The 66,305-nt window shown below is 36.8% G+C and overlaps 2 protein-coding genes across 2 annotated transcripts; both read right to left on the bottom strand.

The window, feature by feature from the left end:
- Positions 1-8,438: 8,438 nt before the first annotated feature.
- LOC138306585 (uncharacterized) lies at positions 8,439-12,113 on the bottom strand. Its single transcript, XM_069247023.1, has 3 exons — positions 10,747-12,113; positions 8,749-10,513; positions 8,439-8,585 (listed from the first exon to the last, which is right to left on the bottom strand). The coding sequence occupies exons 1-3, from the start codon at positions 12,111-12,113 to the stop codon at positions 8,439-8,441; spliced, it is 3,279 nt and encodes a 1,092-aa protein (XP_069103124.1).
- A 13,871-nt stretch (positions 12,114-25,984) lies between these two features.
- On the bottom strand, positions 25,985-54,517 carry LOC138306067 (E3 ubiquitin-protein ligase TRIM56-like). The gene is made up of 2 exons (XM_069246413.1): positions 54,239-54,517; positions 25,985-28,451 (listed from the first exon to the last, which is right to left on the bottom strand). The coding sequence occupies exon 2, from the start codon at positions 28,420-28,422 to the stop codon at positions 27,250-27,252; it is 1,173 nt and encodes a 390-aa protein (XP_069102514.1). The 5' UTR covers positions 28,423-28,451; positions 54,239-54,517; the 3' UTR covers positions 25,985-27,249.
- Between the last annotated feature and the right edge of the window lie 11,788 nt (positions 54,518-66,305).

The following is a 66,305-nucleotide window of genomic DNA, read 5'->3' as shown; positions in this document are numbered from 1 at the left end:
ATAATATTATGACGTTTAATAACTTCCAATGTGGAAAAGATTTATGGAAATTTAATCAATCTCCGTTGTTTAATAATGGATTTTGAATCTACGATAGAAAATATCATACAGTATGCAGTACTTGTATATGACATTCATGATATAAAAGAGATACAGTAGGAGATTTCAGAAAAGATGGCGTGACGTCACGGAAAGTTTACATCCGGGTCCTCAAAGGTACACACACAGTACGGCGACTAATAAAAACAATAACAGATACGTACATCCCTGCTACACAATCGATATGTTGGCAAAAGTATACACTTTCATACCTGCTTCTGATTTTAAAATAGTTTCTTATTGTTTCAGATGTTACAGACATTTATATTTACAATTGTTCATTGCTAAATATATTTGTGTAGATTTAGTGTTGAAGCCAGCTTGCGAAGCGGTGCCGGGCCGTCACACGTACCCGCTTTTTGTTCACACGTAGAAATCCATGTTGTGAAAAAGTTATGAATATATAATTGATTTTAATGTATCATATTTCTGTTATACACGAAAAATCTGTTCATAACACTAATTAATATAAATATAACGAAATGTGAACCACCTGGCCAGACCACGGCCGCTCGTGCATGGCTTCGCTGGTATATCACCTCGGGTAACAGCCAATAATTGGGAAAATACTATTAATACGTAATTACCAACACATATCTCAATAAGTACGTGTAAAAGATATATATTTCGTTATTTTCCATGTATATATTATTTTAAATGAATGGTATAAACCACTGTTACACATAAATGAAGATGTATGTGTACATGTACGCACACGTACAGTATGGCTGCCGATATCTCGAAAAATAAAATAGTGAAATCGTTCAATTTCATGAGTTTACTTTTTATTTTTTAGCCACTTTTATTCCATGTGCCGTTATGTGAAGTCCCAAATTGAGATGATATTACTTTTAAATAATTTGAATACATGTTAGATAGACTACATTTAGATTTATGAATATAGCTACAATGTAGATCGTACTTACTATAAATGCCGACCAGGACACATTACGCACGGCTTCGAGAATCCTAAAATACTCGAAGTTTTGTTTTAAAATGTGATAAAAAGTAACTATAAAATGACTCATTTGAATGTCATAAACTAAATTCCAAAATTTCTGACGAAAAAGTTAACCAGAACACATAATTTTGTGACTCTGAAAAATGACGAAATTCGGGATCTCGGCAGTACCGTACGTTATGGCTGCCGTGCGCTTGGGGTGATCTATACGAAGGCAAATTTTGGTCATAATCACACATCGTAAGGTGTTTTAACAAGTTAGACTTAGAAAACAGTAATCGCATATTAAAATGTCAGTATAATATTTGGGGAAACTTGGAATTTAATTTGTAGTTTCTGTCAATTTTGTAACTTCTGTCAATGTTTATACGTCAGTCTAATGGCGACCGTGTTTTTTTCTCGCGGCGGTCGAAAATGGAGTATAAACAAAGTAAAATATATGAATACCAGATGTTTATATCTAAATATTTTTGATAAATATATTTATGTACCCTTTTTATAATTAAAATAACGCAAGAGTTCTCGGATTGTCGTACTATTTATTGCAATAAAATGTAAACAAACATCCCAAGCGGCTGTGTTCTCTCTATGTTTATGTGTAGATATACGGAGTTGTACCTTTGAGCGCCCGGATGTACCCTTGTGTGACGTCATCGCCATCTTTTCTGAAATCTCCTGTTGGGAGCAAACTAAACTTGGTATCTAGTGCACTTTGTAGTGCACACGTAGTGAACAACGTAGTGCACTAGACTAAACATTGTAGTGCACTAGAGTGCACTACGATGTGAACTCCGGTTCACTACAGTGTTAACTCTAGTGCACTACAATGTTAACTCTAGTGCACTACGTAGTGCACTTCAGTTTTACAGTGCCTGTACGTGATACACACATGTTCCAGTATAACCTTACAAATACAAGTATATTCAAATTTGTGGTATAACTTATATTCATTTTGAAATAAATAAATGAATGAATTTTCCGGACACCATATTGATCCTTACAATTACTAATATTGAATTGTAATATGGGGATGAAAGTAATCCCAACAGTGTGCATGGACAATTAAAATTGTCAATTATATCACTGGTATTTTTAGATACAGTGTTCATGAAGCTACATTTGTTCTGGCTAGATTATAGGTTTTACCAGAAATTTATACAGTATATTATCTAAATATCTGATTTTACACGTTCATTCATGTAATCACATCCTTTTCTTGGACTAGTATGTATGATGGTCGTATGTTTACCTGGGCCAGCATGTTACTTAAATTTCAGGCTAAACAATTTATGTTCAGAGGGCAGAATAAGTGTCAGAGTGGCGAAATACACATACAATATAGCTAGGTAAGGTTTGGGGTGGGGCTGGCCATGGGGTATGAAGGAGCCCGAGGGATATTGTCTCGAAGCATGCTTGCATTTTGGAATACACATATATACATGTACATGTCCATGTACACATCATAATCAATAAACCTTTCTCTATCTCCTCAAAAAATGTAAATAAAATAAAAACAAGATACAAAACAATGTGAATACATTATCTTCATTTTGAGGGAAAAAACAATATTGTACCAATTATTCTCAATTGAAAGAATAGGCGTATTTTGATAAAAAGTATCTATAAGTTTATGATTATTATTATTATATATTTACAAAACCACATGGGGTCAAGTACACAGTTAGACTTTACTCAACTAATCAGGTACAGAGGCTGTCACAGCATGCTATATATCTATTGAATTGAATGCTATAATGGACCCCCTGGGGTTAAAGAAAATAGGTATACCTTACCTGTGACGCCTGACTGATCATCTCAGGTAAGGTGTCACATACCTCAGGTGGTGGGATGGGGAAATAGGGAGAAAAGGGCCCTAGGCCTTGTGACCATAACGACAGAACTGTGTGCCTAAAGTTGACAGTATACAAGTCATTTATATATGCGGGTACAGTGTATACCTGTATCCCCATGTACAATGTACATACATGTATATCAAATAGTGTATGTGACAGACTTTTGTACCAATTACACATCAATTAAATATGATAACAATTAAATAATTAATATGTACACGTATGTAGTTAGAAATCCATGATATGTATATGATACAAATATTGTATTTTATGTGTATTAATTAGTAAACACTAAAACACAATATGAATTATATGCGACAATGTACATGCAGGTCGATGATCATCACTTTTAGTTATTAATCTTTTAATAAATGTACACAACTTTTGCCGCTCAATTTTAATATATATTTCATATGTTTAAACATAGATGTATATAGAAATAAATCAAAATTTAATATATCGATCAAAATATATTTCAAATATTATGATGTAATATTACATTTGTAGAAATATATGTTTAAACAGAAATAAGGATTTAATTTAAATAATTAGACTCATCACCGTGGTCCGTTTATCATATGGAATGATTTCGCAAATTTGATCGACTGATCGTCCCAATCGCACAGCTGTTAAATAACCATATAAATTTCTTGCTAGAATTAATTAACAGAGTCAGAGACATATAAAATCTATATTTGTATGTCTCTGACAGAGTTATTTGGGTACAAAGGTAGCTAATAATAAGAACTTTTTAATAAATTTCAACTTAATTTATTTCAGTTAAATTGTTGACTCTTGACAAAATACAAAGTTCTGTAACTTTTCAAAAATCAAAACTCATAGGGCACCTGTTCACCTGTATTTTCAGTAATCACATTTTTGTGTTAATTGAACTGGCCTCATGGGTAATTACAGGATTAGGGGAGGGGCAGTCATGCATGGCAAGACAGGTGACCCCTAGCTAGCTTGGTTTCTTGCCTTAGGCCTGGAGCCTGGCCAGTACAGGTAAAATTCAACAAGCGACTTATGAGGGTATAATAAAAGTGTAATAGCCAAAACTGCTAAATGTACAAAATCTGACATTCCTAATGTGAAATACAATTATATATAGCTGTTAATTTCTAGAATGGCAAAAACAAAGATATATGATTCAAATAAATAAATAATAAAATCAAATAAAAAAAATAATTAAATACATGAAATAAATTAAAATAAATATAGCTATTTATATCTAGAATACCTAATATTTGATCTGAGTAATAAATGTAGCTATTAGTAAATGTATTATAACAAGTATAAAATATTTGATCCTAATAAATAAATAAATTCATTTATTTTCTGAAAAAAAATTATCTAAAGAAAAGATGCATATGGTCAAGCCATATTGCAGCTTACGGTATAGTCTTTACTTTAATATTAAAACTCATATTAGGCTAAATTACTCAGATGAAACCCATATATGTACACCAATAAAAGTAACCATTTTATTTAATAAATTAATTATTTACATACTAACTTAGTTATGCTAATTTTTAAATACAGAGTACATTTGGTAATTCATCTGAAATAATTGAAAGATATTTAAAACCATTCAATGAAATATATACATGAACAGATTGTACATGTACAATTTATGCAATAAGTAGGAATGTCAGGCTCATTTATCTTGCGCACTACGATGTGAACTCTAGTGCACTACAGTGTTAACTCTAGTGCACTACATTGTTAACTCTAGTGCACTACAATGTGAACTCTAGTGCACTACGATGTTAACTCTAGTGCACTACGATGTTAACTCTAGTGCACTAGCTAGTGAACCGTAGTTAACTTTACTTGTGCACTCCAGTGCACTTCACTACCAAGTTTAGCTTGCTCCCAACTGTACATTCAATTCATATAAATATATTTACACTTGCTAGGCTTTGTCACTATACGCTAATACTAGCCGATTTTGTTTACCATAACTGCATGGTAACATTGAACTTTGAACTTGCGTGTGAAAATGTTCTATGCAACGTAAAAGGATTACTTTTTTTAAAAGAAACACATGGCTTTGTTTACATTTTGACGCAACATTACGTGTATATTGTTGTTTTTCATAGAATTTTGGAAAAATGTAAACAATATATACATGTTTTATATTTATATATGATTCAAACAATTTTTAAATTAACAATTGTATAAAGAAACGGAAAAAATATCCCGACCGGGGAGACGTGCTTTCATTTTTGTTAAAATTAAAAATGATGGGTGTCAAATGTAAACATTACCTCTGTGCCTATGTTCGTCCTACGATCGAGTCTTTGGGGTGGACGGGCGTGAGACCCTCTGATAGAGGTCAGTTATAAACATATCCTCTTGTCTTTGTTCTTTGAGAATTTAATCATGTATACTATAAAACATGCACCGCTAATAATCCACGTGTTGACAGTTACGCGTCACCACAAATACATTATATCCATCGAACACGAGTGAATTTGTTTCATCTATCGATGGCGATGGATCTAAGCGTAGATTGTATAATCACATGGCTCCCAAGGATGATATCGTCAAGTCAGACGACATCTCAAACACATTGAGCTACTTAAAAATCGGTGTTTTGACAACTTCGGCAAACTCAAGTGTGTAAGCGTGCGTCAGCTTCGCCTCGCTGCACAATAACGGTCACCGAGTTCACACATGTGGCCGTGTACAAATTCTTTATGTTATTACGCTATATATTAACTTTTAGCAAAATTGAATATATACTTAAAGTTCTGATCTGATGAAATAAAATAATCTCTGAAATTAACTTTGTTTGTCATGTTTATTTTACTATAAAATATTGAACTTTTTGTCGTCGCGGATGAATAATTCTACCTTATGTGAAGAGTTATTATTCGCTGTTCAACTGAGTAAGCTCCTCCCACTTTTGTTAGTTATCTATAAGTTCCGAATGTTGAATGTCGTATGTCGAGCTGCACAACATTCAAAATTCCGTTCGTTTATCAGTTATACATAAGTTCTGAAATGTTATAGAAATAGAGAATATGTACATAATACATGGATATCATCGGAACCTTATTACAAATGTACTACATCAAATATGTAAAAGTTTCATGTTCGTCACCGATATGTAAGTTAATAGTGGATTTTTATAGGTTCGATTCGTCAACTCTGTGGTTCCGTCTCGACTTCCGCTGGCTAGGTCTACAGGTCAACGGACGACAGGTCAACGGACGACAACACAATTTATAAAGTTCAACATTTTATTATAGACAAGACACAATGGCTAAACATGGAGATGAAATACAGAACATCACAGAATGTTTACAGAGAACGCATTTCACCAACGAGACAACATGACCAAATAATACAGACTGTGACTGCGGGTGCCGCAGTCCAGTTAACCACAACACAAGTCTCAATTCATAACAGAGATGTTTAATGCTGACTTGATGTGCTGATGATGATGGTAAATAACTGAAAAAATACAAATAAGGATTTCTGAACTATTTGTAATGATTTACATAATCTCATAAAATTATCCCAATGTTAAGAAACACATATTTTAGAATGACTAGATTACACAGATTAAAGGATTTCACCAACATATTTTAGGAATGACTAGATTGAACAAATAATAAAAATAATTCGAAAACTACTCCTGAGAACACTACCGATTCATATCCGAGTAACATTATACACCTGTCTTACTACGAGTTTGCGTAAAACGAAGTAAATATTCACTAAAGTATTGCAAAATACAATAAACAACAATCATAAACTCGATACTGTAGAGCTATATGAATTATAAAAGGTATTAACATAGAACAAACCGAGCCGATCTAATAGACTAAACTGGGCGAGTTGTCTCTACAAAAATACTTAACTGACAAATGTAAACAAATGCAACTTATTTCCGACTGATTGTGCTTTTAAACAGAAAATATGCCCTATTTGAATGTTAATTATAGACTTTGAATTGTTTATGACAATCGACTTACTTCATGGGTCGAGCAGGCTTGCAGTTCTGAGTTAATAAAGTTTGCGCGCCATGTGCTTCTAACATGTGTTTCTGCACCGGAAATGTTAAAAATACACTAACAAACAGATTCGTATAACTGACCAAAATGTCCGGAACGTACAAACTAAAATACAATAGGTAAAGGGAGATAACTCTGGCGAAGACAGCACACTCCCCGCCATGATGCCCACAGCATCATTAATAACAAAGAAAAGAAATGGAAAAAATCTATGCACAGTTTTCAATAAGTAATACAAGTTCGGTGATAGGTCGAACGAAACATGTGGTTTGTTTTCCTTGGTCCGTGACACACTTTCCGTCAGTTTTTCGCGCCACGCGGATCTCTGCTTTGCGGACTCGACCATCATTTCCAGGGAATACCCTTGTCACTACACCCAAAGGCCAATGAATTCTAGGGGTCTGACTGTCCCGCATTAAAACCACATCACCTGGTGAGAGATTTCTTTGAACATTTTGCCACTTTCTCCTTTCTTGCAGGTTCTGCAAGTATTCAGAACACCAGCGACGCCAGAACATATCCGCAAGAATCTGTACGCGTTTCCACTGAGCTCTGTACAGATCTTTCCCGTTCAGCGGCAAATTGATATTTTCTATGCGGTTAGGTTTCTGTGTGAGTAACAATGACGGACTCAGTGGGTAAGGTTCTTCAGGGTCGGAAGAAATTGTAGTGATGGGTCTAGAGTTTATGATCGCGCTCGCTTCGGCAAGAAAGGTTACAAGAACTTCGTGTGTAAGTCCTTTCCCTGGAACCTCTAGGAGCAAGGTATCCAGTATCCGTCTCGTCACCCCAATCATTCGCTCCCATGCACCCCCCATATGGGACGCATGGGGAGGATTGAAAATCCAGGTACATCCACTGTTGTTGAGAAAGTTTGATACCTCCCGGTCCTCACAGTTGATAGCGTGTATCTTAAGATCGTCTGTTGCACCAATAAAATTTGTCCCTCTATCAGATCGAAATATTTTGACTGTTCCTCGTATGGAGAGGAATCTCCTAAGAGCGTTGATAAAGGATGAAGACGAGAGCTCTTCCACCGCTTCAATGTGTACAGCTCTGCTTGTTAGGCAAGTGAACAGTACTCCCCAACGTTTACTATTGGCTTGACCGCCCCGTGCCTACGAGAAACCACTTGCCATGGGCCAAAGCAATCCACACCGACGTTTGTAAAGGGTGGTCCCGGCTCGACACGATCACATGGAAGATCTGCCATCTTTTGGTGTAAGGTTTTCCCACGTAATTTTCTACATATAACACATCTATGAAGAAGCGATGAAATCAAGGATTTTCCTCCTGTGATCCAATATCCAGCCGAGCGCATTGCCCCAGCTGTTATGTGACGACCTTGGTGCTTGACTAGGTTGTGAAAGTGAAGGACCAGAAGTCTGGCAATGTGCGACTTGCCAGGTATGAGGACTGGTTTCTTTTCCTTGATATCAAGGTTAGAGTTCTGTAAACGACCTCCAACTCTTAACACGTCCTCCTCATCCAATACTTGGTTTAGTGACGAAACTGCACTATCCTTAGGTAGGGGTTTTCCTTCTTTAATACAACAGATGTCATTGTAGTATGAATCTCGTTGGACTTGGTGTAAGATGAAAGTGCAAGCGTTTTTGGTGTCATTGACACTACGGGGTAACAAGCGGTCTTTAATGCAGGAATCGGCATTATGAAATAAATAAGCTATCCTTTTAAGACAACTTATAGCAGCTACTAAGTCATTCCATCGAGAAAATTTCTCGAAGCGTTCTGGCCAGGATAACTTAGGCTTGTCTATGTTAGTTTTGCAGGACCTAACTTCTGCTCTCACCTCCTTGTCCAAGTGCGGATTCTCAATTTCATAGGAAGTTTCTCCACTTTGTTCCAATTCTCTCAACAAGAATGGTGGACCGGATAACCACATAGAATTAGCCATTTCCGATGGCGACACAGATCTGGTAGCCAGATCAGCCGGATTGCTTTCTGTTGAAACGTAAGACCATTGACTAGGTGTAGTGGCTTGACGAATTCTTGAAACGCGGTTCGCGACATATGTATGGAACCTCCTAGATTCGTTGTGTATGTAGCCTAACACTACACGACTGTCTGAGTAGAACTTAAAATCGGACAGTTGAAGATCTAAGTGTTCTGCAATGGATTCCGCTATCTCCACGGCCAAGACAGCTCCGCATAACTCCAATCTTGGGATTGTGTGTCCGTGACTGGGCGCAAGTTTTGATTTCCCTAGCACAAATCCTAAATGTATGTTCCCTTGCTCATCATGTGTTCTGATATAGGCAACAGCTCCTATAGCCTTCTCTGAGGCATCCGAAAAGACATGGATGTCTCTGTAAGCTGCATTGTAGATAGGGATCGGACTATACGTTCGAGGTACAGTCAGAGTATTTAACTCCTGCAGGGATTCCACCCAATGTTTCCATTCTTCTTGCAAGTCATCAGGGAGAGGTTTATCCCAATCATCGGTAGTAGATACTACCTTTCTGAGTAGTAGCCGACCTTGAATGGTAGTTGGTGCAATGAAACCTAGAGGATCATAGAGGCTGTTTACTTGCGACAAGACTCCTCTACGCGTATATGGTTTGTCATCTTGCGCAACATTAAAGGAGAATGTGTCACCATCAAGGTTCCAGTTGAGACCAAGGCTGCGTTGTGATGGTAGAGAGCTTGAAGAAAGGTCTAGATCCTTTAATCCACGAGCAAGATCGCAGTTAGGAAAGGCTGCAAGCACATCTTGAGAATTTGATGCCACCTTGTGCAACTTGAGGTTACCACCAGTTTCCAGAGCCTCCTGTGTCCGCTTTAATAGGGAGATAGCTTCGGCAGTGGTAGCCAATGACGTCAGAGCATCGTCCACATAGAAGTTTCTCTCAACAAACTGTCTGACGTCTGAACCATAAACTTCCTCTGAATCAAACGCAGTTTTCCGAAGACCATAGGTAGCCACGGCCGGGGATGTTGTGTTTCCGAACACGTGTACGCACATCCTGAATTCTATTAGGTCCTTTGACAAATCGTTGTCCCGATACCAGAAGAAGCGTAGATAATTTCTATGCTCAGGGTTGACATAGAAACAGTAAAACATCTTTTGAATGTCCGCCATGATACCAACCGGCCCTTGACGAAAACGCATGAGCACCCCAAGCAGACTATTTGTTAAATCGGGTCCCGTTAGCAAGACCTTGTTAAGAGAGATGCCATTTAGTTCTGCAGAGGAGTCAAAAACTGCTCTTATTTGGTCCTTCTTTTGGGGATGATATACTCCAAATATTGGTAGATACCAGACTTCTTCATTTTCCTGCACAGGAGGTGCCACCTCCGCATGTCCACGCCTGAGGATCTCGTCCATAAATGTAATAAAATGGGCCCGTTTGGTTGGATCCTTCCTCAGATTCGCCTCCAAAGATTTGGCTCGCTTGTAAGCCAGATTCTTGTTGTTTGGCAGACGGGGTCGAGTAACCTTGAAAGGCAGAGGTGCCTCCCAATTCCCGTCAGCGTTCTTTGACAGTCCTTTATCCATGATTTCCAAGAATTTGTTATCCTCAATGGATCTTGCAATCTTTTCGTCATCAGGAGTTCTTTGGAAAACATTGGCACCAAACAACTCATGTTCGTGTAAAGAGGTTCTTGTTCCCGTTTGGTCAGTGTAAGATTCTTGGATTTGAAGAGGTTAGGACATGGAGGAAATATAGATGATCGTCCACTTGATAAAATGTGGGTTTTGTATGCTGACACCAATTGTGGAGCGTGAACTTTATGAAGACATGTTTCACCGATAATTGTCCATCCAAGAGGAAGTCTTTGAGCATACGGCATACCAATCCGCTGGTCAAGTACATGGTGTGCTTGAATAACGTCACGACCGATGAGAAGATTTACATCGACATTGTTTTGTAATGGAGGAATGTGACTGGCTATATCCTTGAGGTGAGGATAGTTCATAGCAATATCTGGTGTGGGAATCTCCTCCTTGCAGTTTGGAATCTGGTCACATTCTATCAGATAGGACAAGTTAATTCTCGCGGTCCCATCATGAGACTCAACTACAAGATCCGTAGCTCGCCTTCCAGAGGTGTTGACCTTACCAGAGCACGACGATAAAGTGTAAGGGGAGGACACACTTCTAATCCTTAGCTGATCGAAAAGTGTAGAGTTGGCGAGTGACCTATTACTTTGATCGTCGACAATGGCGTATGTCTGTACCGCTTGTTCTGGTTTCCCATTAAGATAGATCCTTACTAACATAGTCTTTGCGCATGACTTCCCTCCAACATTTTCTCCACAGATCTGTGTGCATGTAGTATTGACAGGTCGTGAGGAAGATTGCGTAGAATTCTCCCCGCCGTTATCTGTCGAGCGGCCTGATGGTTGACGCGTAACATGCATTGCTGACGAATGGTTAACACTTCCACACTCGCTGCATTGAATGTCTGCAGTGCAATCAGGTTTCTTATGGGAAGTAGAGTTACAACACCTGAAACATATTTTCTTGTCTCTCAAAAACTCTCTCCTATCGGCTATAGGCTTTGACCGGAAGCCTCGGCACTGATTTAAGGAATGTCCGGCGTTATGGAGAGGGCAACGTGCCAAATCACTGTTTGATTTTGTCTCGTTTTTATTGTTTGTGACCAACGAATCACTCAGATCTGTTTTCCTGTTGTTAACTGTGTTACGCTGTGACGATCTGTCTTTCTTCTGTGTTGATGAGGTAGAGCTCATTGAGGAATCATATGAGAAACTCGGGTTGTTTTTTATACGACTTTGTTCACGAAGGAATTCCGCAAAGAACGGGAATGGTGGATAAGTAACGGAGTTGTATCTCATATGCCTAGCTGCTGTATTTGTCCACTTCTCTTGCAGATTAGGTGGAAGTTTAGCTACGATTGGCGATACACCTGTAGACGAGTCAAAATGCCCAAGTAAGCCTTCATATATTCTCTCTTCCTTCAGAGATTCTATCTCTGACACAATGTCGCTAAGCTCATACAGTTTCTGAGAGTCCTTGGGGGACAACCTGGGAAAGGATGTGAGTCTCTGTTGTATGGAAGTGAGGATAAGCTCGGGAGCCCCATAGCGTTCATCGAGTCTTTCCCAGATTCGATGTACTCCCCTCTCTGGATGTTGAGCATTAGCAGTTTTGATACTTAGCACCTGTCTCTGTGACTCTGGTCTGTCCATTTGACAAGAAGATCTAATTGTTCCTGAGCACTTACATCAAGGTCTGACATAATAGTAAGAAAACTAGCCTTCCAAGTTCTGTAAGACTCGGGTCTATCATTGAAGCTTGAAAGTCTGGATAGAAGGAGATCCTTTTTCATGAGAAATCTAGTGAAGTCTGACGCCACATTGTTTACTGGAGATGAGTGGTTTACAAACTCCTCTCTGTCAGGACGGTTCCTTATTTGATTTGACGGCACAAAGATAGTTGCTGCAGGGTTAAGCGGAGTATGTTTCAATGATGATTTTGGATTCCGTTCTGTTATCCGATTAGTTGTAGATTCTAACAGTTTTGGTTGGTTCTCTATGTCGGACCTGTTGTCATCGAGTTCATTGTCAAAACTGTCTAGATACCGTTCTACCTTTTCCTGTGGTGGCAGTGAAATACCTTCTTGGACTTCGATTCCACTTTTCCTGTAGAACTTCCACTTCCGCTTCAAGAGCGGCTACTTCTTTTTCTCGAGAAATAATATCAATCTCTGCCTTAATCTTAGCTTGTTGTAACTGAAGAGATGCTTCTTTCTTTGCATATTCAGCTCTAACTCTTGCTGCCCCAGCCTCAGCCCTTTTCTTAGTTAGCGTGTTTGTTAAACTGCTGCTGGTGGTTGAAAGCTGACTACCTGAGTGGTTACTAGATGCTCTAGAGTGTCGACGTTTAAGATTGAAGGAAGCATTACTGCTGTTTGATCTAACTTCATCAAATGACAGATTGTGTTCATGTTCCTCACTGTCGGTACGAAGTTTTTTTATAATGCGTAGAGCCTTATCACACATCCACTGATAACCCTCCTCTGCCAATCTGTATTCCTTTAAGAGTTTCATACTATCTTCAGTTTTAGTCCGTAGTAAGAACTCCATTGTAGTTGTCGACAAGGTTTCATATTTCTTTATTCTCTCCTTGAGGGTATTCTCCAAACGAATAAGATAAGCTGGGTCACCTTTTTCACTTTCGTCTAAGTTTTCTACTCTTGATATTACAGAGTCAACCGTCTGCCATGCCCGTGACATGTTTTTGTTGTGCTTGAATAAGGTATCCTTGTAAAGTTCATACCCTTCCTCAGTGAGGGTGTGGATTCTGCCTGCTGTAGCCATGTCCATGAATTATTTACTGTGACTGCGGGTGCCGCAGTCCAGTTAACCACAACACAAGTCTCAATTCATAACAGAGATGTTTAATGCTGACTTGATGTGCTGATGATGATGGTAAATAACTGAAAAAATACAAATAAGGATTTCTGAACTATTTGTAATGATTTACATAATCTCATAAAATTATCCCAATGTTAAGAAACACATATTTTAGAATGACTAGATTACACAGATTAAAGGATTTCACCAACATATTTTAGGAATGACTAGATTGAACAAATAATAAAAATAATTCGAAAACTACTCCTGAGAACACTACCGATTCATATCCGAGTAACATTATACACCTGTCTTACTACGAGTTTACGTAAAACGAAGTAAATATTCACTAAAGTATTGCAAAATACAATAAACAACAATCATAAACTCGATACTGTAGAGCTATATGAATTATAAAAGGTATTAACATAGAACAAACCGAGCCGATCTAATAGACTAAACTGGGCGAGTTGTCTCTACAAAAATACTTAACTGACAAATGTAAACAAATGCAACTTATTTCCGACTGATTGTGCTTTTAAACAGAAAATATGCCCTATTTGAATGTTAATTATAGACTTTGAATTGTTTATGACAATCGACTTACTTCATGGGTCGAGCAGGCTTGCAGTTCTGAGTTAATAAAGTTTGCGCGCCATGTGCTTCTAACATGTGTTTCTGCACCGGAAATGTTAAAAATACACTAACAAACAGATTCGTATAACTGACCAAAATGTCCGGAACGTACAAACTAAAATACAATAGGTAAAGGGAGATAACTCTGGCGAAGACAGCACACAGACCTTAGTTGAACAACTGCAACACACTATATTTTAATTTCCGACTCAAACGACCACCCTTTTCCGACCCTGGGATTCACTAAATTAACATTTACCACATTTTTAAATACTGCCTAGCGCTGTCTACATGGAATATAACCAACCAACCACCTGGCTATATACCCAAATTTAATAATATGCCATGAACAGCACGTGCTCAAGCTATACAGGTATGAACCGGAAACGGTATTCCCAAGCGGGGATATCCCATAACAAATGGAGTCTATGTACTATTTAGAAAAATGTCGCTTAAAAGATCAATTTGTTTATATGTCTTAGCGAGACAATATTAATTCATTTTTTATGTTACACAACAATGTGCCGATGGTGTGAAGCCGGTATATTCAGATCGAGTAGGGTTGCATAAAGTTATGAGGACACAATTATCATTTCTAAATGCAGGTGGCTTTAAATCGAAAAATTACCATGTTAAGAACGCTTTATAATCATTAAACTTTATCGTAAAACTCATCTCAGCCATTCTAAATCGTAATTTTTCCCGAGACCCCCCTAACACCGAATTCTCGCGCCTTTGGGCGCTTGCAAATTCATCAAAATGCATCGTAAAACTCATCTAAGCCATTCTAAATTGTAATTTTTTGCGGGGGAGACCCCCGGACCCCCCAAACACCAAATTTCTCGTGCTTTCGGGCGATCGCAAAATCATCAAAATACATAAAACTCATCCCGGGGGTCACCCTCAGACCCCTAATAAAACACCAAAATCTTGCGCCTTCAACGCTCACACGCTAATTTGGCCAATTTGCGTATTCGTTAATTTCCTTTTAGCGACCCCACTGTCTATAAATGTGTACAAGGATTAAATTTAGTGATATATGAAAAATGTACATAAAGCATATATTATATGGTTTGGGAGTTGAATTAATCTCCTCCTGTAGGTGTGAATAACAGTGTTTTACAGAGCAAATATATTGATGGAGCCATGAATCCCATAATACAGATATTAATTAGTTTGTTTACGATATTTCAAGTAATTTGTGCATATTTTTTTAAGTTATAAAAAATCGGCAATATTTTGAGTGTAACAGGAGCGAGAGGGGCCCAGTTTGCAACGATGTCAAACTACACCCGACGCGCCCCTAGTGCAACCCAGGTTCGTTGGGTATTATTTGATATATGCTTGTCTGTTGGTAGGAGGAAGAACAAACTACTGGGTTTAGATGATAAGGAACAGTTTATTATGACTATAACAGTAACTATTTACAACATACATCACACATACATCCACACACATATTATAACCAGCCCCCTTTCCCGTACCTAATTATCTATTACAGTTTTATTCCCATCTAATTACTAAATATAAAATAGTCACCTATAGCCTAGTAGCGGAGCTGGCAGCACGCAGGAACTTAATCCATCAGACTGCCCAGTCTACTAGAACTAACCCGAATATATCCCCATACCCGAGTCTAGGCAGCCAATCACAACAGAGAAAACACAGACACACATTTAGGACATCTCACGAGAAATGAATGCACGACACAAACACTACCACAGTATAGAGAAATACAAAGGTCACAGCACAGGTACACAATACACCTACGGACTGGTTAGCTTGCCTAGACAGTAAACATATAAATTAATGTCCCCCGCTACACTCCCCCTTTCTTTCAAAAAGTTACATCCCGTGACAAATCTTACATACAAAAAACAAACACTTAGAAAAATGTATAAAGTACAAAGTAAATACGTTATAAAGATAACGTTTGTCATAATAGTTTTAAGATTTAACAATTGTATAATTGAACATTAACAAAAAAAAAATAATATGTCCAAACGGATTACGAATGTCCATAAAATAGAGTCACTTTTCCATGTTCAGACAGAACCATCCAAATCTATCATTCCGATTCTTCCATTAAGTCCAAGTAGTCCTGGTCCCCAGTGTCGATTCTCGCTTCTACACAGCTCCTCCCCGGCCCATATGTAACAGTGGTGGCTATGGCCCTTCCCTCCTCGTCCTTACCAAATCTGATGTCATCATCCCGGCACTGATGTACCGTTGAGGTCTCGATCTGACCTGGACCGACTCCGGCAGCGACGTGTCTCCTCCGCCGGACACTCTCCCGATAAGCTGCCATCCGCTCTGGAACCGGCCTCAGGGGGATCGAGACCCCCCCGGTAGGGATGTACCGCCGGTTTGGTCCCTCCACGCCCTCCGTTGCCTTCACCGCCTCCTTTGCTGCATCAGGGGTATATTTGTGCCGCCTCATATAATGTCGCTCTAACTGGTGTTTACAGTAATGTGTAAACGGACACAGGGTACACTGGTACTTGACCAGTTCTGCCCTGTGCCTGTCCAGCCAATGCGCCCTCATCCGTTTATAGGTACTGATGAACTGTCCGCACGCAGCTGCAGGACACTTCATCCCTCCCTCATCCCACCAGACACGGTCGTTGTCCAACTCGTTCTGTTCTGACATGTCGACAGTAATTTGTAAGATATCCATGGTCATATCTGTAAAAACATGAACAGTAAAGACAAGTGCATAAGTATTTATATACATCCATGTACATATTCCAATTTTATCTCATCAAATATTCTGGTGTGAATATCTTTTTAGGTCTAATAATTCGCCCAGCTCTGGATTTTACAGGGGTGGTTACCTCCCTTGGATCAAACACACTATGGTCCATAAACGAGTCTTGTACCTCACAATCACCTCCCCCATTTTCCAGTAAAATTGGTTCTTGCGGTACTATTTGATCCCCCTCTACCCATTCCGCAGGCTCTAACCTACCCATATAAGGCTTGGCGTGATCAACATGTATTGTAATGGGACGGGCATGGGGAGTTCTCTGGATTTCATATGTAACCTCGGAAATTTTCCTAATTACCTTGTAGGGCCCTGTCCAGCCCATACCAAGCTTGTTATTAAGCTGTGGGGGATACCAACGCCAGACAAAATCTCCTACCTCATATTGTTATGTATGACACTAAATACATGTAGTTATGAGATAAGGGAGATAACTCCTATAGCTTTTTTTATCAATACATCCTATGAAGGTCATATCATTGATTTAGGTTATAGAACTTTCTAGAATATAATCATGTATAAACAAATATGTTTGTAAACATGTTGATTTTAAGTAAAGATCTAGAATGATCTATTTCCAGAAAGTTATGTGTGTTTATTTGTTTACTGCTTTTAGTTAGATATTTCTAGAAGTAGAAGGTTCTCCAATATTCTTGAATTAGGGTTAAGCTATATATACTCCAGCTGTCCAAAGCTAATCAGAACTGTAATGAGACCTGTAATAAGACATATCAAGAATTGTACAGCGCCATATAAGATTCTATTGGGAGAGCTATTGTGACTTTATCTGTGGATTATTACAACACTTTGTGTGGATTTATTCATATTGCCTGGAACTTTACAAATCACCGGTGGACATTCAATTTCCTTGTGGATTTGTGATTATTGTGAATTTGAAACCCGGAAGGATCAAGGATTATATCAGGATATTCGCATACAGATAAGTAACACTTCAAATCATCGTACTACTCTTGTACCACCACCAATTACTTTAGATATTGTAAACCATCTCTGTATAATATTGTATATATAATTAAATTGTGTTTTGAATTTAGCTGCTGGTTTCTCCTTTCTGTTATTCGTTCATGTAACAGGAATTGGGAGCTCGTCCGGGATCGATATTTTATTTGTGAATTCTAACTTTGAAAAATTAATTAAGAAATTTTCAAAATTTGTGTACAAACTTTGAGTTTACATTTGAAACCAACAGCTAGATAAATATGACTACTATGCAAGTAGAACAGTTTGTTAAAGCGCCATCCCTGGAAGTTCTTTTGCAAGTTAGTAAGAAGGATTTACTGTTATTGGGTAAACATTTAGGCCCTACTATCAAAACTAATTTGAGGAAAGCTGAAATTAGGAATGTAATTATAAGATATTTTGTTGACAATGACAAATTTGACTCTAGTGCATTAGATAGTATAGAGGAAACAGTCAGCTCAGAAATTCAAATTAGACAAATGGAACTTGAACATGAAATGAGACTAAGACAAATGGAAATAGAAAAAGAGTTAAGAGAAAAAGAAATTGAAAGAGAATTAAAAGAAAAAGAGATTGAGAGAGATCAGATGTTAGAGCTAGAGAAGCAGAAAATTCAAGCTGAAACAGAACTTAGAATGAAAGAATTAGAGCTAGCTTCTCAAGACAGTTCAAGTAATCTAACTTTTAGGGGTTTACAAGGAAACAGAGGTTTTGATGTCAGTAGAAACATTAGGTTAGTTCCTCCTTTTCAAGAGAAAGAAGTTGACAAGTATTTTCTGCATTTTGAGAAAATAGCTGATAGTATGAAATGGCCTGAAGATAAGCTTACAATGCTTCTTCAAAGTGTCTTGATTGGTAAAGCTAGAGACATTTATTCTTCTTTATCTGTAGATGAGATTTCAAATTACCAAGTAGTCAAGAAAGCTATTTTGAAAGCTTATGAGTTAGTTCCTGAGGCTTACCGCCAGAAATTTCGAAACTCGAGAAAGAGAGATGAACAAACTCATGTAGAATTTGCCAGAGAAAAGGAACAATTATTTAATAGGTGGTGTGATTCTAAAGAAATTGATGAGGATTTCGGTAAATTGAGGCAATTATTGTTGATAGAGGAGTTTAAAACGTTGTGTCCACACAAACATAAAAAACTCATTTAGATGAGAGAAAAGTTGAAACACTTAGTGAAGCAGCTACAATGGCTGATGATTACGCTCTCACCCACAAAGGCTCATTTGTTAAAAACAGTTCTCAAGACAAAAACAGTACCACAGGTACTAGTAAATTTGGTCAGCCTAGGAACCCAACCTTTAGTGGCCCTTCCTACGACAAACCTAAATTAGGTGATAAAACTAAGTCTGCTTCTAAAACAGATGATAGGGTAGGTGTGGGGTCTCCTTCTGGTCCTGTTTGTAATTACTGCAAGAAAGTAGGGCATACTATGTCTGAATGTTATTCTCTCCAGCGTAAGGAGCAAAGGCGTAAACAGTCAGTTCCTTCTGTGTTAGCTATGTCAAAGCCTAGTCAGAAACTTAGTGATATTGTGGAAGATTCTAAAGTGTCTGTTGAGATTAAGAGCTCAGAGTCTGATAGCGTCTTGGAGAAGTACTCTCCCTTCATTTCTGAAGGTTTTGTTTCACTTACTAGTGATATTACCAACTTGAAACCTGTGAAGATTTTGCGAGATACTGGGGCTTCTCATTCTTTAATATTAGATGGCGTAGTGCCTTTGTCTGAGGAGACCTCATGTGGTAGTAGTGTTTTGCTTCAAGGTGTAGAGTTAGGTTTTGTTAATGTGCCTCTCCATTCTGTGTATTTAAAGTCAGACTTGGTTACTGGGCCTGTCACCATTGGTGTTAGACCGGAACTTCCCATAGAGGGCGTGTCGCTCATTTTAGGCAATGACTTGGCTGGAGAGAAAGTTAGGGTAGATCCCTTAGTGTCCAGTATTCCAGATAAAACAGATGATGCTGAGACTATTCAACAGGAATTTCCTGGTATTTTCCCTTCTTGTGCTGTAACTCGTTCAATGAGTAAGAAGGTTTCTGATGTTGCAGTAGTTGAGGATCATTATAGTCCAGGGTTAGGTGACACTTTCTTGGCTCATGATATAGAGGATGTCGGGAGCAAGTGTGATCTTTTGAGCAATCCTGTAGACTTTGATAGTGATAGAGTTGTTCCTAACAAGGGTACTTCTTTGTCTGACATGATGAGTAAATCATCTTTGTCTAGAGAGGAGCTTATAGTAGAACAGGAGAAAGATCCTGAAATCTCCTTATTGTGTAATCGGGCTTTGAGTGAGGAAGAGGCTGAGAAAGTCCCGGTTTGTTACTTCCGTCAGTCAGGTGTGTTGATGCGCAAGTGGCGCCCCCCTGATGTGTCTCCCGAGGAAGACTGGAAGGTTGTCAATCAAATAGTTGTCCCACCGAGGTATAGGCAAGATATTCTAAGTTTGTCTCATGATGTACCTATGGCAGGGCATCTAGGTGTGACCAAGACTTATAACAGGATCTTAGATCACTTCTTTTGGCCCAAGTTGAAACGGGATGTGGCTGATTTTTGTAGGTCTTGTCATACTTGTCAGGTGGTAGGGAAACCTAATCAGAAAATCCCTGTTGCACCTTTGCACCCCATTCCAGCATTTGAGGAACCATTTAGTAGAGTCATTATAGACTGTGTAGGTCCTCTACCCAAAACTAAGTCTGGGAATGAGTATCTTTTAACTATTATGTGTGCTTCCACACGCTTTCCTGAAGCCATTCCACTCAGGAATATTAAAGCCCCTAACATAGTCAAGGCTTTGGTTAAATTCTTTACATTGGTTGGTCTTCCAAAAGCTGTCCAATCGGACCAAGGTTCGAATTTCATGTCTGGTATTTTTCAACAAGTCATGTACCAGCTCCAGATCAAGCAGTATAAGTCTAGTGCTTATCATCCAGAGTCTCAGGGTGCTTTAGAACGTTTTCATCAGACATTGAAGAATATGATGAGATCTTATTGTTTTGAAAACAAAAGAGATTGGGACGAAGGTATACACATGTTGTTGTTTGGCGTTAGAGAATCTGTACAAGAATCTCTTGGCTGTCGTCCCTTTGAACTTGTGTTTGGACACACTGTACGTGGTCCTTTGAAAATTTTGAAAGACAAAATTTTGGACGAAGATTCTAAAGTTAATCTCTTAGAGTATGTGTCTAACTTTAAGCAAAGGTTGACAAGGGCATGTGAATTGGCAAAAGAAAATTTGGCCGTTACTCAAACCAAAATGAAAACATGGTATGATAAAGATGCCCGTGCAAGAAGTTTTTACGCTCTAATGGTGACTGTTACTACTACGCTCTAATGGTGACTGTTACTACTACGCTCTAATGGTGACTGTTACTACTACGCTCTAATGGTGACTGTAACTATGTAACTACTACGCTCTAATGGTGACTGTAACTACTACGCTCTAATGGTGACTGTTACTACTACGCTCTAATGGTGACTGTTACTACTACGCTCTAATGGTGACTGTTACTACTACGCTCTAATGGTGACTGTTACTACTACGCTCTAATGGTGACTGTTACTACTACGCTCTAATGGTGACTGTAACTACTACGCTCTAATGGTGACTGTTACTACTACGCTCTAATGGTGACTGTAACTATGTAACTACTACGCTCTAATGGTGACTGTTACTACTACGCTCTAATGGTGACTGTTACTACTACGCTCTAATGGTGACTGTTACTACTACGCTCTAATGGTGACTGTTACTACTACGCTCTAATGGTGACTGTTACTACTACGCTCTAATGGTGACTGTTACTACTACGCTCTAATGGTGACTGTTACTACTACGCTCTAATGGTGACTGTAACTACTACTACGCTCTAATGGTGACTGTTACTACTACGCTCTAATGGTGACTGTAACTACTACGCTCTAATGGTGACTGTAACTATGTAACTACTACGCTCTAATGGTGACTGTAACTATGTAACTACTACGCTCTAATGGTGACTGTTACTACTACGCTCTAATGGTGACTGTTACTACTACGCTCTAATGGTGACTGTAACTGTAACTACTACGCTCTAACTGTTACTACTACGCTCTAATGGTGACTGTTACTACTTACTGTAACTACTACGCTCTAATGGTGACTGCTCTAATGGTGACTGTTACTACTACGCTCTAATGGTGACTGTAACTACTACTACGCTCTAATGGTGACTGTTACTACTACTACGCTCTAATGGTGACTGTTACTACTACGCTCTAATGGTGACTGTTACTACTACGCTCTAATGGTGACTGTAACTACTACGCTCTAATGGTGACTGTTACTACTACGCTCTAATGGTGACTGTTACTACTACGCTCTAATGGTGACTGTTACTACTACGCTCTAATGGTGACTGTTTACTACGCTCTAACTACTACTTACGTAACTACTACTACGCTCTAATGGTGACTGTTACTTACAATGTAACTACTACTACGCTCTAATGGTGACTGTTACTACTACGCTCTAATGGTGACTTACTACTACTACGCTCTAATGGTGGTGTCTACTGGTTCTCTATGTTACTACTACGCTCTAATGGTGACTGTTTACTACTACGCTCTAATGGTGATTACTACTATTATGGTGACTAATGGTGGACTGTTAAACTGTACTACTACGCTCTAATGGTGATGTAACTACTATACGCTCTAATGGTGACTGTTACTACTACTACGCTATTTAATGGTGACTGTTACTACTACGCTCTAATGGTGTGTTACTACTACGCTACTAATTTCAGACTGTCTATGTACTACTACGCTCTAATGGTGCTCTAACTGTTACTACTACGCTCTCTAACGTAACTACTACGCTCTAATGTGGTGACTGCCTTACGCTCATCTACTACTGTTAACTACTACTACGCTCTAATGGTGACTGTAACTAAACTAATGTTAACTGTAACTACTACGCTCTAATGGTGACTGTTACTGTAATACTTCTACTACGCTCTATGGTGACTGTTGCTAGACTAACGCTCTAATGGTGACTCTTACTACACGCTCTAGGGGACTATGTTACTACTACGCTGTATGGACTGTTACTACTACGCTCTAATGGTGACTGCTAGACAATGTAACTACTACGCTCTAATGGTGACTGTACTACTACTACGCTCTAATTGTGACGTCATCTACTACGCTCTAATGGTGACTGTACTACTGATAACTACGCTCTAATGGTGACTGCTTGAAACTACGCTCTAATGGAATCTTACTACTACGCTAACTACTACGCTCTAATGGTGACTGAAACTATAACTACGCTCTAATGGTGATGGTGACTGTGGACTGTTACTACTACGCTCTAATGGTGACTGTTACTACTACGGTGGTGACCCGAGACTTACGAGGATTGACGGCTCAACTAATCTTCACTACGCTCTAATGGTGCTGATACTGTTACTACTACGCTCTAATGGTGACTGTTACTACTACCCCATCGCTCTAATGGTGAGATACTAACTACGCCTCTAATGGAAAGATTTAACTGTATTACTACAAGACAGCTCTGCAATGTGTAGAACATACGCTTAATGGTGATAAACTGTTACTACTACGCTCTAATGGTCGTGACTGTTAACTACGCTCTAACTAGTACTACGCTCTAATGAACTTGACTGTTAATACTACGCTCTAATGGTGACTTTGACCTATAATGTAACCGCAATACTAATTAATGGTGACTGTTTACAGGTACTACGCTCTAATGGTGACTGTAACTACTAATATTTTCTATGACTGTGAATATTTTAAAATACGCTCTATGGTGGTGACTGTTACTACTACGCTCTAATGGTGACTGTTACTACTACGCTCTAATGGTGACTGTTACTACTACGCTCTAATGGTGACTAGTTACTAACTACGCTTTAATGGTGACTGTTAAATTTACTACGCTGGAATTATGGTGATAACTACTACGCTCTAATGGTGACTGTAACTGCTCTAATGGTGACTGTTACTATTACGCTCTAATGGTGACTGTTACTACTATACGCTCTAAGTGACTGTTACTACTAAGAGAAATACTTTTTATAAAATACTGTCACTACATCACTATGTCATTATGTTTACGTTTACTTGTACCGTCTACTATATAATCTAACCAAGGCAAAGTGAAGTATATGGCGGTATAACTGACACCCAAAACGTGACCATTCTGAAGTCACTAATTAATGTTGACGTGGTGACGTCAACTGATCACCGTCAAAATGGCTGTTCCATCTTGTGGATTAAATCGTCGTTAATAAACGGTTTTCCTGGTCTAGCTTAAACAATGTTAATGCAGAGACCCCAAAATGAGTTGGTAATGTAAATATAAGCATTAAACTATCTATGGTCTATATACAGTAGATGCCAGAGCTTTGTAGACAATCATTTTATTAAGATTGTCTGCAAAGCTCTGGCATCTAAATTGTATATAGACCATAGATGTCATAGGAAGATAGTTTAATGCTTAGATATCCACTAGTATCTATAGTAGGTGCAAGGAACGTTTGTTTGAACGGACTTTACAAAAGCAGATTATGGCATACATGGAGACTTCATAAATAATTATAAAATGCTTATTTTCTTCACATTCCTTACTTTTTAAGTAAGTATAAAAATGATAAAACCATATACATAATATAAAGAAAACACAAATTCATAAGTATAACTGAACCATTCGAGACAGTTATGGCATTCCATATAGATGCCCGCTGCTGTAGTACAGTCCGTTACCAAGTTCTATCTTGGACCCAGGCACTGTTAAACACAACAAACTAAATACTGCCGACAATATATACAAATAAATGGCTAGTCCACTTACACCTGGTAAATACAACAACTGAATCACCTTGAACAACCTTTATCGAGGCTGCTTCACCATGGCAGTCAGTTAATCTTGTACAAAGTACACAGTATCACAACACCTATGACCGAGTCACCCTTTTACCGCGGCACCAAGTGCTTTGGCAAACCTTGTCTCATTGTTCAAGGAACACGTCGCCCTGTGTTACTGAACACCAGGTATCGAACTGACATCCCGATACCCTGTACTCGTTAGCACGTCACCCTGTACTGCAGTACCCTGTAACGTATACCCCATGGTGACAGCAACAGTGGAACCCCAACTTCCTCAGCTTGACCCAAACTTATTCAGCTTTGTCACTGACAGAATCTTGCTGAAGCAGAAATTCGCCTCATACTTCATGCTCCTTGTTGATTGGATTGATGGGGCTTAATTAACGTCCTTGTTCCGGTTATAACTGAGCCTAGGACACTAAGTGGGGAGGGGGTTTGATGGGGATATCAAGGGAGGCAATTTCGCAGTTTACTATATATAATGAGGGTTCTAAATTGTTTGGGCCAGAAACACTAACACTGTGCCTTACACTATTTAATTTGTTGATTGATTGATTTATTGATTGGATGGGGCTTAACGTCCTTGTTCCGGCTATAACCCAGCCTAGTATATAAAATTGTTGACAGTCTAGCTAAACTATATATGTAAGGATTGGTGGATTATTCTTGGTATACATAATTTCAATAATTAACTATTTATTTATTGCAACAGTAACCAACCTCTCATTGCCAATATATCTTCCCTATATATAACTGTAAAATTAGAAACTATTTGCAATATTCCAGACCTGCTCATTAATTAAACAAGAGACCCAAAGGGCCTTAACGGTCATCTGACTACCTTGGCAATAGTAAAATTAATCATATACGGTGTCACTTTGTCAAGACCATGTCAGGATCATTTTCAATTTCTTTCAACAAATTTTATTTCAAACAAGAGGCCCAAGGGCCTTGATATATAGGGAATTAATTGGATATAGTGTCATGGTAGCCATCTTCGATTTGGGATCAACCAGAGATGTAACAATACTTTGTCGGGACCATGTCAGGATCATTTCATGCAAGTTTCAGCCAAATCGCACCGGTAGAACTTAAGAAGAAGTTAAAAATGTGTTTTCAAGATGACGGCTGTGGCGACCATCTTGGATTTCAGATCAACCCGAAAAATAACAACACTTTGTCGGGACCATGTCAGGATCATTTCATGCAAGTTTCAACCAAATCGCACCGGTAGAACCAGAGAAGAAGTTCTAAATGTGTTTTTAAGATGGCGGCTGTGGCGGCCATCTTGGATTTCGGATCGACCCGAAAAATAACAACACTTCGTCGGGACCATGTCAGGATCATTTCATGCAAGTTTCAGCCAAATCGCACCGGTAGACCTTGAGAAGAAGTTCAAAATGTGTTTTCAAGATGGCGGTTGTGGTGGCCATCTTGGATTTCAGATCGACCCGAAAAATAACAACACTTCGTCGGGACCATGTCAGGATCATTTCATGCAAGTTTCAGCCAAATCGCACCGGTAGACCATGAGAAGAAGTTCAAAATGTGTTTTCAAGATGGCGGTTGTGGTGGCCATCTTGGATTTCAGATCGACCCGAAAAATAACAACACTTTGTCGGGACCATGTCAGGATCATTTCATGCAAGTCTCAGCCAAATTGCACCGGTAGAACTTGAGAAGAAGTTCAAAATGTGTTTTCAAGATGGCGGCTGTGGCGGCCATCTTGGATTTCAGATCGACCCAAAAAATAAAAACACTTTGTCGGGACCATGTCAGGATCATTTCATGTAAGATTCAGCTAAATCGCACTGGCAGAACTTGAGAAGAAGTTCGAAATGTGAAAAGTTAACGCACGGCGCACGGCGGACGACGACGGACGAAACATGACGACTATAGGTCATCCTGACCCTTCGGGTCAGATAACCTAAAAAAAAGAATCATTATAAACTTCCGGAAATCAAGGGGAATAACTCCAATAAAAATATTGTACAATCATTCGCTTTAGATCAGTATAGTTTCTATGCCACATAGATCATGATATACAACGGAGCACAACAATCAAACAGTTGCCGCTGAGTCAATCACAAACAATTTAGTCTCGATGTCGCCATACTGATTAAGGTTTTAGACCCTGTTTAAACTAGTGATATTTTGTATGCAAGTATATCACACCTTAGGAATACTAAGTTGTTAAAAAGTACACGTGTGTGTATCAGGTCTAACCTACATTTCTGTCACCAAATACCCATGTCACTATGTTTATTTGTGTCATAGGTACTACTGTGGATTACTGCCGAGTCGTAGATTGGTGTGTTGCGTATACATCTTGGCAAATACGCGAAATGCACATGTTAGTTTTGCATATCCACAGGGTTCGGTATTCCATCTTTGCATATTACAGAGTTAGCTCCCTTGCGGGTAGGTATCGATTGTTACGTCATTATTTTGTGAGCGCAATTCACGTCGTTTTCTCCGAAACGTATGACGTTATGCTTGCAAACACATGACGTCACAATCAATACCTACCCACAAGTGAGCTAACTCTGTAATATGCAAATTCGGGATATATTTCTGTCACCAAATATGAATGACACTTTATTTATTTGTGTCTTTAGCATGTAAGGACTCCTTGTTTGTGCGGATTCTATTTTACAAAAGCACGCGCAGTAGTTAAAAAGAGTGTCTAAAACCTTATTCACATTCATGACTACTCGAATGCCAAATTTTTGTTCTGCACAAAATATGAAGAATTCTTCCATATGTCGTCCGTCTTTTCGATTTTGAAATGAGGAGTTTTGATAAAAACTGCAGTATTATTAGTAATTTGATGATCAGGAGGAAAATGTTAGTGATTTCAGTCATTGTAAACAATTCGTGATCCAAACGGAATGCATTCAGATCATGTACTAAAGTCATCAGATCGAAAATCGCAGAAAACAGTGTAAATAGTACCAAACAAGCTATTGCTATCTGGAACATGATCACAGTGTAGACCATGCCGAGTAAATGACAACAGCCAGTATATGTCTTGGCGTCAAGTATTTCATCAATGCGGTTCTTGTGTTCATAAAACACATCCATGATTGTTTTATCGCTGCCAAACTGAAACAAATGTAGCATGTCCCTTTGTAACTCGGTACAGTCCCTTCTATATGAGTGGTACCTCCGTATGTCTGTTTGATCGACAGTCTGACACGCGCAGATTCCTCTAGTAAGGCATTGTGTAGATATGTCAAATGCACGCGCCTTTTTAGCCAGCAGTCTAGGTATGTTTTTGGCGCGAAGTTTTCTCACCGCGTCCTTCAGTTCCGTGGTGACGTGGTGAGGATGGTCTAGGAGCTGACATGTAGTGCACATCACACGGTTACACGTGTGGCAGAAAAATCCGACATCATTGTCAGGATGGGACGGACATGTTTGTTTAGATTTGCTGCGCTGTATGACGTCACGTAGAAATGGGCGGGAATCTAGCTCGTCCCTACGCAGTGTCTGGTGATTACACCTAATCGTGTCCCTCCGCGAGCAATGTCGACACAAACTCAATTTACACTTTAAACATATCAATGTTTCCTCGCCACCTTGGCAAACTGCACACCGAAGGTTTGTAGATCTCACAGTGTCGATGATATTGTTCACTGTGAAGTTTTTCCGCAGATTCCGTACATTATTATTATACACGATATAGGTTTCCTTACACAATGGACATTGTCTGTAACTAAGAATGGAGGTTTCGTAAGCTTTCCTGATACATTCCAAACAGAATGTATGACCACAACTTAAAATCCTTGGGTCATTGAATAATTCCTTACAAATGCTACATTTGAGATCCCCTTTAATCTCTTCCAACCTATTTCTGGAAGCCATGGTCTGTTCAGGCTCGTTTTTCACTTCCTCTGATAATAGAAAACAAATCATTAATTCAATTAAAATGTGCTATTTTCTCTTATTGCATCGCAAATAGTTAACTGCCTTGTGGGTAGTTATACATTGTGAAAGAAGACTAATGTGTAGTCTTATAACACAAGTCTATGTGTAGTCTTATAACACAAGTCTGTGTGTAGTCTTATAACACAAGTATATGTGTAGTCTTATAACACAAGTCTATGTGTAGTCTTATAACACAAGTCTATGTGTAGTCTTATAACACAAGTATATGTGTAGTCTTATAACACAAGTCTATGTGTAGTCTTGTAACACAAGTATATGTGTAGTCTTATAACACAAGTATATGTGTAGTCTTATAACACAAGTCTATGTGTAGTCTTATTACACAAGTCTAGGTGTAGTCTTATAACACAAGTATATGTGTAGTCTTATAACACAAGTATATGTGTAGTCTTATAACACAAGTCTATGTGTAGTCTTATAACACAAGTCTATGTGTAGTCTTATAACACAAGTCTATGTGTAGTCTTATAACACAAGTCTATGTGTAGTCTTATAACACAAGTCTATGTGTAGTCTTATAACACAAGTCTATGTGTGGTCTTATAACACAAGTATATGTGTAGTCTTATAACACATTCAAGTCTATGGTGGTCTTATAACACAAGTCTATGTGTAGTCTTATAACACAAGTCTATGTGTAGTCTTATAACACAAGTATATGTGTGGTCTTATAACACAAGTCTGTGTGTAGTCTTATACAAAAGTCTATGTGTAGTCTTTTAACACAAGTCTATATGTATGTGTAGTCTTATAACACAAGTCTATGTGAGGTCTTATAACACAAGTCTATGTGAGGTCTTATAACACAAGTCTATGTGTGGTCTTATAACACAAGTCTATGTGTAGTCTTATAACACAAGTATATGTGTAGTCTTATAACATAAGTCTATGTGCGGTCTTATAACACAAGTCTATGTGTAGTCTTATAACACAGGTCTATGTGTAGTCTTATAACACAAGTCTATGTGTTGTCTTATAACAGAAGTCTATGTGTGGTCTTATAACACAAGTCTATGTGTAGTCTTATAACACAAGTATATGTGTAGTCTTATAACACAAGTCTATGTGTAGTCTTATAACGCAAGCCTATGTGTAGTCTTATAATACAAGTCTATGTGTAGTCTTATAACACAAGTCTGTGTGTAGTCTTATAACTCTAGTCTATGTGTAGTCTTATAACACAAGTCTATGTGTGGTCTTATAACACAAGTCTATGTGTAGTCTTATAACACAAGTCTATGTGTAGTCTTATAACACAAGTCTATGTGTAGTCTTATAACACAAGTCTATATGTAGTCTTATAACACAAGTCTATATGTAGTCTTATAACACAAGTCTATGTGTAGTCTTATAACACAAGTCTATGTGTAGTCTTATAACACAAGTCTATGTGTAGTCTTATAACACAAGTCTATGTGTAGTCTTATAACACAAGTCTATGTGTAGTCTTATAACACAAGTCTATGTGTAGTCTTATAACACAAGTCTATGTGTAGTCTTATAACACAAGTCTATGTGTGGTCTTATAACACAAGTCTATGTGTAGTCTTATAACACAAGTATATGTGTAGTCATATAACACAAGTCTATGTGTAGTCATATAACACAAGACTATGTGTAGTCTTATAACACAAGTCTATGTGTAGTCTTATAACACAAGTCTATGTGTAGTCTTATAACACAAGTCTATATGTAGTCTTATAACACAAGTCTATGTGTAGTCTTATAACACAAGTCTATGTGTGGTCTTATAACACAAGTCTATATGTAGTCTTATAACACAAGTCTATGTGTAGTCTTATAACACAAGTCTATGTGTAGTCTTATAACACAAGTCTATGTGTAGTCTTATAACACAAGTCTATGTACAGTCTTAAAACCAAAGTCTAAGTGTAGTCTTATAACACAAGTCTATGTGTAGTCATATAACACAAGTCTATATGTAGTCTTATAACACAAGTCTATGTATGGTCGTCTTATAACACAAGTCTGTGTGTAGTGCTATAACACAAATCAATGTGTAGTGTTATAACACAAGTCTATGTGTGGTCTTATAACACAAGTATATGTGTAGTCTTATAACACATTCAAGTCTATGGTGGTCTTATAACACAAGTCTATGTGTAGTATTATAACACAAGTCTATGTGTAGTCTTATAACACAAGTCTGTGTGTAGTCTTATAACACAAGTCTATGTGTTGTCTTATAACACAAGTCTATGTGTAGTCTTATAACACAAGTCTATGTGTAGTCTTATAAAACAAGTCTATGTGTAGTCTTATAACACAGGTCTATGTGTAGTCTTATAACACAAGTCTATGTGTAGTCTTATAACACAAGTATATGTGTAGTCTTATAACACAAGTCTATGTGTAGTCTTATAACACAAGTCTATGTGTGGTCTTATAAGACAAGTCCATGTGTAGTCTTATAACACAAGTCTACGTGTGGTCTTATAACACAAGTCTATGTGTAGTCTTATAACACAAGTCTATGTGTAGTCTTATAACACAAGTCTATGTGTAGTCTTATAACACAAGTCTATGTGTAGTCTTATAACACAAGTCTATGTGTAGTCTTGTAACACAAGTCTGTGTGTAGTCTTATAACTCTAGTCTATGTGTAGTCTTATAACACAAGTCTATTGTAGTCTTATAACACAAGTCTATGTGTAGTCTTATAACACAAGTCTATGTGTAGTCTTATAACACAAGTCTATGTGTAGTCTTATAACACTATGTGTAGTCTAAACACAGTCTATGTGTAGTCTTATAACACAAGTCTATGTGTAGTCTTATAACACAAGTCTATGTGTAGTCTTATAACACAAGTCTATGTGTAGTCTTATAACACAAGTCTATGTGTAGTCTTATAACACAAGTCTATGTGTAGTCTTATAACACAAGTCTATGTGTAGTCTTATAACACAAGTCTATGTGTAGTCTTATAACACAAGTCTATGTGTAGTCTTATAACACAAGTCTATGTGTAGTCTTATAAAACACAAGTGTAGTCTATAACCAGTTGTGTAGTCTTATAACACAAGTCTATGTGTAGTCTTATAACACAAGTCTATGTGTAGTCTAAACCAGTCTTATAAACACAAGTCTATGTGTAGTCTTATAACACAAGTCTATGTGTAGTCTTATAACACAAGTCTATGTGTAGTCTTATAACACAAGTCTATGTGTAGTCTTATAACACAAGACTATGTGTAGTCTTATAACACAAGTCTATGTGTGGTTTTATAACACAAGTCTATGTGTAGTCTTATAACACAAGTCTATGTGTAGTCTTATAACACAAGTCTATGTGTAGTCTTATAACACAAGTCTATGTGTAGTCTTATAACACAAGTCTATGTGTAGTCTTATAACACAAGTCTATGTGTAGTCTTATAACACAAGTCTATGTGTAGTCTTATAACACAAGTCTATGTGTAGTCTTATAACACAAGTCTATGTGTAGTCTTATAACACAAGTCTATGTGTAGTCTTATAACACAAGTCTATGTGTAGTCTTATAACACAAGTCTATGTGTAGTCTTATAACACAAGTCTATGTGTAGTCTAGTATAACACAAGTCTATGTGAGTCTTATAACACAAGTCTATATGTAGTCTTATAACACAAGTCTAAGTGTAGTGTGTAGTCTATAACACAAGTCTATGTGTAGTCTTATAACACAAGTCTATGTGTAGTCTTATAACACAAGTCTATGTGTTTCTTATAACACAAGTCTATGTGTAGTCTTATAACACAAGTCTATGTGTAGTCTTATAACACAAGTCTATGTGTAGTCTTATAACACAAAGTCTATGTGTAGTCTTATAACACAAGTCTATGTGTAGTCTTATAACACAAGTCTATGTGTAGTCTTATAACACAAGTCTAACACAAGTCTATGTGTAGTCTTATAACACAAGTCTATGTGTAGTCTTATAACAAAAGTCTATGTGTAGTCTTATAACACAAGTCTATAACACAGTGTATGTAATAACACAAGTCTATGTGTAGTCTTAAACACAAGTCTATGTGTAGTCTTATAACACAAGTCTATGTGTAGTCTTATAACACAAGTCTATGTGTAGTCTTATAACACAAGTCTATGTGTAGTCTTATAACACAAGTCTATGTGTAGTCTTATAACACAAGTCTATGTGTAGTCTTATAACACAAGTCTATGTGTAGTCTTAAACACAGTTAACATATAACACAAGTCTATGTGTAGTCTTATAACACAAGTCTATGTGTGTAGTCTTATAACACAAGTCTATGTGTAGTCTTATAACACAAGTCTATGTGTAGTCTTATAACACAAGTCTATGTGTAGTCTTATAACACAAGTCTATGTGTAGTCTTATAACACAAGTCTATGTGTAGTCTTATAACACAAGTCTATGTGTAGTCTTATAAACACAAGTCTATGTGTAGTCTTATAACACAAGTCTATGTGTAGTCTTATAACACAAGTCTATGTGTAGTCTTATAACACAAGTCTATGTGTAGTCTTATAACACAAGTCTATGTGTAGTCTTATAACACAAGTCTATGTGTAGTCTTATAACACAAGTCTATGTGTAGTTTATAATAACACAAGTCTATGTGTAGTCTTATAACACAAGTCTATGTGTAGTCTTATAACACAAGTCTATGTGTAGTCTTATAACACAAGTCTATGTGTAGTCTTATAACACAAGTCTATGTGTAGTCTTATAACACAAGTCTATGTGTAGTCTTATAACACAAGTCTATGTGTAGTCTTATAACACAAGTCTATGTGTAGTCTTATAACACAAGTCTATGTGTAGTCTTATAACACAAGTCTATGTGTAGTCTTATAACACAAGTCTATGTGTAGTCTTATAACACAAGTCTATGTGTAGTCTTATAACACAAGTCTATGTGTAGTCTTATAACACAAGTCTATGTGTAGTCTTATAACACAAGTCTATGTGTAGTCTTATAACACAAGTCTTTAGTCTTATAACACAAGTCTAGTCACATATGTAGTCTTATAACACAAGTCTATGTGTAGTCTTATAACACAAGTCTATGTGTAGTCATATAACACAAGTCTATGTGTAGTCTTATAACACAAGTCTATGTGTAGTCTTATAACACAAGTCTATGTGTAGTCTTATAACACAAGTCTATGTGTAGTCATTATAACACAAGTCTATGTGTAGTCTTATAACACAAGTCTATGTGTAGTCTTATAACACAAGTCTATGTGTAGTCTTATAACACAAGTCTATGTGTAGTCTTATAACACAAGTCTATGTGTAGTCTTATAACACAAGTCTATATGTAGTCTTATAACACAAGTCTATATGTGTAGTCTTATAACACAAGTCTATGTGTAGTCTTATAACACAAGTCTATGTGTAGTCTTATAACACAAGTCTATGTGTAGTCTTATAACACAAGTCTATGTGTAGTCATATAACACAAGTCTATGTGTAGTCTTATAACACAAGTCTATGTGTAGTCTTATAACACAAGTCTATGTGTAGTCTTATAACACAAGTCTATATGTAGTCTTATAACACAAGTCTATGTGTAGTCTTATAACACAAGTCTATGTGTAGTCTTATAACACAAGTCTATGTGTAGTCTTATAACACAAGTCTATATGTAGTCTTATAACCAAAGTCTATGTGTAGTCTTATAACACAAGTCTATGTGTAGTCTTATAACACAAGTCTATGTGTAGTCTTAAAACCAAAGTCTATGTGTAGTCTTATAACACAAGTCTATGTGTAGTCATATAACACAAGTCTATATGTAGTCTTATAACACAAGTCTATGTATGTCGTCTTATAACACAAGTCTATGTGTAGTCTATAACACAAATGAATGTGTAGTGTTATAACACAAGTCTATGTGTAGTCTTATAACACAAGTCTATGTGTAGTCTTATAACACATTCAAGTCTATGGTGGTCTTATAACACAAGTCTATGTGTAGTATTATAACACAAGTCTATGTGTAGTCTTATAACACAAGTCTGTGTGTATTCTTATAACACAAGTCTATGTGTTGTCTTATAACACAAGTCTATGTGTAGTCTTATAACACAAGTCTATGTGTAGTCTTATAACACAAGTCTATGTGTAGTCTTATAACACAAGTCTATGTGTAGTCTTATAACACAAGTGTATGTATAGTCTTATATAACACAAGTCTATGTGTAGTCTTATAAAACAAGTCTATGTGTAGTCTTATAACACAAGTCTATGTGTGGTCTTATAACACAAGTCTATGTGTAGTCTTATAACACAAGTCTATGTGTGTCTTATAACACAAGTCTATGTGTAGTCTTGTAACACAAGTCTATGTGTAGTCTTATAACACAAGTCTATGTGTAGTCTTATAACACAAGTCTATTGTAGTCTTATAACACAAGTCTATGTGTAGTCTTATAACACAAGTCTATGTGTAGTCTTATAACACAAGTCTATGTGTAGTCTTATAACACAAGTCTATGTGTAGTCTTATAACACAAGTCTATGTGTAGTCTTATAACACAAGTCTATGTGTAGTCTTATAACACAAGTCTGTGTGTAGTCTTATAACACTAAGTCTATGTGTAGTCTTATAACACAAGTCTATGTGTAGTCTTATAACACAAGTCTATGTGTAGTCTTATAACACAAGTCTATGTGTAGTCTTATAACACAAGTCTATGTGTAGTCTTATAACACAAGTCTATGTGTAGTCTTATAACACAAGTCTATGTGTAGTCATTATAACACAAGTCTATGTGTAGTCTTATAACACAAGACTATGTGTAGTCTTATAACACAAGTCTATGTGTAGTCTTATAACACAAGTCTATGTGTAGTCTTATAACACAAGTCTATGTGTAGTCTTATAACACAAGTCTATGTGTAGTCTTATAACACAAGTCTATGTGTAGTCTTATAACACAAGTCTATGTGTAGTCTTATAACACAAGTCTATGTGTAGTCTTATAACACAAGTCTATGTGTAGTCTTATAACACAAGTCTATGTGTAGTCTTTATAACACAAGTCTATGTGTAGTCTTATAACACAAGTCTATGTGTAGTCTTATAACACAAGTCTATGTGTAGTCTTATAACACAAGTCTATGTGTAGTCTTATAACACAAGTCTATGTGTAGTCTTATAACACAAGTCTATGTGTAGTCTTATAACACAAGTCTATGTGTAGTCTTATAACACAAGTCTATGTGTAGTCTTATAACACAAGTCTATGTGTAGTCTTATAACACAAGTCTATGTGTAGTCTTATAACACAAGTCTATGTGTAGTCTTATAACACAAGTCTATGTGTAGTCTTATAACACAAGTCTATGTGTAGTCTTATAACACAAGTCTATATGTAGTCTTATAACACAAGTCTATGTGGTAGTCTTATAACACAAGTCTATATGTGTAGTCTTATAACACAAGTATGTATGTGTAGTCTTATAACACAAGTCTATGTGTGTAGTCTTATAACACAAGTCTATGTGTAGTCTTATAACACAAGTCTATGTGTAGTCTTATAACACAAGTCTATGTGTAGTCTTATAACACAAGTCTATGTGTGTAGTCTTATAACACAAGTCTATTGTGTAGTCTTATAACACAAGTCTATGTGTAGTCTTATAACACAAGTCTATGTGTAGTCTTATAACACATCAAGTCTATGTGTAGTCTTATATACACAAGTCTATGTGTAGTCTTATAACACAAGTCTATGTGTAGTCTTATAACACAAGTCTATGTGTAGTCTTATAACACAAGTCTATGTGTAGTCTTATAACACAAGTCTATGTGTAGTCTTATAACACACAAGTCTATGTGTAGTCTTATAACACAAGTCTATGTGTAGTCTTATAACACAAGTCTATGTGTAGTCTTATAACACAAGTCTATGTGTAGTCTTATAACACAAGTCTATGTGTGGTCTTATAACACAAGTCTATGTGTAGTCTTATAACACAAGTCTATGTGTAGTCTTATAACACAAGTCTATGTGTAGTCTTATAACACAAGTCTATGTGTAGTCTTATAACACAAGTCTATGTGTAGTCTTATAACACAAGTCTATGTGTAGTCTTATAACACAAGTCTATGTGTAGTCTTATAACACAAGTCTATGTGTAGTCTTATAACACAAGTCTATGTGTAGTCTTATAACACAAGTCTATGTGTAGTTTATAACACAAGTCTATGTGTAGTCTTATAACACAAGTCTATGTGTAGTCTTATAACACAAGTCTATGTGTAGTCTTATAACACAAGTCTATGTGTAGTCTTATAACACAAGTCTATGTGTAGTCTTATAACACAAGTCTATGTGTAGTCTTATAACACAAGTCTATGTGTAGTCTTATAACACAAGTCTATGTGTAGTCTTATAACACAAGTCTATGTGTAGTCTTATAACACAAGTCTATGTGTAGTCTTATAACACAAGTCTATGTGTAGTCTTATAACACAAGTCTATGTGTAGTCTTATAACACAAGCATTGTAGTCTATGTGTAGTCTTATAACACAAGTCTATGTGTAGTCTTATAACACAAGTCTATGTGTAGTCTTATAACACAAGTCTATGTGTAGTCTTATAACACAAGTCTATGTGTGTAGTCTTATAACACAAGTCTATGTGTAGTCTTATAACACAAGTCTATGTGTAGTCTTATAACACAAGTCTATGTGTAGTCTTATAACACAAGTCTATGTGTAGTCTTATAACACAAGTCTATGTGTAGTCTTATAAACACAAGTCTATGTGTAGTCTTATAACACAAGTCTATTGTAGTCTTATAACACAAGTCTATGTGTAGTCTTATAACACAAGTCTATGTGTAGTCTTATAACACAAGTCTATGTGTAGTCTTATAACACAAGTCTATGTGTAGTCTTATAACACAAGTCTATGTGTAGTCTTATAACACAAGTCTATGTGTAGTCTTATAACACAAGTCTATGTGTAGTCTTATAACACAAGTCTATGTGTAGTCTTATAAACACAAGTCTATGTGTAGTCTTATAACACAAGTCTATGTGTAGTCTTATAACACAAGTCTATGTGTAGTCTTATAACACAAGTCTATGTGTAGTCTTATAACACAAGTCTATGTGTAGTCTTATAACACAAGTCTATGTGTAGTCTTATAACACAAGTCTATGTGTAGTCTTATAACACAAGTCTATTGTAGTCTTATAACACAAGTCTATGTGTAGTCTTATAACACAAGTCTATGTGTAGTCTTATAACACAAGTCTATGTGTAGTCTTATAACACAAGTCTATGTGTAGTCTTATAACACAAGTCTATGTGTAGTCTTATAACACAAGTCTATGTGTAGTCTTATAACACAAGTCTATGTGTAGTCTTATAACACAAGTCTATGTGATGTAGTCTTATAACACAAGTCTATGTGTAGTCTTATAACACAAGTCTATGTGTAGTCTTATAACACAAGTCTATGTGTAGTCTTATAACACAAGTCTATGTGTAGTCTTATAACACAAGTCTATGTGTAGTCTTATAACACAAGTCTATGTGTAGTCTTATAACACAAGTCTATGTGTAGTCTTATAACACAAGTCTATGTGTAGTCTTATAACACAAGTCTATGTGTAGTCTTATAACACAAGTCTATGTGTAGTCTTATAACACAACAGTCTATGTAGTCTTATAACACAAGTCTATGTGTAGTCTTATAACACAAGTCTATGTGTAGTCTTATAACACAAGTCTATGTGTAGTCTTATAACACAAGTCTATGTGTAGTCTTATAACACAAGTCTATGTTGTAGTCTTATAACACAAGTCTATGTGTAGTCTTATAACACAAGTCTATGTGTAGTCTTATAACACAAGTCTATGTGTAGTCTTATAACACAAGTCTATGTGTAGTCTTATAACACAAGTCTATGTGTAGTCTTATAACACAAGTCTATGTGTAGTCTTATAACACAAGTCTATGTGTAGTCTTATAACACAAGTCTATGTGTAGTCTTATAACACAAGTCTATGTGTAGTCTTATAACACAAGTCTATGTGTAGTCTTATAACACAAGTCTATGTGTAGTCTTATAACACAAGTCTATGTGTAGTCTTATAACACAAGTCTATGTGTAGTCTTATAACACAAGTCTATGTGTAGTCTTATAACACAAGTCTATGTGTAGTCTTATAACACAAGTCTATGTGTAGTCTTATAACACAAGTCTATGTGTAGTCTTATAACACAAGTCTATGTGTAGTCTTATAACACAAGTCTATGTGTAGTCTTATAACACAAGTCTATGTGTAGTCTTATAACACAAGTCTATGTGTAGTCTTATAACACAAGTCTATGTGTAGTCTTATAAACACAAGTCTATGTGTAGTCTTATAACACAAGTCTATGTGTAGTCTTATAACACAAGTCTATGTGTAGTCTTATAACACAAGTCTATGTGTAGTCTTATAAACACAAGTCTATGTGTAGTCTTATAACACAAGTCTATGTGTAGTCTTATAACACAAGTCTATGTGTAGTCTTATAACACAAGTCTATGTGTAGTCTTATAACACAAGTCTATGTGTAGTCTTATAACACACAAGTCTATGTGTAGGTCTTATAACACAAGTCTATGTGTAGTCTTATAACACAAGTCTATGTGTAGTCTTATAACACAAGTCTATGTGTAGTCTTATAACACAAGTCTATGTGTAGTCTTATATAACACAAGTCTATGTGTAGTGTCTTATAACACAAGTCTATGTGTAGTCTTATAACACAAGTCTATGTGTAGTCTTATAACACAAGTCTATGTGTAGTCTTATAACACAAGTCTATGTGTAGTCTTATAACACAAGTCTATGTGTAGTCTTATAACACAAGTCTATGTGTAGTCTTATAACACAAGTCTATGTGTGGTCTTATAACACAAGTCTATGTGTAGTCTTATAACACAAGTCTATGTGTAGTCTTATAACACAAGTCTATGTGTAGTCTTATAACACAAGTCTATGTGTAGTCTTATAACACAAGTCTATGTGTAGTCTTATAACACAAGTCTATGTGTAGTCTTATAACACAAGTCTATGTGTAGTCTTATAACACAAGTCTATGTGTAGTCTTATAACACAAGTCTATGTGTAGTCTTATAACACAAGTCTATGTGTAGTCTTATAACACAAGTCTATGTGTGTTGTCTTATAACACAAGTCTATGTGTAGTCTTATAACACAAGTCTATGTGTAGTCTTATAACACAAGTCTATGTGTGGTCTTATAACACAAGTCTATGTGTAGTCTTATAACACACAAGTCTATGTGTAGTCTTATCTAAACACAAGTCTATGTGTAGTCTTATAACACAAGTCTATGTGTAGTCTTATAACACAAGTCTATGTGTAGTCTTATAACACAAGTCTATGTGTAGTCTTATAACACACAAGTCTATGTGTAGTCTTATAACACAAGTCTATGTGTAGTCTTATAACACAAGTCTATGTGTAGTCTTATAACACAAGTCTATGTGTAGTCTTATAACACAAGTCTATGTGTAGTCTTATAACACAAGTCTATGTGTAGTCTTATAACACAAGTCTATGTGTAGTCTTATAACACAAGTCTATGTGTAGTCTTATAACACAAGTCTATGTGTAGTCTTATAACACAAGTCTATGTGTAGTCTTATAACACAAGTCTATGTGTAGTCTTATAACACAAGTCTATGTGTAGTCTTATAACACAAGTCTATGTGTAGTCTTATAACACAAGTCTATGTGTAGTCTTATAACACAAGTCTATGTGTAGTCTTATAACACAAGTCTATGTGTAGTCTTATAACACAAGTCTATGTGTAGTCTTATAAACACAAGTCTAAGTGTAGTCTTATAACACAAGTCTATGTGTAGTCTTATAACACAAGTCTATGTGTAGTCTTATAACACAAGTCTATGTGTAGTCTTATAACACAAGTCTATGTGTAGTCTTATAACACAAGTCTATGTGTGCTTATTACCAAGTCTTGTGTATCTTATAACACAAGTCTATGTGTAGTCTTATAACACAAGTCTATGTGTAGTCTTATAACACAAGTCTATGTGTAGTCTTATAACACAAGTCTATGTGTAGTCTTATAACACAAGTCTATGTGTAGTCTTATAACACAAGTCTATGTGTAGTCTTATAACACAAGTCTATGTGTAGTCTTATAACACAAGTCTATGTGTAGTCTTTATAACACAAGTCTATGTGTGGTCTTATAACACAAGTCTATGTGTAGTCTTATAACACAAGTCTATGTGTAGTCTTATAACACAAGTCTATGTGTAGTCTTATAACACAAGTCTATGTGTAGTCTTATAACACAAGTCTATGTGTAGTCTTATAACACAAGTCTATGTGTAGTCTTATAACACAAGTCTATGTGTAGTCTTATAAACACAAGTCTATGTGTAGTCTTATAACACAAGTCTATGTGTAGTCTTATAACACAAGTCTATGTGTAGTCTTATAACACAAGTCTATGTGTAGTCTTATAACACAAGTCTATGTGTAGTCTTATAACACAAGTCTATGTGTAGTCTTATAACACAAGTCTATGTGTAGTCTTATAACACAAGTCTATGTGTAGTCTTATAACACAAGTATATGTGTAGTCTTATAACACAAGTCTATGTGTAGTCATATAACACAAGACTATGTGTAGTCTTATAACACAAGTCTATGTGTAGTCTTATAACACAAGTCTATGTGTAGTCTTATAACACAAGTCTATGTGTAGTCTTATAACACAAGTCTATGTGTAGTCTTATAACACAAGTCTATGTGTAGTCTTATAACACAAGTCTATGTGTAGTCTTATAACACAAGTCTATGTGTAGTCTTATAACACAAGTCTATGTGTAGTCTTATAACACAAGTCTATGTGTAGTCTTATAACACAAGTCTATGTGTAGTCTTATAACACAAGTCTATGTGTAGTCTTATAACACAAGTCTATGTGTAGTCTTATAACACAAGTCTATGTGTAGTCTTATAACACAAGTCTATGTGTAGTCTTATAACACAAGTCTATGTGTAGTCTTATAACACAAGTCTATGTGTAGTCTTATAACACAAGTCTATGTGTAGTCTTATAACACAAGTCTATGTGTAGTCTTATAACACAAGTCTATGTGTAGTCTTATAACACAAGTCTATGTGTAGTCTTATAACACAAGTCTATGTGTGTAGTCTTATAACACAAGTCTATGTGTAGTCTTATAACACAAGTCTATGTGTAGTCTTATAACACAAGTCTATGTGTAGTCTTATAACACAAGTCTATGTGTAGTCTTATAACACAAGTATATGTGTAGTCATATAACACAAGTCTATGTGTAGTCATATAACACAAGTCTATGTGTAGTCTTATAACACAAGTCTATGTGTAGTCTTATAACACAAGTCTATGTGTAGTCTTATAACACAAGTCTATGTGTAGTCTTATAACACAAGTCTATGTGTAGTCTTATAACACAAGTCTATGTGTAGTCTTATAACACAAGTCTATGTGTAGTCTTATAACACAAGTCTATGTGTAGTCATATAACACAAGTCTATGTGTAGTCTTATAACACAAGTCTATGTGTAGTCTTATAACACAAGTCTATGTGTAGTCTTATAACACAAGTCTATGTGTAGTCTTATAACACAAGTCTATGTAGTCTTATAACACAAGTCTATGTGTAGTCTTATAACACAAGTCTATATGTAGTCTTATAACACAAGTCTATGTGTGGTCTTATAACACAAGTCTATGTGTAGTCTTATATAACACAAGTCTATGTGTAGTCTTATAACACAAGTCTATGTGTAGTCTTATAACACAAGTCTATGTGTAGTCTTATAACACAAGTCTATGTGTAGTCTTATAACACACAAGTCTATGTGTAGTCTTATAACACAAGTCTATGTGTAGTCTTATAACACAAGTCTATGTGTAGTCTTATAACACAAGTCTATGTGTAGTCTTATAACACAAGTCTATGTGTAGTCTTATAACACAAGTCTATGTGTGTAGTCTTATAACACAAGTCTATGTGTAGTCTTATAACACAAGTCTATGTGTAGTCTTATAACACAAGTCTATGTGTAGTCTTATAACACAAGTCTATGTGTAGTCTTATAAACACAAGTCTATGTGTAGTCTTATAACACAAGTCTATGTGTAGTCTTATAACACAAGTCTATGTGTAGTCTTATAACACAAGTCTATGTGTAGTCTTATAACACAAGTCTATGTGTAGTCTTATAACACAAGTCTATGTGTAGTCTTATAACACAAGTCTATGTGTAGTCTTATAACACAAGTCTATGTGTAGTCTTATAACACAAGTCTATGTGTAGTCTTATAACACAAGTCTATGTGTAGTCTTATAATACACAAGTCTATGTGTAGTCTTATAACACAAGTCTATGTGTAGTCTTATAACACAAGTCTATGTGTAGTCTTATAACACAAGTCTATATGTGTGTCTTATAACACAAGTCTATGTGTAGTCTTATAACACAAGTCTATGTGTAGTCTTATAACACAAGTCTATGTGTAGTCTTATAACACAAGTCTATGTGTAGTCTTATAAACACAAGTCTATGTGTAGTCTTATAACACAAGTCTATGTGTAGTCTTATAACACAAGTCTATGTGTAGTCTTATAACACAAGTCTATGTGTAGTCTTATAACACAAGTCTATGTGTAGTCTTATAACACAAGTCTATGTGTAGTCTTATAACACAAGTCTATGTGTAGTCTTATAACACAAGTCTATGTGTAGTCTTATAACACAAGTCTATGTGTAGTCTTATAACACAAGTCTATGTGTAGTCTTATAACACAAGTCTATGTGTAGTCTTATAACACAAGTCTATGTGTAGTCTTATAACACAAGTCTATGTGTAGTCTTATAACACAAGTCTATGTGTAGTCTTATAACACAAGTCTATGTGTAGTCTTATAACACAAGTCTATGTGTAGTCTTATAACACAAGTCTATGTGTATCTTATAACACAGACTATGTGTAGTCTTATAACACAAGTCTATGTGTAGTCTTATAACACAAGTCTATGTGTAGTCTTATAACACAAGTCTATGTGTAGTCTTATAACACAAGTCTATGTGTAGTCTTATAACACAAGTCTATGTGTAGTCTTATAACACAAGTCTATGTGTAGTCTTATGGTATAACACAAGTCTATGTGTAGTCTTATAACACAAGTCTATGTGTAGTCTTATAACACAAGTCTATGTGTAGTCTTATAACACAAGTCTATGTGTAGTCTTATAACACAAGTCTATGTGTAGTCTTATAACACAAGTCTATGTGTAGTCTTATAACACAAGTCTATGTGTAGTCTTATAACACAAGTCTATGTGTAGTCTTATAACACAAGTCTATGTGTAGTCTTATAACACAAGTCTATGTGTAGTCTTATAACACAAGTCTATGTGTAGTCTTATAACACAAGTCTATGTGTAGTCTTATAACACAAGTCTATTGTAGTCTATAACACAAGTCTATATGTAGTCTTATAACACAAGTCTATATGTGTAGTCTATATATACACAAGTCTATGTGTAGTCTTATAACACAAGTCTATGTGTAGTCTTATAACACAAGTCTATGTGTAGTCTTATAACACAAGTCTATGTGTAGTCTTATAACACAAGTCTATGTGTAGTCTTATAACACAAGTCTATTGTGTAGTCTTATAACACAAGTCTATGTGTAGTCTTATAACACAAGTCTATGTGTAGTCTTATAACACAAGTCTAATGTGTGTCTTATAACACAAGTCTATGTGTAGTCTTATAACACAAGTCTATGTGTAGTCTTATAACACAAGTCTATGTGTAGTCTTATAACACAAGTCTATGTGTGAGTCTTATAACACAAAGTCTATGTGTAGTCTTATAACACAAGTCTATGTGTAGTCTTATAACACAAGTCTATGTGTAGTCTTATAACACAAGTCTATGTGTAGTCTTATAACACAAGTTATAACACAAGTCTATGTGTGGTCTTATAACACAAGTCTATGTGTTAGTCTTATAACACAAAGTCTATGGTGTAGTCTTATAACACAAGTCTATGTGTAGTCTTATAACACAAGTCTATGTGTAGTCTTATAACACAAGTCTATGTGTAGTCTTATAACACAAGTCTATGTGTAGTCTTATAACACAAGTCTATGTGTAGTCTTATAACACAAGTCTATATGTAGTCTTATAACACAAGTCTATGTGTAGTCTTATAACACAAGTCTATGTGTAGTCTTATAACACAAGTCTATGTGTAGTCTTATAACACAAGTCTATGTGTAGTCTTATAACACAAGTCTATGTGTAGTCTTATAACACAAGTCTATGTGTAGTCTTATAACACAAGTCTATGTGTAGTCTTATAACACACAAGTCTATGTGTAGTCTTATAACACAAAGTCTATGTGTAGTCTTATAACACAAGTCTATGTGTAGTCTTATAACACAAGTCTATGTGTAGTCTTATAACACAAGTCTTATAACACAAGTGTGTAGTCTTATAACACAAGTCTATGTGTAGTCTTATAACACAAGTCTATGTGTAGTCTTATAACACAAGTCTATGTGTAGTCTTATAACACAAGTCTATGTGTAGTCTTATAACACAAGTCTATGTGTAGTCTTATAACACAAGTCTATGTGTAGTCTTATAACACAAGTCTATGTGTAGTCTTATAACACAAGTCTATGTGTAGTCTATAACACAAAGTCTATGTGTAGTCTTATAACACAAGTCTATGTGTAGTCTTATAACACAAGTCTATTGTAGTCTTATAACACAAGTCTATGTGTAGTCTTATAACACAAGTCTATGTGTAGTCTTATAACACAAGTCTATGTGTAGTCTTATAACACAAGTCTATGTGTAGTCTTATAACACAAGTCTATGTGTAGTCTTATAACACAAGTCTATGTGTAGTCTTATAACACAAGTCTATGTGTAGTCTTATAACACAAGTCTATGTGTAGTCTTATAACACAAGTCTATGTGTAGTCTTATAACACAAGTCTATGTGTAGTCTTATAACACAAGTCTATGTGTAGTTCTTATAACACAAGTCTATTGTGTAGTCTTATAACACAAGTCTATGTGTAGTCTTATAACACAAGTCTATGTGTGTAGTCTTATAACACAAGTCTATGTGTAGTCTTATAACACAAGTCTATGTGTAGTCTTATAACACAAGTCTATGTGTAGTCTTATAACACAAGTATATGTGTAGTCATATAACACAAGTCTATGTGTAGTCTTGTAACACAAGTCTGTGTGTAGTCTTATAACTCTAGTCTATGTGTAGTCTTATAACACAAGTCTATTGTAGTCTTATAACACAAGTCTATGTGTAGTCTTATAACACAAGTCTATGTGTAGTCTTATAACACAAGTCTATGTGTAGTCTTATAACACAAGTCTATGTGTAGTCTTATAACACAAGTCTATGTGTAGTCTTATAACACAAGTCTATGTGTAGTCTTATAACACAAGTCTATGTGTAGTCTTATAACACAAGTCTATGTGTAGTCTTATAACACAAGACTATGTGTAGTCTTATAACACAAGTCTATGTGAGGTTTTATAACACAAGTCTATTGTAGTCTTATAACACAAGTCTATGTGTAGTCTTATAACACAAGTCTATGTGTAGTCCTTATAACACAAGTCTATGTGTATCTTATAACACAAGTCTATGTGTAGTCTTATAACACAAGTCTATGTGTAGTCTTATAACACAAGTCTATGTGTAGTCTTATAACACAAGTCTATGTGTAGTCTATAACACAAGTCTATGTGTAGTCTTATAACACAAGTCTATGTGTTGTCTTATAACACAAGTCTATGTGTAGTCTTATAACACAAGTCTATGTGTAGTCTTATAACACAAGTCTATGTGTAGTCTTATAACACAAGTCTATGTGTAGTCTTATAACACAAGTCTATGTGTAGTCTTATAACACAAGTCTATGTGTAGTCTTATAACACAAGTCTATGTGTAGTCTTATAACACAAGTCTATGTGTAGTCTTATAACACAAGTCTATGTGTAGTCTTATAACACAAGTCTATGTGTAGTCTTATAACACAAGTCTATGTGTAGTCTTATAACACAAGTCTATGTGTAGTCTTATAACACAAGTCTTTGTAGTCCACAAGTCTATGTGTAGTCTTATAACACAAGTCTATGTGTAGTCTTATAACACAAGTCTATGTGTAGTCTTATAACACAAGTCTATGTGTAGTCTTATAACACAAGTCAATGTGTAGTCTTATAACACAAAGTCTATGTGTAGTCTTATAACACAAGTCTATGTGTAGTCTTATAACACAAGTCTATGTGTAGTCTTATAACACAAGTCTATGTGTATTCTTATAACACAAGTCTATGTGTAGTCTTATCAAACACAAGTCTATGTGTAGTCTTATAACACAAGTCTATGTGTAGTCTTATAACACAAGTCTATATGTAGTCTTTTATAACACAAGTCTATGTGTAGTCTTATAACACAAGTCTATTGTAGTCTTATAACACAAGTCTATGTGTAGTCTTATAACACAAGTCTAATATGTAGTCTTATAACACAAGTCTAAATGTGTCCGTCTTATAACACAAGTCTATGTGTAGTCTTATAACACAAGTCTATGTGTAGTCTTATAACACAAGTCTATGTGTAGTCTTATAACACAAGTCTATGTGTAGTCTTATAACACAAGTCTATGTGTAGTCTTATAACACAAGTCTATGTGTAGTCTTATAACACAAGTCTATGTGTAGTCTTATAACACAAGTCTATGTGTAGTCTTATAACACAAGTCTATGTGTAGTCTTATAACACAAGTCTATGTGTAGTCTTATAACACAAGTCTATGTGTAGTCTTATAACACAAGTCTATGTGTAGTCTTATAACACAAGTCTATGTGTAGTCTTATAACACAAGTCTATGTGTGGTCTTATAACACAAGTCTATGTGTAGTCTTATAACACAAGTCTATATGTGTTGGTCTTATAACACAAGTCTATGTGTAGTCTTATAACACAAGTCTATGTGTAGTCTTATAACACAAGTCTATGTGTAGTCTTATAACACAAGTCTATGTGTAGTCTTATAACACAAAGTCTATGTGTAGTCTTATAACACAAGTCTATGTGTAGTCTTATAACACAAGTCTATGTGTAGTCTTATAACACAAGTCTATGTGTAGTCTTATAACACAAGTCTATGTGTAGTCTTATAACACAAGTCTATGTGTAGTCTTATAACACAAGTCTATGTGTAGTCTTATAACACAAGTCTATGTGTAGTCTTATAACACAAGTCTATGTGTAGTCTTATAACACAAGTCTATGTGTAGTCTTATAACACAAGTCTATGTGTAGTCTTATAACACAAGTCTATGTGTAGTCTTATAACACAAGTCTATGTGTAGTCTTATAACACAAGTCTATGTGTAGTCTTATAACACAAGTCTAATGTGTAGTCTATAACACAAGTCTATGTGTAGTCTTATAACACAAGTCTATGTGTAGTCTTATAACACAAGTCTATGTGTAGTCTTATAACACAAGTCTATGTGTAGTCTTATAACACAAAGTCTATGTGTAGTCTTATAACACAAGTCTATGTGTAGTCTTATAACACAAGTCTATGTGTAGTCTTATAACACAAGTCTATGTGTAGTCTTATAACACAAGTCTATGTGTAGTCTTATAACACAAGTCTATGTGTAGTCTTATAACACAAGTCTATGTGTAGTCTTATAACACAAGTCTATGTGTAGTCTTATAACACAAGTCTATGTGTGTCTTATAACACAAGTCTATGTGTAGTCTTATAACACAAGTCTTTGTAGTCTTATAACACAAGTCTATGTGTAGTCTTATAACACAAGTCTATGTGTAGTCTTATAACACAAGTCTATGTGTAGTCTTATAACACAAGTCTATAGTGTAGTCTTATAACACAAGTCTAAGTGTAGTCTTATAACACAAGTCTATGTGTAGTCTTATAACACAAGTCTATGTGTAGTCTTATAACACAAGTCTATTGTATGTAGTCTTATAACACATTCAAGTCTATGGTGGTCTTATAACACAAGTCTAAGTGTAGTCTTATAACACAAGTCTATGTGTAGTCTTATAACACAAGTCTATGTGTGGTCTTATAACACAAGTCTATGTGTAGTCTTATAACACAAGTCTATGTGTAGTCTTATAACACAAGTCTATGTGTAGTCTTATAACACAAGTCTATGTGTAGTCTTATAACACAAGTCTATATGTAGTCTTATAACACAAGTCTATGTGTAGTCTTATAACACAAGTCTATGTGTAGTCTTATAACACATTCAAGTCAATGGTGGTCTTATAACACAAGTCTATGTGTGGTCTTATAACACAAGTCTATGTGTAGTCTTATAACACAAAGTCTAATGGTGTCTTATAACACAAGTCTATGTGTGGTCTTATAACACAAGTCTATGTGTAGTCTTATAACACAAGTCTATGTGTGGTCTTATAACACAAGTCTATGTGTAGTCTTATAAACACATGTTAGTCTTATAACACAAGTCTATGTGTGGTCTTATAACACAAGTCTATGTGTAGTCTTATAACACAAGTCTATGTGTAGTCTTATAACACAAGTCTATGTGTAGTCTTATAACACAAGTCTATGTGTAGTCTTATAACACAAGTCTATGTGTGTCTTATAACACAAGTCTATGTGTAGTCTTATAACACAAGTCAATGTGTGGTCTTATAACACAAGTCTATTGTGTAGTCTTATAACACAAGTCTATGTGTAGTCTTATAACACAAGTCTATGTGTGGTCTTATAACACAAGTCTATGTGTAGTCTTATAACACAAGTCTAGGTGTAGTCTTATAACACAAGTCTATGTGTGTAGTCTTATAACACAAGTCTATATGTAGTCTTATAACACAAGTCTATGTGTAATCTTATAACACAAGTCTATATGTGTAGTCTTATAACACAAGTCTATGTGTAGTCTTATAACACAAGTCTATATGTAGTCTTATAACACAAGTCTATGTGTAGTCTTATAACACAAGTCTATGTGTAGTCTTATAACACAAGTCTATGTGTAGTCTTATAACACAAGTCTATTGTAGTCTTATAACACAAGTCTATGTGTAGTCTTATAACACAAGTCTATGTGTAGTCTTATAACACAAGTCTATGTGTAGTCTTATAACACAAGTCTATGTGTAGTCTTATAACACAAGTCTATGTGTAGTCTTATAACACAAGTCTATGTGTAGTCTTATAACACCAAGTCTATGTAGTCTATAACAAGATATATACACAAGTCTATGTGTAGTCTTATAAACACAAGTCTATGTGTAGTCTTATAACACAAGTCTATGTGTAGTCTTATAACACAAGTCTATATGTGTAGTCTTATAACACAAGTCTATGTGTAGTCTTATAACACAAGTCTATGTGTAGTCTTATAACACAAGTCTATGTGTAGTCTTATAACACAAGTCTATGTGTAGTCTTATAACACAAGTCTATATGTAGTCTTATAACACAAGTCTATGTGTAGTCTTATAACACAAGTCTATGTGTAGTCTTATAACACAAGTCTATGTGTAGTCTTATAACACAAGTCTATGTGTAGTCTTATAACACAAGTCTGTGTGTAGTCTTATAACACAAGTCTATGTGTAGTCTTATAACACAAGTCTATGTGTGTAGTCTTATAACACAAGTCTATGTGTAGTCTTATAACACAAGTCTATGTGTAGTCTTATAACACAAGTCTATGTGTAGTCTTATAACACAAGTCTATGTGTAGTCTTATAACACAAGTCTATGTGTAGTCTGCTATAACACAAGTCTTGTGTAATGTGTATGTGTAGTCTTATAACACAAGTCTATGGTGTCTTATAACACAAGTCTATGTGTAGTCTTATAACACAAGTCTATGTGTAGTCTTATAACACAAGTCTATGTGTAGTCTTATAACACAAGTCTATGTGTTGTCTTATAACACAAGTCTATGTGTAGTCTTATAACACAAGTCTATGTGTAGTCTTATAACACAAGTCTATGTGTAGTCTTATAACACAAGTCTATGTGTAGTCTTATAACACAAGTCTATGTGTAGTCTTATAACACAAGTCTATGTGTAGTCTTATAACACAAGTCTATGTGTAGTCTTATAACACAAGTCTATGTGTAGTCTTATAACACAAGTCTATGTGTAGTCTTATAACACAAGTCTATGTGTAGTCTTATAACACAAGTCTATGTGTTGTCTTATAACACAAGTCTATGTGTAGTCTTATAACACAAGTCTATGTGTAGTCTTATAACACAAGTCTATGTGTGGTCGTCTTATAACACAAGTCTATGTGTAGTCTTATAACACAAGTCTATGTGTAGTCTTATAACACAAGTCTATGTGTAGTCTTATAACACAAGTCTATGTGTAGTCTTATAACACAAGTCTATGTGTGGTCTTATAACACAAGTCTATTGTAGTCTTATAACACAAGTCTATGTGTAGTCTTATAACACAAGTCTATGTGTAGTCTTATAACACAGGTCTATGTGTAGTCTTATAACACAAGTCTATGTGTAGTCTTATAACACAAGTATATGTGTAGTCTTATAACACAAGTCTATGTGTAGTCTTATAACACAAGTCTATGTGTGGTCTTATAACACAAGTCTATGTGTAGTCTTATAACACAAGTCTATGTGTGGTCTTATAACACAAGTCTATGTGTAGTCTTATAACACAAGTCTATGTGTAGTCTTATAACACAAGTCTATGTGTAGTCTTATAACACAAGTCTATGTGTAGTCTTATAACACAAGTCTATGTGTAGTCTTATAACACAAGTCTATGTGTGGTCTTATAACACAAGTCTGTGTGTAGTCTTATAACACAAGTCTATGTGTAGTCTTATAACACAAGTCTATGTGTAGTCTTATAACACAAGTCTATGTGTAGTCTTATAACACAAGTCTATGTGTAGTCTTATAACACAAGTCTATGTAACACAAGTCTATGTGTAGTCTTATAACACAAGTCTGTGTGTAGTCTTATAACACAGGTCTATGTGTAGTCTTATAACACAAGTCTATGTGTAGTCTTATAACACAAGTGTATGTGTAGTCTTATAACACAAGTGTATGTGTAGTCTTATAACACAAGTCCATGTGTAGTCTTATAACACAAGACTATGTGTAGTCTTATATCACAAGTATGTGTGTAGTCTTATAACTCTAGTCTATGTGTAGTCTTATAACACAAGTCTATATGTAGTCCTAAAACCAAAGTCTAAGTGTAGTCTTATAACACAAGTCTATGTGTAGTCATATAACACAAGTCTATATGTAGTCTTATAACACAAGTCTATGCGTGGTCGTCTTATAACACAAGTCTGTGTGTAGTGCTATAACACAAATCAATGTGTAGTGTTATAACACAAGTCTATGGTGGTCTTATAACACAAGTCTATGTGTAGTCTTATAACACAAGGCTATGTGTAGTCTTATAACACAAGTCTGTGTGTAGTCTTATAACACAAGTCTATGTGTTGTCTTATAACACAAGTCTATGTGTAGTCTTATAACACAAGTCTATGTGTAGTCTTATAACACAAGTCTATGTGTAGTCTTATAACACAAGTCTATGTGTAGTCTTATAACACAAGTCTATGTGTAGTCTTATAACACAAGTCTATGTGTAGTCTTATAACACAAGTCTATGTGTAGTCTTATAACACAAGTCTATGTGTAGTCTTATAACACAAGTCTATGTGTAGTCTTATAACACAAGTCTATGTGTAGTCTTATAACACAAGTCTATGTGTAGTCTTATAACACAAGTCTATGTGTAGTCTTATAACACAAGTCTATGTGTAGTCTTATAACACAAGTCTATGTGTGGTCTTATAACACAAGTCTATGTGTGGTCTTATAACACAAGTCTATGTGTAGTCTTATAACACAAGTCTATGTGTAGTCTTATAACACAAGTCTATGTGTAGTCTTATAACACAAGTCTATGTGTGGTCTTATAACACAAGTCTATTGTAGTCTTATAACACAAGTCTATGTGTAGTCTTATAACACAAGTCTATGTGTAGTCTTATAACACAGGTCTATGTGTAGTCTTATAACACAAGTCTATGTGTAGTCTTATAACACAAGTATATGTGTAGTCTTATAATACAAGTCTATGTGTAGTCTTATAACACAAGTCTATGTGTGGTATTATAAGACAAGTCCATGTGTAGTCTTATAACACAAGTCTAGGTGTGGTCTTATAACACAAGTCTATGTGTAGTCTTGTAACACAAGTCTGTGTGTAGTCTTATAACTCTAGTCTATGTGTAGTCTTATAACACAAGTCTATTTGTAGTCTTATAACACAAGTCTATGTGTAGTCTTATAACACAAGTATATGTGTAGTCTTATAACACAAGTCTGTGTGTAGTCTTATAACACAGGTCTATGTGTAGTCTTATAACACAAGTCTATGTGTAGTCTTATAACACAAGTCTATGTGTAGTCTTATAACACAAGTCTATGTGTAGTCTTATAACACAAGTCTATGTAACACAAGTCTATGTGTAGTCTTATAACACAAGTCTGTGTGTAGTCTTATAACACAGGTCTATGTGTAGTCTTATAACACAAGTCTATGTGTAGTCTTATAACACAAGTCTATGTGTAGTCTTATAACACAAGTGTATGTGTAGTCTTATAACACAAGTCCATGTGTAGTCTTATAACACAAGACTATGTGTAGTCTTATAACACAAGTATGTGTGTAGTCTTATAACTCTAGTCTATGTGTAGTCTTATAACACAAGACTATGTGTAGTCTTATAACACAAGTATATGTGTAGTCTTATAACACAAGTCTATGTTTAGTCTTATAACACAAGTCTATGTGTAGTCTTATAACACAAGTCTACATGTATGTGTAGTCTTATAACACAAGTCTATGTGAGGTCTTATAACACAAGTATATGTGTAGTCTTATAACACAAGTCTAGGTGTAGTCTTATAACACAAGTCTATGTGTAGTCTTATAACACAAGTCTATGTGTAGTCTTATAACACAAGTCTATGTGTAGTCTTATAACACAAGTCTATGTGTAGTCTTATAACACAAGTATATGTGTGGTCGTATAACACAAGTCTATGTGTAGTCATATAACACACATTTGAACACATATTTTATTATTAATACTATCACTTTCGAAATGTGAAATGACATTGACGGTATGATCTGATAAAATGTACTCATTTAACTGCCCTGTAGACGTTCATAGTAGGGATATTGACAGTACTACCAAAACTTTGACAAATCCATGTTGAGCTTTTATTTGTAAAGTTAAAACCAGTTTATTGAAGTGTTGTAACTATCAAAACGTTGGTTACTTTCTGTGGTGAATTACATATTAAAATCTCATCTTGATTCGAGTGTCTCCAAATCGCAGCACATATAACTTAAAGTGATATATACATGTAGCTTGTCTGTGCCTAGTGATCAGCTAAATTGTGTAGACAGTAACATATTTACGATTGTTAGAGTTAAAATGGCGTTCAATAAAAATAAAGAGAAACTAACTCGCGATAGAAAGAAAGTAAAACACATCAATATGGCGTATACTTACACAAGAAATCGCTGTTGAAATCGATGAAACAACACCCTTTTGTTTGTGTGTTTGTTTGTTACGGCCCATCGACAACTATGGTCATTTAGAGCCAAACTTCATTCAATGCCGCAGTGTCTTCACGGACTAAGGCCTTACGTTTTTGTGTTTATAGGTCTACAGATCTAGATAACGTCGAAAGGAATTCTGGGATATATTTCTATAACCGGCAACACGTAATGCTGAAAGTCACCAATGTATACGTATACCCTATAGGTTCAGGTACGTAAACCTAAATGGCTTCAAAAATAAACCGAGAAAATCCTTACTTTTCAGCTTGCTGTTCATACAACATTAATGACTTAAATAATATCGCGGGTTGTCTTTGATTTCCCGAAGTAAAGAGAGTGTTTTATTAACCTGTAAGAGTGTTACCCAGGTGTTGTGTCATCAGTCAATAAAATAGAAGTGAACCCATACTACTTTTTCCCCATTTCAACAAATTCTATTGACGAAATATTATATGTTAAAAGGATTGAATGACAGATGGACCTACAATTGTATATAATTTTTTTCTCATAGGTGGATAACGTGATAATATTTACGCATACTTAGAAATGAATAATTATATAAAAAATACTTTCATACACTGTAATCACTACTCAGAGTCTCACTTGGTGAAGTTGTAACTGAGGTTATCAATATAGATTTTCTAGCATAATTTGGTTTATTAGATAAACGTCTTATTATATTATCAGATCAGGCAAGACCATTTCAGGATGGCCGTCCATTAGCTGCAATATTGTAGCTCAAAAGACTTTTTGACAGAAAATGGTGTCGTCATTAGGTATAGTAGGCCGGGTACGTATATTCGTTCTAGCCGTCCATGTGTGTGCATTGTGTTTCTTTGGAAGGCTGTGGCATGTTCGTGTTGTGCCTACTTGTGATAATGTGTTTTAAGAGCCTGTGGTATATTGGTGTTGTGTCTTCTTGAGACAGAGTGTTTTGGGAGGCTGTGGTATGTTCGTGTTGCGTCTACTTGTGATAGTGTGTTTTGGGAGGCTGTGGTATGTTAGTGTGGTGTCTACTTGTGATAGAATGTTTTGGGAGGCTGTGGTATATTGGTGTTGTGTCTACTTGTGATAGTGTGTTTTGGGAGGCTGTGGTATGTTAGTGCTGTGTCTCCTTGTGATAGTGTGTTTTGGGAGACTGTGGTATATTGGTGTTGTGTCTACTTGTGATAGTGTGTTTTGGGAGGCTGCGGCATGTTCGTGTTGCGTCTACTTGAGACAGTGTTTTGGGAGGCTGTGGTATGTTCGTGTTGCGTCTACTTGTGATAGTGTGTTTTGGGAGGCTGTGGTATGTTAGTGTGGTGTCTACTTGTGATAGAATGTTTTGGGAGGCTGTGGTATATTGGTGTTGTGTCTACTTGTGATAGTGTGTTTTGGGAGGCTGTGGTATGTTAGTGCTGTGTCTCCTTGTGATAGTGTGTTTTTGGAGACTGTGGTATATTGGTGTTGTGTCTACTTGTGATAGTGTGTTTTGGGAGGCTGTGGCATGTTCGTGTTGCGTCTACTTGTGATAGAATGTTTTGGGAGGCTGTGGTATATTGGTGTTGTGTCTACTTGTGATAGTGTGTTTTGGGAGTCTGTAGTATACTCGTGTTGTGTGTCCTTGTGATAGTGTGTTTTGGGAGGCTGTGGTATATTGTTGTTGTGTCTCCTTGTGATAGTGTGATTTGGGAGACTGTGGTATATTAGTGTGTGTCTCCTTGTGATAGTGTGTTTTGGGAGACTGTGGTATATTATTGTTGTGTCTCCTTGTTATAGTGTGCTTGTTATAGTGTGTTTTTGTGTATTTTGGGAGGCGGTGGTATGTTAGTGTTGTGTCTCCTTGTGATAGTGTGTTTTGGGAGGCTGTGGTATGTTTGTGTGGTGTCTACTTGTGAAAGTGTGTTTTGGGAGGCTGTGGTATATTGGTGTTGTGTCTACTTGTGATAGTGTGTTTTGGGAGGCTGTGGCATGTTCGTGTTGCGTCTACTTGTGATAGAATGTTTTGGGAGGCTGTGGTATATTGGTGTTGTGTCTACTTGTGATAGTGTGTTTTGGGAGTCTGTAGTATACTCGTGTTATGTGTCCTTGTGATAGTGTGTTTTGGGAGGCTGTGGTATATTGTTGTTGTGTCTCCTTGTGATATTGTGATTTGGGAGACTGTGGTATATTAGTGTGTGTCTCCTTGTGATAGTGTGTTTTGGGAGCTGTGGTATATTATTGTTGTGTCTCCTTGTTATAGTGTGTTTTTGTGTATTTTGGGAGGCTGTGGTATGTTCGTGTTGTGTCTCCTTGTGATAGTGTCTTTTGGGAGGCTGTGGTATGTTAGTGTGGTGTCTACTTGTGATAGTGTGTTTTGGGAGGCTGTGGTATATTGGTGTTGTGTCTACTTGTGATAGTGTGTTTTGGGAGGCTGTGGCATGTTCGTGTTGCGTCTACTTGTGATAGAATGTTTTGGGAGGCTGTGGTATATTGGTGTTGTGAATTGTCTACTTGTGATAGTGTGTTTTGGGAGTCTGTAGTATACTCGTGTTGTGTGTCCTTGTGATAGTGTGTTTTTGTGAGGCTGTGGTATATTGTTGTTGTGTCTCCTTGTTATAGTGTGTTTTTGTGTATTTTGGGAGGCTGTGGTATGTTAGTGTTGTGTCTCCTTGTGATAGTGTGTTTTGGGAGGCTGTGATATGTTAGTGTGGTGTCTACTTGTGATAGTGTGTTTTGGGAGGCTGTGGTATATTGGTGTTGTGTCTACTTGTGATAGTGCGTTTTGGGAGTCTGTAGTATACTCGTGTTGTGTGTCCTTGTGATAGTGTTGGTAGGCTGTGGTTTTGTGTCTCCTTGTGATAGTGTGGATTTTGGAGAGTGGTATTTCTTGTTTTGGGAGACTGTGGTATATTGGTGTTGTGTATCTATGGTGGAGTGAAGTACGAGGTGCTTGTTTTGGGAGACTGTGGTATATTGGTGTTGTGTTTTGTGTATCTATGGTGGAGTGAAGTACGAGGTGTGTGTTTTGGGAGACTGTGGTATTATTGGTGTTGTGTTTTTGTGTATCTATGGTGGAGTGAAGTACGAGGTGCTGTGTTTTGGGAGACTGTGGTATATTGGTGTTGTGTTTTTTGTGTATCTATGGTGGAGGTGAAGTACGAGGTGTGTGTTTTGGGAGACTGTGGTATATTGGTGTTGTGTTTTTGTGTATCTATGGTGGAGTGAAGTACGAGGTGCTTGTTTTGGGAGACTGTGGTATATTGGTGTTGTGGTTTGTGTATCTTAAAAAAAAAAATTGGTGGAAAGTGTGCGAGGTGCGTGTTTTGGGAGACTGTGGTATATTGGTGTTGTGTTTTTGTGTATCTATGGTGGAGTGAAGTACGAGGTGTGTGTTTTGGGAGACTGTGGTATATTGGTGTTGTGTATCTATGGTGGAGTGAAGTACGAGGTGCTTGTTTTGGGAGACTGTGGTATATTGGTGTTGTGTATCTATGGTGGAGTGAAGTACGAGGTGCTTGTTTTGGGAGACTGTGGTATATTGGTGTTGTGTTTTTTGTGTATCTATGGTACGAGGTGAAGTACGTGGTAACTATTGGTGCTTGTTTTTGGGAGGACTGATGTGTTGTTTTGGGAGACTGTGGTATATTGGTGTTGTGTTTTTGTGTATCTATGGTGGAGTGAAGTACGAGGTGCTTGTTTTGGGAGACTGTGGTATATTGGTGTTGTGTATCTATGGTGGAGTGAAGTACGAGGTGTGTGTTTTGGGAGACTGTGGTATATTGGTGTTGTGTTTTTGTGTATCTATGGTGGAGTGAAGTACGAGGTGCTTGTTTTGGGAGACTGTGGTATATTGGTGTTGTGTTTTTGTGTATCTATGGTGGAGTGAAGTACGAGGTGTGTGTTTTGGGAGACTGTGGTATATTGGTGTTGTGTTTTTGTGTATCTATGGTGGAGTGAAGTGCGAGGTGTGTGTTTTGGGAGACTGTGGTATATTGGTGTTGTGTATCTATGGTGGAGTGAAGTACGAGGTGTGTGTTTTGGGAGACTGTGGTATATTGGTGTTGTGTATCTATGGTGGAGTGAAGTACGAGGTGCTTGTTTTGGGAGACTGTGGTATATTGGTGTTGTGTTTTTGTGTATCTATGGTGGAGTGAAGTACGAGGTGCTTGTTTTGGGAGACTGTGGTATATTGGTGTTGTGTTTTGTGTATCTATGGTGGAGTGAAGTGCGAGGTGTGTGTTTTGGGAGACTGTGGTATATTGGTGTTGTGTTTTGTGTATCTATGGTGGAGTGAAGTACGAGGTGTGTGTTTTGGGAGACTGTGGTATATTGGTGTTGTGTTTTTGTGTATCTATGGTGGAGTGAAGTACGAGGTGCTTGTTTTGGGAGACTGTGGTATATTGGTGTTGTGTTTTTGTGTATCTATGGTGGAGTGAAGTACGAGGTGTGTGTTTTGGGAGACTGTGGTATATTGGTGTTGTGTATCTATGGTGGAGTGAAGTACGAGGTGTGTGTTTTGGGAGACTGTGGTATATTGGTGTTGTGTTTTGTGTATCTATGGTGGAGTGAAGTGCGAGGTGTGTGTTTTGGGAGACTGTGGTATATTGGTGTTGTGTTTTGTGTATCTATGGTGGAGTGAAGTACGAGGTGCTTGTTTTGGGAGACTGTGGTATATTGGTGTTGTGTTTTTGTGTATCTATGGTGGAGTGAAGTACGAGGTGTGTGTTTTGGGAGACTGTGGTATATTGGTGTTGTGTTTTTGTGTATCTATGGTGGAGTGAAGTACGAGGTGTGTGTTTTGGGAGACTGTGGTATATTGGTGTTGTGTTTTGTGTATCTATGGTGGAGTGAAGTACGAGGTGTGTGTTTTGGGAGACTGTGGTATATTGGTGTTGTGTTTTTGTGTATCTATGGTGGAGTGAAGTACGAGGTGTGTGTTTTGGGAGACTGTGGTATATTGGTGTTGTGTTTTGTGTATCTATGGTGGAGTGAAGTACGAGGTGCTTGTTTTGGGAGACTGTGGTATATTGGTGTTGTGTTTTTGTGTATCTATGGTGGAGTGAAGTACGAGGTGCTTGTTTTGGGAGACTGTGGTATATTGGTGTTGTGTTTTGTGTATCTATGGTGGAGTGAAGTACGAGGTGCTTGTGTTTTGGGAGACTGTGGTATATTGGTGTTGTGTTTTTGTGTATCTATGGTGGAGTGAAGTACGAGGTGTGTGTTTTGGGAGACTGTGGTATATTGGTGTTGTGTATCTATGGTGGAGTGAAGTACGAGGTGTGTGTTTTGGGAGACTGTGGTATATTGGTGTTGTGTTTTGTGTATCTATGGTGGAGTGAAGTACGAGGTGTGTGTTTTGGGAGACTGTGGTATATTGGTGTTGTGTTTTGTGTATCTATGGTGGAGTGAAGTACGAGGTGCTTGTTTTGGGAGACTGTGGTATATTGGTGTTGTGTTTTTGTGTATCTATGGTGGAGTGAAGTACGAGGTGCTTGTTTTGGGAGACTGTGGTATATTGGTGTTGTGTTTTGTGTATCTATGGTGGAGTGAAGTACGAGGTGCGTGTTTTGGGAGACTGTGGTATATTGGTGTTGTGTTTTGTGTATCTATGGTGGAGTGAAGTGCGAGGTGCTGTGTTTTGGGAGACTGTGGTATATTGGTGTTGTTTGTGTATCTATGGTGGAGTGAAGTACGAGGTGCTTGTTTTGGGAGACTGTGGTATATTGGTGTTGTGTTTTGTGTATCTATGGTGGAGTGAAGTACGAGGTGTGTGTTTTGGGAGACTGTGGTATATTGGTGTTGTGTATCTATGGTGGAGTGAAGTACGAGGTGCGTGTTTTGGGAGACTGTGGTATATTGGTGTTGTGTTTTGTGTATCTATGGTGGAGTGAAGTACGAGGTGTGTGTTTTGGGAGACTGTGGTATATTGGTGTTGTGTTTTTGTGTATCTATGGTGGAGTGAAGTACGAGGTGCTTGTTTTGGGAGACTGTGGTATATTGGTGTTGTGTTTTGTGTATCTATGGTGGAGTGAAGTACGAGGTGCTTGTTTTGGGAGACTGTGGTATATTGGTGTTGTGTTTTGTGTATCTATGGTGGAGTGAAGTTACGAGGTGCTTGTTTTGGGAGACTGTGTATATTGGTGTTGTGTTTTTGTGTATCTATGGTGGAGTGAAGTACGAGGTGTGTGTTTTGGGAGACTGTGGTATATTGGTGTTGTGTTTTGTGTATCTATGGTGGAGTGAAGTGCGAGGTGTGTGTTTTGGGAGACTGTGGTATATTGGTGTTGTGTTTTGTGTATCTATGGTGGAGTGAAGTGCGAGGTGTGTGTTTTGGGAGACTGTGGTATATTGGTGTTGTGTTTTGTGTATCTATGGTGGAGTGAAGTACGAGGTGTGTGTTTTGGGAGACTGTGGTATATTGGTGTTGTGTTTTTGTGTATCTATGGTGGAGTGAAGTACGAGGTGCTTGTTTTGGGAGACTGTGGTATATTGGTGTTGTGTATCTATGGTGGAGTGAAGTACGAGGTGTGTGTTTTGGGAGACTGTGGTATATTGGTGTTGTGTATCTATGGTGGAGTGAAGTACGAGGTGCTTGTTTTGGGAGACTGTGGTATATTGGTGTTGTGTATCTATGGTGTATCTGGAGTGAAGTGAGGTGTGTGTTTTGGGAGACTGTGGTATATTGGTGTTGTGTTTGTGTATCTATGGTGGAGTGAAGTACGAGGTGCTTGTTTTGGGAGACTGTGGTATATGGTGTTGTGTTTTTGTGTATCTATGGTGGAGTGAAGTACGAGGTGTGTGTTTTGGGAGACTGTGGTATATTGGTGTTGTGTTTTTGTGTATCTATGGTGGAGTGAAGTACGAGGTGCTTGTTTTGGGAGACTGTGGTATATTGGTGGTGTGTTTTTTGTGTATCTATGGTGGAGGATTGAAGTGCGAGGTGCTGTGTTTTGGGAGACTGTGGTATATTGGTGTTGTGTTTTTGTGTATCTATGGTGGAGTGAAGTGCGAGGTGTGTGTTTTGGGAGACTGTGGTATATTGGTGTTGTGTTTTGTGTATCTATGGTGGAGTGAAGTACGAGGTGCTTGTTTTGGGAGACTGTGGTATATTGGTGTTGTGTTTTTGTGTATCTATGGTGGAGTGAAGTACGAGGTGCTTGTTTTGGAGACTGTGGTATATATTGGAGTTTGTGTTTTTGTGTATCTATGGTGCGATGTGAAGTAACGAGGTGCGAGGTGCGTGTTTTGGAGACTGTGGTATATTGGTGTTGTGTATCTATGGTGGAGTGAAGTACGAGGTGCTTGTTTTGGGAGACTGTGGTATATTGGTGTTGTGTATCTATGGTGGAGTGAAGTACGAGGTGCTTGTTTTGGGAGACTGTGGTATATTGGTGTTGTGTTTTTGTGTATCTATGGTGGAGTGAAGTACGAGGTGCTTGTTTTGGGAGACTGTGGTATATTGGTGTTGTGTTTTTGTGTATCTATGGTGGAGTGAAGTACGAGGTGCTTGTTTTGGGAGACTGTGGTATATTGGTGTTGTGTTTTTGTGTATCTATGGTGGAGTGAAGTACGAGGTGCTTGTTTTGGGAGACTGTGGTATATTGGTGTTGTGTTTTTGTGTATCTATGGTGGAACTGAAGTGAGGTGCGAGGTGTGTGTTTTGGGAGACTGTGGTATATTGGTGTTGTGTTTTGTGTATCTATGGTGGAGTGAAGTGCGAGGTGCTTGTTTTGGGAGACTGTGGTATATTGGTGTTGTGTTTTGTGTGTATCTATGGTGGAGTGAAGTGCGAGGTGTTGTGTTTTGGGAGACTGTGGTATATTGGTGTTGTGTATCTATGGTGGAGTGAAGTACGAGGTGCTTTTTGGGGGAGACTGTGTATATTGGTGTTGTGTATCTATGGTGGAGTGACAGTGCGAGGTGCTTGTTTTGGGAGACTGTGGTATATTGGTGTTGTTGTGTATCTAGGTGGTGGAGTGAAGTACGAGGTGCTGTGTTTTTTGGGAGACTGTGGGGTATATTGGTGTTGTGTTTTTATGTGTATCTATGGTGGAGTGAAGTACGAGGTGCTGTGTTTTGGGAGACTGTGGTATATTGGTGTTGTGTGTTTGTGTATCTATGGTGGAGTGAAGTACGAGGTGCTGTGTTTTGGGAGACTGTGGTATATTGGTGTTTGTGTTTCTTGTGTATCTATGGTGGAGTATGAAGTACGAGGTGCTGTGTTTTGGGAGACTGTGGTATATTGGTGTTGTGTTTTTGTGTGTATCTATGGTGGAGTGAAGTGCGAGGTGCTTGGTTTTGGGAGACTGTGGTATATTGGAGTTGTGTTTTTGTTGTATCTATGGTGGAGTGAAGTATGCGAAGGTGTGTGTTTTGGGAGGACTGTGGTATATTGGTGTTGTGTTTTTGTATATGGTGGAGTGAAGTACTGGCGTGTTGTGGGAGACTGGGTGGAGTGAAGTACGAGGTGCTTGTTTTGGGAGACTGTGGTATATTGGTGTTGTGTTTTTTGTGTATCTATGGTGGAGTGAAGTACGAGGTGCTTGTTTTGGGAGACTGTAGTATATTGGTGTTGTGTTTTTGTGTATCTATGGTGGAGTGAAGTGCGAGGTGTGTGTTTTGGGAGACTGTGGTATATTGGTGTTGTGTATCTATGGTGGAGTGAAGTACGAGGTGTGTGTTTTGGGAGACTGTGGTATATTGGTGTTGTGTTTTTGTGTATCTATGGTGGAGTGAAGTACGAGGTGTGTGTTTTGGGAGACTGTGGTATATTGGTGTTGTGTTTTGTGTATCTATGGTGGAGTGAAGTACGAGGTGTGTGTTTTGGGAGACTGTGGTATATTGGTGTTGTGTTTTGTGTATCTATGGTGGAGTGAAGTACGAGGTGCTTGTTTTGGGAGACTGTGGTATATTGGTGTTGTGTATATTGTGATAAGTATGTTGTTTTGTGAGACTGTGTATAAGTGGTGTTTGTTTGTAGCGTGTATCTAAGGTGATGAAGGGAGGTGTGTGTATTTGGTGTTGTGTATTGTTGTTGTGTCTCCTATGTGATAGTGAAGTACGAGGTGTGTTGTTTTGGGAGACTGTGGTATATTGGTGTTGTGTTTTTGTGTATCTATGGTGGAGTGAAGTACGAGGTGTGTGTTTTGGGAGACTGTGGTATATTGGTGTTGTGTATCTATGGTGGAGTGAAGTACGAGGTGTGTGTTTTGGGAGACTGTGGTATATTGGTGTTGTGTTTTGTGTCCTATGGTGGAGTGTAAGTGCGAGGGTGCGTGTTTTGGGAGACTGTGGTATATTGGTGTTGTATGTGTATCTATGGTGGAGTGAAGTACGAGGTGCTTGTTTTGGGAGACTGTGGTATATTGGTGTTGTGTTTTGTGTATCTATGGTGGAGTGAAGTGCGAGGTGTGTGTTTTGTGGAGAACTGTGGTATATTGGGTGTTGTGTGTGGTGTATTGGTGTTGTGTGAAGTGTAGGTGTGTGTTTTTGGGAGTCTGTGGTATATTGGTGGTGTTGTGTTGTGTATCTATGGTAGAGTGTTTTGCGAGGTGTGTTGTTTTGTGAGACTGTGGTATATTATTGGTGTGTGTGTTTTTGTGTATCTATGGTGGAGTGAAGTACGAGGTGCTTGTTTTGGGAGACTGTGTATTTTGGTGTTGTGTGTATCTATGGTGGAGTGAAGTACGAGGTGTGTGTGTTTTGGGAGACTGTGGTATATTGGTGTTGTGTTTTTTGTGAGTAGATGTACGAGGTGAAGTGCGAGTGGTTTGGTTTGGAGTTGTGTATATTGGTGTTGTGTTTTGTGTATCTATGGTGAGAGCTGAAGTACGATGTGGTGTTTTGGAGACTTGTGTATATGGTGTTTTGTGGAGTCTATGGTGTATGTCAAGTGCGAGGTGTGTCCTTGTTTTGTGTTTTGGGAGGCTGTTGTATATTGTGTTGTGTCTCCTTGTGATAGTGTGATTTGGGAGACTGTGGTATATTAGTGTTGTGTCTATTTGTGATAGTGTGTTTTGGGAGGCTGTGGTATATTATTGTTTGTGTCTCTTGTGATAGTGTGTTTTGGGAGACTGTGGTATATTGGTGTTGTGTCTATTTGTGATAGTGTGTTTTGGGAGACTGTGGTATATTATTGTTGTGTCTCCTTGTGATAGTGTGTTTTTGGGAGACTGTGGTATCTATTAGTGTTGTGTCCTCCTTGTGATAGTGTGTTTTGGGAGACTGTGGTGTGTTATTGTTGTGCGTCTCCTTGTGATAGTGTGTTTTGTGTATTTTGGGAGGCTGTGGTATGTTAGTGTGTTGTGTCTCCTTGTGATAGTGTGTTTTGTGTATTTTGGGAGGCTGTGGTATGTTAGCGTTGTGTCTCCTTGTGATTGAAGTACGAGGTGCGTGTTTTGGGAGACTGTGGTATATTGGTGTTGTGTATCTATGGTGGAGTGAAGTACGAGGTGTGTGTATTTTGGGAGGCTGTGGTATGTTAATGTGTGTGTATCCTTGTGATAGTGTGTTTTGGGAGGCTGTGGCATGTTCGTGTTGCGTCTACTTGTGATAGAATGTTTTGGGAGGCTGTGGTATATTGGTGTTGTGTCTACTTGTGATAGTGTGTTTTGGGAGTCTGTAGTATACTCGTGTTGTGTGTCCTTGTGATAGTGTGTTTTGGGAGGCTGTGGTATATTGTTGTTGTGTCTCCTTGTGATAGTGTGATTTGGGAGACTGTGGTATATTAGTGTGTGTGTCTCCTTGTGATAGTGTGTTTTGGGAGACTGTGGTATATTGGTGTTGTGTCTATTTGTGATAGTGTGTTTTGGGAGGCTGTGGTATATTATTGTTGTGTCTCCTTGTGATAGTGTGATTTAGGGAGGCTGTGGTATATTGGTGTTTGTGTCTACTTGTGATAGTGTGTTTTGGGAGTGTGCTGTAGTATACTCGTGTATATTCGTGTTGTGTGTCCTTGTGATAGTGTGTTTTGGGAGGCTGTGGTATATTGTTGTTGTGTCTCCTTGTGATAGTGTGATTTGGGAGACTGTGGTATATTAGTGTGTGTCTCCTTGTGATAGTGTGTTTTGGGAGACTGTGGTATATTATTGTTGTGTCTTCTTGTGATAGTGTGTTTTTGTGTATTTTGGAAGGCTGTGGTATGTTAGTGTTGTGTCTCCTTGTGATAGTGTGTTTTGTGTATTTTGGGAGGCTGTGGTATGTTAGCGTTGTGTCTCCTTGTTATAGTGTGTTTTTGGAGACTGTGGGTGGACTATATTAGTGTTTGTGTATCCTTGTGATAGAGTGTTTTCGAAAGCTAGTGGTATGTTAGTGTTGTGTATCCTTGTGATAGTGTGTTTTGGGAGGCTGTGGTATGTTAGTGTGGTGTCTCCTTGTGATAGTGTGTTTTGTGAGACTGTGGCATGTTCGTGTTGTATCTCCTTGTAATAGTGGAACTCTTGTCCGCTCTATAGCGCTATTATGCTAACAAATACATCAAGAAACACATCCCATCCGATCACTATATAAATACTGACAACGGACGAACCAGTCGTCCCACTCCCTTTATGCGTACTACCACTTTTATAGACTAAGGTGTGTAACGGTCAGGGGATATAACTAGAGTCTCAACTGAAGACCAAAAGTAATAGGCGGTGTCAACTGAGACATTAGGAAAAAGAAATAATGAGAAAGACGAGAAAAGATTCTAAATTTGGTCGGTTTTAACGATCATACACTAAGGGCAGTGGTACAATACTAGCGCCTTACAGAGATACATTAGTGTGCTTTTATCTTACACGTACACAATATTTGCACTGCAGGCTTAAGACAGTATGTCATAAGTGCCGTGTTTGTATTACTGTGTATTGAACATACTGTGCCTATCGACAGAGGAATTCACCATCATTTATCATTCAGCCATATAATCGTGACAGGGTTTGTTTATAACTTGTCGTCCCGAGTATACCATAAAAAATTTGTTTTCGAGCAATGAAAATATGCAATCTGATTTTAGAACCAAACGGTAAGGTGTACATGTAGGCTAAATAATTATATATACATTATATGGCGACAGC

The sequence above is a fragment of the Argopecten irradians genome, chromosome 13 (genome assembly GCF_041381155.1).
Source record: "Argopecten irradians isolate NY chromosome 13, Ai_NY, whole genome shotgun sequence".
NCBI classification, from domain to species: domain Eukaryota; kingdom Metazoa; phylum Mollusca; class Bivalvia; order Pectinida; family Pectinidae; genus Argopecten; species Argopecten irradians.
The sequence above is the reverse complement of the archived record's forward strand: the minus strand, read 5'-3'. Positions and strand labels throughout refer to the sequence as shown.

What these genes read in the sequence shown, in the direction of transcription:
- LOC138306585 (XM_069247023.1), bottom strand. Translation starts at nt 12,113, where the DNA reads ATGGACAGACCAGAGTCACAGAGACAGGTGCTAAGTATCAAAACTGCT. An exon ending in GACCAGCGGATTGGTATGCC is followed by an intron (nt 10,514 to 10,746) that starts GTATGCTCAAAG and finishes TGTTTTCCAAAG; the next exon opens with AACTCCTGATGACGAAAAGA. An exon ending in ATCCGCACTTGGACAAGGAG is followed by an intron (nt 8,586 to 8,748) that starts GTGAGAGCAGAA and finishes CCTGCATTAAAG; the next exon opens with ACCGCTTGTTACCCCGTAGT.
- LOC138306067 (XM_069246413.1), bottom strand. Translation starts at nt 28,422, where the DNA reads ATGGCTTCCAGAAATAGGTTGGAAGAGATTAAAGGGGATCTCAAATGT.